Source organism: Falco biarmicus, chromosome 9 (genome assembly GCF_023638135.1).
Source record: "Falco biarmicus isolate bFalBia1 chromosome 9, bFalBia1.pri, whole genome shotgun sequence".
Lineage (NCBI taxonomy): Eukaryota > Metazoa > Chordata > Aves > Falconiformes > Falconidae > Falco > Falco biarmicus.
The window spans coordinates 15,465,767-15,537,855 of NC_079296.1; the positions used below are offsets into that span (position 1 = coordinate 15,465,767).

At 47.5% G+C, this 72,089-nt stretch overlaps 1 long non-coding RNA gene across 1 annotated transcript; it reads right to left on the reverse strand.

Annotated features, from left to right (window-relative positions):
* Nucleotides 1-50,183: 50,183 nt before the first annotated feature.
* On the reverse strand, nt 50,184-53,615 carry LOC130155202 (uncharacterized). Its single transcript, XR_008823942.1, has 4 exons — nt 53,516-53,615; nt 52,442-52,564; nt 50,511-50,615; nt 50,184-50,412 (listed from the first exon to the last, which is right to left on the reverse strand). It is a non-coding gene; the product is annotated as an uncharacterized LOC130155202 (long non-coding RNA).
* Nucleotides 53,616-72,089: the final 18,474 nt, after the last annotated feature.

The window sequence follows — 72,089 nt, forward strand, 5'->3', positions numbered from 1 at the left end:
CACATCTCGGCGGCTGGCTGAGAACATGAAACCCACAGAGATAAGAAGGAAGAGAGGAAAAAAAAGGCAAGAAGTTCAGTGCATTTGCAGCTTAGTAATTAACCAATTATATGTAGCCAAGACGTGTGTGAACAGCATTGATTAACCAATGATAATTTAGAATGGGGCGCGGGAACAGCAAACGAGGATATTATAAGCGTGGGTTCTGGACTAATAAAAGGTCTTCTGGTTGAACTCGGGAGTCCACGTCATCGTCTCCTCAGGCCATATGCTCCTCCGCCTCCTCGTCTGCCATTGCACGGACCTGCAAGGCCACACCATGAAAGTTAAAACAACGTTCATGGTGCATTCACTCCTGCCTGTGTTTGTCTAGAGCAGCTGTGACGCTGCCCCTGGTGTTACCTGCTCAGAGAACTGCTGCACCTACTGCTGCCACATTCTCTGCACCTCCTTCAGTTTCTTTGCATACTGATCTCTTTCGAACTGGAGCTCGAAAACTGACCCTGAGAGCTGTTCAAAACAAAACAAAACACAAAAGAAAATCGTATTGGCTAAATAAATTTGGCAGTGACCGCTTCAGGGATAAAGCCTGAAGAAACCAGTGTTAACACAAAGCTCAGGCTGCATTCTTCTGCCACACAAGTTTCTTTACAGACATGAAGATCTGGATGTCATTCCGTACAAGCCCTGAGCAACCCAGGTTTCCAGGCCTGCCTTCTCCTCCAGTGCCACCTGCAACTGCTGCTTTGCATCCAGACTCCCTGCCTGATTTGACAACTGCCAAGAAAAATCAAAAAGTCATGGCAAAATGTTAACACGCCACTTCTGCATAGCCTTTCCCCTGATAGCAACCTGCCACATGATCCATGTTGCAACCTTAAAGTGCTCCAACTCACGGTGATGTTCAATGAAAAAAAAAAAAAAAAAAAAAGAGGGGGGAAGGAGATTAAAATCAAAAAGCTTAGATTTTAGCCCTGTAAAACAGGCTGAGCTAGACAGCTCCTCCCTACCAATTTTATATTTACGACTTGTTTGATTAAAACCTATTTTCTTAATCTAAAAATCTGGCTCAGAAACTTTGTGCATTTCCAGAGTCTGTATTACACAGCCAGATCAGGTGGTCTAAAAGTTGTCAAACACGTCAGGAATTTAAAGCCAGTGTCTGGAGCATGTCAGTTGGCACACAGTACTTTTCCCAGAAGAGGAGCAGCTGCCTTTATTTCAAGGGTAACTTAAGCCACTGACTGGGGAGGAAAAAAAAACCAAAACCAACAATAAACAAAAGAGCAGTTTCTTCCCTCACAGGCTCAGGTTCACACCGGCTTGCTCTCTGAACTGCTAGCAGCTGGCTTCCTGAATTCCCTTCCTAACTGGCTGCTTCTCTTAACTTTCCCCAGCTGACCTTCGAGTTACCATTGTCCAATTCACCTTCTGCAAGGGTGGGTACAAACACCACCCCTATTCAACTGGCTTCTCAGTGAGACCACGAGACAGCTGCGTAACCAAAATGCCAAACAGATACAAAGCAGGAAAAGTCTTCGTATTGTCACGCGCTGTATGTTCAGTCACCCTCTCATATTGTACAACATTCTTTTCGCAGACCAGCGTCACAACAGCTTTCAGTCTACTGCTCCAGCTCCTTCAAACAGACCTTCTGTTCCTCAGAGGCCTCGCTGAAGGCCTTTGACCAAGAGGATGCCTTGATGAGGTTTTGTGCCTTCCTTTCCGAACAAGGGTTAAGCCTTGCCCCCACTCTCAGAAGCAAAGTCTTACAACGGTCAGTGTGATCTACCCTCACAGCCTGGAAGCAGTATGGGCACCTGGTGGATCCTCTGTTTAGCCATTTCCCGCTTGTTCTGCAAATATTCCAATTGCAGCTCCTTAACTTTGCTTTTCTTATCCAGGTAGAGAAGCTTCTCTGACAGCTGTGAATTCTTCTGCTTCATTTCCTCACTGCTTTTGCTGAAACAAACCAAAATTAAAGCAGCATCACTGTATGTACTATGGGTCTGGGCAAGTACATGTCATACATTTACAATCCAGCTAGTCGTAACAGTTAGAATCACAGAAACATCACATCCAGTCACTTTTCTTAAGCTGAATATCCAGCCTCCCAAGTCACCACCTGTGGTGCATGCCCCTTGTGATGTTTTGTGGCTCTACCGGGAAGAGCAGTGTTACTCTGCAGTAACAAGCAGCAAATGGACTTACCTTTGTTTGTACAGCTCCTGTTTCAGGTCTTCTAGCTCCTTCATTAACTCTTCATTACGCTGCAGAAAAAAAGAAATGACTGATTCAGCTGCAGACTTCAGCAAAATATTTCACCTTTAGCACATCAGCTGAAGTGGAAAGCATCAGAACTTTGGCAAAACCCTTCAGGACAGGTTGCTTAGAACCTCCTGAATTTGCCAGGAATAAATCTGCTCAGCCTTTTCAAACGCGATGCTACTAACTGAACGTGAGGTCATTTCTGCAGACTTCTGGATGAATATCAACACTGAAGTGTCTGCCTGATGGAGACCCTCCTGAGACAAGGTCTCGGTGGCGCTTCTGTTGCGTGTGGAGCTGGCAAGACTAATGAAGTGAGGTGCCGGATCTGAAGACAGCAACTGGACCATATGATTAGTGGTCACAGAAACCTGAATGAACTTTGCCTTGACCATGGAGAACACAGGGCTTTACAAGGTTAATTAACAATTCAGAATGTTAATTTCTGCCTCTTCTCCGAGCAGGGACTACAGACTTTGCATTAGTGTACTGACAAGCAAATAGCCAAAGGCAGAGCTGCTGGTGAAGCATAAGCAGAGGTGACTCTTACCTTCTCTGCCTGTTTCTGCTGCAGAGAGACGGAGGCCAAAGTACGTTCCAGCTCCACTACCCTCTGGTGAGATGAACGTAAACGAGCAGCAAGGCTCTCGGCTTCTCCTGAACAAGTCAGAACAGAGTGAGTTGAGGCTGGACCACAAAGAGCTTTTTGGAACTGCTAAACAGCACTTTCTGCTTTGTCAACAAGCTCTTAAGGCAGCACAGAGCTTTGCAAGTCAGTAGACCTGGTTCTGCCCCTGGCTCTACAGGTGGCTCACTAGCAGCTCTGGGCAGTAAAGCTCTCTGTAACTACCATCCTCACTTTGAGGGAGATGATGAAACTTCCTCTGCAGAATAGGCAATATGTTGGTTGGGATCTTTCTTTCTAATAGAAGAAGTCGCTCAAACTTGGTGCAGAATGAAGGGCTCGGGTAAAACCTACCTTTACGCGATAGCTGTGTGGGAGGGAGGGTGGCGAAAAGGGAACTAAGTTTTAAAAGGATCAGAAGAAAGTCAGAAAGGAACAGCCTGGGGTAGTCACCGGGGCTGAACAGGGCTGACAAGGCTTTAGCGATGCACAAAAGAACCTCAACTGCCATGGGATCAACATGCTCCCACTTGGGGGCAGCTCTGGCGACAGAGGCAGCGATGGTGCCAAGTATTGCTCACCGAGGAGTCGGCCACTGCTGTGAGCTGGCTGCCAGCAACTGTCATGCCTCTGGCTTGAAATTCACACTTTGACCAACAGCTTGAGCTGGAGTGCCCACAGTCAATTACCTGATTTCTTCCCTGCAGCTTCTCGAGTATGTGCAAGGGCCGCCTGCAACTCAGGCTTCTCAGAAGCTAGAATTCCAATAGTCTGGATACAAACCTTTGGGAAAGGAAAATCGGCTCAGCATGAAACTTCTTTGCTTGTAATTGCAACATCACTGTTGCCACAAAAGGCTAACTCAGTAAAGGGAAAGAGCTCGTGTAGTTAAGCACAGTCGGGCTGACTCCCAGTTTTCCTGAAGGAACGCGCTCGCGGCTTCCCGAGTAAAGACTATGAATGGTCAGTAATCCAGAGAACAGCAGAAGGCAGGCGGTGTTACTGTAATGGAGGCTCTGCCTTACCTGTAGCTGTTCCCTCAGCGCGGCTTGCTCTTCAGAAAATTTCTTTTCCAACTCCTTCTTTTCCTGTATAAAGAAATGATGCCTATTTAGCACAAAAACATAGATGGGTAACCCTTGTTTTGTAGCAAACTAAAAAAGCAGTGATACATTGGTAGGACTTACAGCATCGAAACGACAGCAGCCTTTTAAAGACATACTTCAGCCCTGCGTTATTTGAACGCCTTCACTATTTATCCATCCTAGATTGGCAGTAACAGCATAGCACAATCGCTGCTAGCATAAAAACGGTAGTGCTTGGAAGCAAGCTACTGGCAAGGACTTGTATTCTCCTGCCTCCACCACACTCCTCTAATACTTGAGTATTTAAACGTTCGCTTGTGTCAAAATAAGAACGCTACCTGCCAGGCAGGCCTAACTCATGAAGTCAAATCATTCAACCCTACGCTACAAATGAAACTGAATCTAACATAAGACAAGACCACACGTGCCTGGGCCACAGCCCACTATACTCTCTGCGCCGCCAAGGAAGAGATACTATTTTTCTGCCTATCCAAAACCAGGACACACTTTACCTTCTCCAGCTGATCCACTGCCTCCTGGCTCTGCTCTTTCTGTGGAAGGAAAGTGATGCACCAGTATCAAGAGAAAATACTCTCATACATCTGAAACACATTTTCACTTCAACAAAGTAGGATACATGCCCAATTCACGCAAACAGAATTTCCACTTTCTGTAGTCCTTTCTGTAGAGGACTAGGAAGTTCATCTTAGCTATTAAAAATACGAGATCTGGAGCTGCCTTCACTAATGTACTTCATATGCCAGGCATCTTTTTCATCGCTCAGTAGACTGCCACAGTTGTTCTCCAACACCGCTGCTGAAACCCCTCCATGTCTACATCTGAGCATCTACCACCTTCAGTTAAACTCGCACCCCCACATCTGTGCAACTGATGGCAGTAATCCTGGTGTATTGGGATGATCGCCAGAAATGCTGGGGGGTTTTAAAAAACACCACCAATAAATTAAAAAAAAAAACAACCAACCAATAACCCCAAAGAAAAACATAGTCTTTTCCTTGACCTGAGACCTCAGACCTTTCTTCCACTGAAGAGCTGGCCTTAAGTCACGCAGAGCCGCACTTGTGTTGGCGGACTTCTGCAGGAGGTGGTATGGGAGGGCTGAAGCCAGATACAAAGAGAAGGGGTAATTCTGTCCTAGCCCATTTCCATCTTAGCGGTGAAGTATTTGGAGATTTGTTGTCCGTAGGTAATGCACCTTTAGATATGAGGTGAAGGAGACAAAGGTGGCAGCTGCCTACCCAGGCCGCCACACAACTGTGCTGCTGTGTTTGCTATTTGCTGACTATCACAATAATACTCCTTATAGCGCCTTTCACTCCAAAGTACCACACAGAGAAAACATCCTTTTCTGGGTAAGGAGAGATGCAGACTCCCTCTGCGACAAGCTAATGTCAATGATGCAGGTTGATTTCCCATTCTTTCCCACTAAATCAAGAATACATCTTTCCATGCATACATGCTGTCCATTCATCCCACTCAGCTTTTCTTCCCACTGCTGAATGTTTACGTTCTAAACCAGGATTTTTTGCTTCTCAATGCTTAAATATCATATTGTTCAGTAGGATGACTGCAGACACCGCTGAGATCCAGGAGTGTTTTCTTGAGCTGACTGCTTAAAGCTCCACATCAAATATCAAGAGAATTAACAGGACAAAAGGAATACAAAGGCAAATCAGAGTGAACTCCATTCCATCTTGCAGGTTTCACTGCATCTAACTGGTACCCCTGGTGATTACTATAGTTACGTTTATTGATAAGAGACGCACGGATATGTAGTAAACAGGAGTTACTTTATGACAACTGATCTGAAACAATGGTAGGAAAATAAGCTACCAAAATGATGCAAGTGGAACGAAAATCAGAGCTTTGCCACAGCAACAGCGGAAGACAACTCTGGGCTACCAAATTTGACTTCCCTGAGCTTCTATCACAATTTGATCAAGCCTTCCGTTTAAATAAACTGCCTGAAAAGAATTGGTTTAAAAAGGCTGGGGTTTTATGTTTGTGCCTGAACGCGTTTCTATTGCTTATCGGCATAGTTCCTGCCCTTTCCTCTTCAGAAGCCTGGCAACGTGAAGACGCTAAAGCCTGTAAACGCTTGACTCAAAGGATCCGACTTCCTGCCTAAACCTATTTAAACCCAGCACTGGAACTTGCCAGACTGTACATCCCCTGCGCAAGTTTCATCGCCTGTTGTAAAACGGGTTGGCAGGAGTAACTAGACAGCTTCCTCAGGGCAGCTGCTTGCCTGGAGATCAGCAGAGTCATGCCCTTCAGAAGCAAGGCCCTAGGGAATACAGCAACGACACGCACAGCGGGAGAAATACAGACTAAGAAAACACTGCCTCTCCCTACTGCACTTGCCCTCAGCAGCTCAGTTAGTTTATCGCCTCACCCCACACTCCTCCTTTTCCTCAAAGCTCAGCTGTCTCGCGGAAGAGGTTTTGACAAGGTTCACTTTTTCACACGTTCAGTTCAACACAAACCAGAAGGGCGCAAGCACTTTACGAGCAATGGCAACGCATGGTATCAACTAGCTCCATGATAATAAAAACAGCAACAAAACTCAAGCAACTGACAGGGGCTATGTCAGGACAAGGCTCCACCCAAGAAATCGAGGCCAGCGTAAACAGAACCTGAAGCATGCAGTAGGGAGAGCGAGTCACTGCGAGGGACACGAGCACTGCCTCACCTTCCTCCTGTCCAATGAGGGTATGGCTACCCCATTGGAGCGCTTCAGGTCCGACACCGGCACCTTCAGAATGTTCTGAATCTAAAGGAGGTGAAAGAAAAGGGGGAACGGCTCAGAAAAGGACAGAGAGAAAGTGTCGATCGGAGGGAGCCAAAGAAACCGGCATCCTCCGGCTGGCCAGGAGCACGCAGCTCAAAGCAGCAGCTCTGGGCACACCCAGGGCTGCGTGACAGCACCGCATGATCAGACACGGCTTTGGCACGTACCCTGAGCTCTAGTGTGCACCTTCCAGCAGCGGTAGCTGCTAACTATTGTGGCACGCTTCGCGTGCTGGCGATACAGGCAGCTGCGCCAGTCATCCATTACACCCGCATAACCATTTCCCGGCTCTAGTCACGTTGTTCAGAAAACCAAAGAACAAGGAGGTAGCAAATGAGCTGGGACAAAGACCGAGGCACTCACGTTCTCTGGAGGCTGCTGGTCATCGCCCAGGGGAGTCTCAGGTCGACCGTCTCCTTTAGTTTTGCGGTTTTCCTTACTTCCAGCAGCTGCTCCAGGGCTCTTCTTCTGCTGATACTCCTTCAGCTGTGAAAAATAATAATAATCTGAAATCCAAACAGAACATGCCTTCTGTGAGAATGATGTTAACCCCCCAGCCCCAACTCCACTGGGTAAAAAGACCAAGTGTAAGGACAAGAGAAACGCTCTTCAATGAGTTTGTCGCCCGGGGGGGGGGGGGGGGGGGGGGGGAAGAAAAATAAAAATCAAAACACGTCCAAGAAAAAGGCTAAAGTAAGATCGAATGTGATGAGTTTACGACAAGAGGCTCAGAGCTGCAAACGTTCAACTTTTGTACACAGCTAAGAGTTGCTGGGAAACGACTTGATACTCCATCCTGCAACTACAAGGAGATGAAAAGAAGTATCTCGGGGTGGGGTTTTTTTAGGGTTCTAACTAAGAGCATTGAGGAAAAATGAGTAAAGGGCAATGAAATCTGAATGTTAAGTGAAACATCAACACCTGACAGTAAGGTCTCCCACTCTGTGAAACACTTTGAGAAGGAACATTACAGTCCTTACAGACAAATGCCATGTTAATACAAGCAGCGTAGTCACTGTGAACTAAGGGGAGAAGCAACCTACAACGGATTTTTCAATCGCACCCGCTTCACCCCGGAGAAGCTAGTCTGATAAGCCGTTCGCTTGAATTCGGCTGGGTCTTCCGAGCCGAATCGTTCGTGCTCCAGCAGGGTGAAGCCCCCAGGCAAGCGAGCCCCAGGCAGTTCGGTCAACTGCCCGTTTCCCCAGCCCGCAGCCCGCCCTCCGCCCCCCCGCCGGGCCGGGCCGGGCCGGGCCGCGCCTCGGCCTCCAGGTGGAGAAAGAAGGACCCGTTATTGGCAGAACTCCAAAATGGAAGCCCGAACCGCTCCAGGACACTTTCCCCTCCCCAGGACTTTCACCCACGCCGCGGCCGGGGAGAAAACGAAGGCCGGGGAAATAAGCAACATGAGACCAAAAAACCCCAAAAAAGGGTGTGGGGGAGGCCAGGGGGAGGGAAAACCGCCAAACCAAACCCGGCGGACCCACGGCACCGCCGGCCCGGCCCGCCCCGGCCCCCGCCGCCCCTCACCTTCTCCTTGCCCGCCGCCAGCCAGCTCTGCCCGCTGCCGTCCGCCACGGCCGCCCCGCGCCTGCGCCGCCTTGGCTTCGCCCACCGCCGGCGGCAGCAGCCAGGGCCCGCCCAGCCTGCGCTGCCGCCCTGGAGGCCCGGCCCATCGCCGTGCCCCGCCGGGCCCGGCAGCTCCGCTTTTCCCTCAGTCACTGGGGGAGCCGGTGCCACCTTGCAGTGCCTGCTCCCCATGTTGGAGCCCGCACCGCCCGCTGCTCGGGTGACAGCCCGCACCGCCCGCTGCTCGGGTGACAGCCCGCACTGCCCGCTGCTCGGGTGACACCTGGCTGCCCGGCGTGCCCCACCCAGAGCTCACCTGCAGCTTCCCGGAGACGTTTGTTCCCCGGCGCTGACGGCACAGCGGGCCCTGTCGCTGGGAGACTCCACTTCCCAGCGTGCCCCGCGGCGCGCCCGCGCCTGCCGCTCCCGGCCGGCCCCGCGCGCACCCGGCCGGCCCGGCGGGAGGCGGCAGCCCTGGCCGAGCGGGTCCCGCCGAGCGCGGGTCGCAGCGCGCCCGCCCCGCCGCGGCCCGGGCCCGGCCGGTAGGAGCCGGGTCCCCGTGTTACAGATTTGCTAACGGTTACAATTAACTAACCTTATTTGATTTTATAAAATCATTTTCATAGAACTGTAGAGGAATAAGAAATATATTTTAGTGGAACTAGCAGCTGCACCACACAAGCTGCTGTGGAATCCTCTGTACAGCCCTGTACCACGGCCAAGGACTGAGAGCAACCGAATGAAACAACTCGTAGCTACCTGCCAAGAAACCGTGAACTTTAATAATAGTGATATAGAGAAATGGCATGGAATGGGGACAATCAGTTACGGGTAAATGTATTTTAATATATTTTAATAAATACGCAAAGAATGTAGGTCTAGTAATCAGGTCATGGAACCATAGTTTGAACGAAATAATTAATGAAAGAGCTAGCGAAAGAAGGAGTCCGTTTCTCTAACTTTCTCTGACAAGGGGCCTGTTTATAAGTTATCTAGAGGGAGCGAGTAAAAGAAACAAGCAGAAGGACCAGATGGTCGACAAGGACATCCATTAGCTCGGACCGACAAGAACACTGCAGACTTGCAAGACCATCACATACCAGGCAAAAGGTGAAAAGTACCCCATGAGGAAGACCTACGGCCTTCCTCCCAGAGACCACTGCCCACGTCCCGCAGACCCCTGCCCACAGTTCTTGGAAGGATTTGCGCAGGCGCGAAGGACTGAGAAGCTGATTAACATACGAAGCGAGAGTGTTAATGATTTTGGGGGAAACAGTATGTTCATGCATGAATACTTACGGCATATGCATGACTCAGTCCTAGATGAGCTGTATGATGTCGAAGCCCGGTGTGCGTTGGTCGGGAGAGGACTCACTCACGCACCCGGCCGTCCATAAAGAAGTGTCTGCTTATCTCCCTCACATCGGGGTCGGCAAGTTTTTCATTCCGAGATTTCGGTACCAGCCGCTCCCCGCCCCCGCCGCGGGCCGTGCCTGCGCTGAGGCGGCGCGGCCTGGCCCCTGACGCGGCGCCGCTCTGCTCTGCCAGGGCCTCCGGTGGCGGCCGGCGGAGCGGCGCGGCCGGCTGCAGGTCCGCGGTGAGGCCCTGCGCGGGCTGGGGGGAGCGGGCCCTGCTCCAGGGCTGTCCCGGCCGCCGTCTGTGGCACGGCACGGCCCGGCCCGGCACGGCACGGCACGGCACGGCACGGCACGGCACGGCCCGGCCCGGCCGGGGGTGTGTTTTCTTGGGGCGGAGCTGCCGGCCTCGCCCCCCGGCGCTGCCTCGTCCTGGCAGCGCCTCTGAACACCGAAATTGTGGGGGTTACGGTCTTATTGTCACCTGACGCTGTAAATCTACAAAACGCCGTAGAATATGATGGGGGGCGGGGCAACGTTACAGAAACCCATCAGTCTTTTACCTGAGCTTCCCCCCTCCCTGCCCAGGAGACACGGTATTTTTTCCTTTCCTTTTTTTCTCCTCTTTTCTCCATTTCTGGTTAGTGCCCCCCAGCACCGCAGCATCTTCCCCTGGGCTGAGGTAGCGTGAAATGTCTCCTGTGCTCTACAGATGCCCTGTCCCGCGTCCTGCCAACCTAATGGAACCAGCCAAGAAGCCCTGCAGTATGAAATCGAAGAGCTGAAGCAGAAAGACCTTGCTCTAGACCAGGAAACTGCACAATTCTTGTCCGAGTATGTCCTTGGCGAGCTCAGTGTCCGCTGTGATGCCTCAGTTATTTTTGTTTCAAAAAAACCCAGCGGTCTAGGGCTTAGAGCTAAAAGCCGTCCTCTTACGCCACCGCTTTTATCGTGGCGTTGTGCAACGTTGATTACAGCGTTGTTTTGATTTATGGGACCCGTTAAGGGAGAACTCTTTCCACTTTATTTGGTAAAGCAACCCCAGGTTTTCCTAGGAGCTGGGATAGGAGGATTTTAACTTTACCCCAGGTGTTGCTGAGGCAAATTACCTGTGAACTGGGAATGAATGGTTTTAACCGTCGTGATGCTATGGCACATCATGCTACCAGAAGGCCTTGTTCATGTGAGAATTAAAATTGAGATTGTGGCTTGTATGACCTGCCCGGTTTAGCCCCGGATGAAACGGTTTCCTTGTTTGTTCCATCCCGATCAAGTGTCTACTTATTTCCTGTCTGAAGCGAGTGGGTTAAACGTTGGTGTTCAAGAAGCAGAGGTGTTTCCCAGGCAAGCGAAGGGCCTGGAAAGAGATGGGTGCCGCTTACAGGGTAGCGCAACTGCTTTAACTGTGGTTTCTTATGACCTACTGTGGCAGCTACTTATTAGCAGCTCTTTTGAGATCAAGTTGCTGCTTGGTTTTTAAAGAGACGGTATCTCTGTGGGTTATTTGTTGCAAAGGAGTGTTATTTTCTAAGGTCACGTGTAGTACAGAGAATGGAAACGGCAGAGCAACAAAGGCTGTTCCCAAAGCTTTTTTGCTTTACCACCACACATTTTTTTTTCACTAGCTACAGATTAGAGATACAGATATAAACTGAATTCACCACAGCCTATTCCTGTTCCTACTTGATTCTGAGAATTCGGGTGGGTTGGGGTTTTTTTGTAAGTCGATGCGGCAAAAAAAACCCCACTCAAAATGAGGGTCTACTCATTTGTAGCTTTCGTGTTGATGACTTGCAGCAACTGTACTTGCTGCCTTCGGATTCTGCTTTGGATAGTGCCAGGCTTGAGCGTCTCAAATCTCCTTGCTGTGCTGGGTCAGTAGGGGCAACACTCGCCGTGCGGCATTTTTGACCTTTTCTGCTTTTATTGCTACAGAGGCTACAGCCTGGAGGAATTGGAGCAGCACATTTCTCTGCTCGCTCCATGAGTACAATGATATTAAAGATGCTGGGCAGATGCTGCTGGGCAAACTGGGTAAGGAAGGGGAAAACTGTTGATGAACAACTCAGTCAATGTTTTCATGTAGACAGAGAGAGAGAAGGTACTACGCCACGAAGGCAGAGCTTGTTTTAAAGATTCTTGAATTCTAGGGCTTTCATTGCCCAGCCACTTGTGCAGGCACAAACACTCCTGTCGTTATTTTCGCAGGATGTGTTTAGAACCGAACATGCGAAAGAATTGTCATCTACTGCTATTTTAGTCTGTGTTATGTACTGCCAAACTTTGTTCAGTCTTACCAATTTTTGTCAGTTTTGCTCTTCATATACTTTAAAAGAGTGTTGAGACAAGCAGAGAGCGCAGCTGCAAAACCTTAGGTTGGTTCCTTAGCTATGGGAGGTTCTGTGAGAGAGTTAGGGGCTACTGGGAGGAAAACACAACTTTTCTGACTGGTCTGATACTTCTGTAATGAAAACAGCCGTCTTTCTTTTCCAGCTGTTATCCGAGGGGTTACTACAAAGCAGCTCTACCCTGAATACATACGACCTGGAGCTTAGCGACTAGTATTGAACCTGAAGATTGCCCCGTCCTGCAAAGCTGACACTTACTGGGCCGTGACGGTTTGGTGTGGTATTGGTTCAGAACGGACAGAAGGTGGCCTCAGAAGCTGTGTGTGGAATTGCAACAGCGCATGCATGAACAGCCTTATTTCCGAGCAGCTTTACAACGTGAAAGCTGTTGAATCTGTCAGCTGTGTCCTGCTTGTGGGAAAGGGATGTAGGACTTTGGATAATTTTGTCTCCTGTCTGATGGGACAGTATATTTTTTTTTTCGTTTGTTGGAAAGGCCGTAATTCAGGTTGATGTGAAGACTCTTCCCGTGGAGACCTTGCTTCTCTCCAGCATCCAGGGGCTGTTTGGTTACTGAATAATAGAGGAAGCGAGGGCATGCAAACGTGCAATGTAATAGCTGCTTTGAAAGAAAAGAAAAAACCCTCGGAAGCAGCAAGGGAAGAAGGCTGAATTTGTGGTGGCTTGGGGGTTGGTTTTGTTTTATGATCACATCTGGGTGAGTCTGGGTATTCTGCATTTTTGTACTTAACTGCTCGGGTAGCTAGAGGTTCTGTATCATTTCTGTGGTGAATGGCAAAAGGTGAAGTTGTATTGAACTGTCCTGTCTGAATAAAGCAGCTGTCACATTTCTCAGGAATTCACTTATTGAAGAGCCTATAAAACAGCGCGTGAACCTGGGAGCAAATTCTTAACCTCTAATCTGAGACAACTGGAACATCTATTACTCAAATGTTTTCTGAGGACTCTCAATGGTGACGGTGTGGCAGCGCTACCCAGTAATGGGTAGGTGCCGAATTACCTTTACTGCTACAGAGGCTACAGCCTGGAGGAACTGGAGCAGCACATTTCGTTCTTGCGGCTAAAACAGGAACAGTCAAAAGTAAGGAGGAAGCGAGTGGTGCGGCAGAGCGGTAATAAGGGGAGCAGCGGCGATGATGAAAATGCTATCGGCAGACGCGTTACAGAGGGGTGGAGGAGAGTGCGCTTGGAAAGTATGAAAGAGGGAGCGCACGCGTTTCCCGTGATATTACAAGATAGACACCCGGGCCAGTATCAGGCATTTCACTGGGAAATGATTAAGGAACTACGGAAAACTGTCACGCAAAATGCACTATATTCTCCTTTTACACAAATTTTGTTAGAGAACGTGATGATGGGTCCGCAGCTAGTGACTCTGCTAGAATGGATCCGTGACAAAGTGCTGGACTTTCCACCTGATGGCACCTGGAAAATTCCTGCCTGGCAAGCAGTCGGCAGGCGATTGTGTGATGCTGCCGTGGAGGGGGACTCCGTGGCAGGCATGTGTTTAGCGCCTTGGTGGCAAATTCTGACTCCTCTTCCGCAGAGTGTGGGCTGATTCTACTAACGGTGCTAAACCAGGGGAGGCTGTAAAACCCCCCGACAGTGCGGCTCTTCTCAACACACCGCCAGCGATGGTGATTCCGTCCACACCTCCTCTGCCCCCAAAGCTCCTGTCACTGATTGCAGCGACCCTCACAGCACAGGACCGAGCGCGGGAACAGGACAACTCGGACAATGATTCCATTGACACCGATAAACCTTTGGACCCAGGTCCTATAGACCCGGAAGAGGAGCTAGACCTTTTTCCTCCTCCCCCTGATGCACTGGCTGTATGTTCGGGGAGGGTGAAAGGGGGTCTGAGGGATCGGTGGCAGCAATGCAGGCGGGAAGCGCTTAAGCGAGGGCATTTGGGAGGCGCCATGGCACGTTCACTATTTTGTCAGCCAAATCAACCTGCAGAGTGGCAGCCTGTGCAATACGAGGCTGTTAAAGGGTTAAGCAAAGCCGTGCGGGAAGGGGGGATTCATAGTACTTTTGCAAATAGGTGTCTGCATGCGTGTAGCGGTACATAGCTATGTAACTGCGTGAATGACCTCAGCCCTGAGCCTGGTTGTACGTGCAGCTGCGGTTTGTGTCCGGGCTCAGAGATGTAAATACGGGCTTCTCTGTTACGGTCAAGTGTCTCTGGCTGCATTAAAAAACAAAACCAAACCAAACCAAAAAAACACAGTGACTTTAATAAGACTGCAACCTGATCGAATTCCAAGAAATGTGAGATAAGATGAACTTCTGAATTTTGTTCATAAGTTGTAATGGAGTGCTACCTATATATGAATGCTAGAACATAGCTCTATTTCAGTGTGACCAGAATTTAGCATGCAACTGCATCAGCATATTGACAGAATACCTTTTGAGTCATTTCTTTTTTTCATAACCTCTAAACTGGGAACAGCTCAAGGTGAAAAGAGACTGTTCAAATCCTCAGCTGTTGCCTCAGAAGGAATAACGTGTTCTTTGTGTACAGGTGAATTTAACACAGCTGAAAATTTGTTTTGGGTTAGAAGTATCTGTCACACCTTCATCCCCACCACCACAACCTTTAAGGCCGGTGGGAAAAGCATTCTGTACTCTGTTGCAGCGGGGAAACTTCAGTTGAGCTGCAGTAGTTTGCGTACGTAACTGCAGCTCCTTTGGTGGAAATGAAGTTGTCGTAGAAGTTAGACTTTAACTTGAGTAACATACCCTTTGATACCTTGTAAGCGAGAAAGATTGTGTCCTGACAGCATGCTCTTTCCCACACTTGTGCCTAGAGTTGTACTTGAAATCAGGTTGCGTGTTAAGTTTAAACCTAATCACACAGATATCTCAAAGTCCACAAAGATACATCACTGCTTAGGGGATTCTTGCAGTATAGCAGGTGCAAAACCCGTTCCAAAGTAACGATCTAGTGAAGCGTTTTCTTTCAGGAACACCATTTTCTCACTTCTCATAGGTTATACACCATACAACACAATATCTCTCCATCAAGTCTCTTGTGGCTAAACTGCATTCTGCAAATTTGTGTTAGAAATAGATGCTTGCATTTTCACCTGCCGAAGTTCCCTAAGCTAAAGGATTGTGACCTAGGCATTGCGACGAAGCTCAAAGATCGTGACAACAGCGATGGAGAAGAGTGATTTAACACGTAGTTGATTTATGGTTCATACAGGACTATATCACACTACAAAACCGGTATGAATTCAGAGTTGTGGATGTACTGCATGTTCACGTAATAGTTTCTCTACAATTTTTTTTTTTTTTTAAAAAAGGTGCCTAAGCTATAAATACCGTATACTATTATCTTTCCCTATTTTTTTAAGCATTTTTTATTTCCCTGTTTGTGTATAGTTTTATCTATCTATCTCTATATAAACAACCAACACAAAGCAACCAGAACATTTTGAGAAACTTTTATAGTTAACTTCTGCATTTAATTCCAGTAACAATCTAGAGGTGTCCATTCAGCTGTTTGCTTAGTTCCAAGCCTTCATTGTGTGCTCCCAGGTTCTTTGAAAAGCAGCAATAACAGTCGAGCAGTTATTTAAAGTGAAACTTTGCTCTACGCAACTTCCACTTCCATGCCTTAGAATGGAGGCACAGCGGAACACTCGCCCAAGGGCAAGATTTCAAGAGCTCTTAAGTAGGTTTTATCTTTTCATTTTAGGAGAGAAAATGTTTCTTAACAGCTTACATATAGAATTTACAAGTTAAACACAATTTCTCATGCTCATTTATTTGATTAGAAGTTCCTGAAAAATATTTTCATAACACTTCCATAGCTTATTGCACGTTCTTCTAAATAATCATAAACCTGTATGTTGACCTCTGCATGAAATGCACCGATAACAAGTTTAACATTTTGTGAACCCGACTGAAATGTACAAACGTACACATAAAAGGCGGCCAAAATCGGTAATTAAGTAGTGAGAAAGAAAACAAAAGAAAAAGAGATGACAACTCCGTAACATGGTAAAGCAACCTTTTACCAAAAAAAACCCCCAAAACCCAGCAAAGAAACAAAACCAAAAACCACAAACAGGGGTGAATTGTAGAGAACAGAGACAGTGGGTTGTTTTGACATTGATAACGTGCAGCTGAGAACCTGCAGCAAAGAGTCACATAACTTTGAGGGAGCACGAGAAGAAACCAGCATGAGACAGAAAGAAAGGAGGGATGTGATCTCACCTGTAGAAGGCAAGTGAACAGCAGAGAGTGGCCTGTCGCAGCACTCTCCAAAGGAGCCAGCTGCAGCCAGGTCTTTTACCATCACACTCTCCATGGCAGTCCCTCTGCTGCCTTCTAGTCTCGCCTCATCCAGGGCACGCTCACCCTCTCTGCTTCTTCCTCGGCTGCCCAACCGCTTCACAGAACCAGCCACAGCTGCACCTTGTCTACACCAGCCAACCCACCGCCCCTGAAGCCAGCCCACAGCTGTACATTGTCAGTGCTGATTAACCCAGCTTCGTTCCTCTGCAGTAGCCTACAGTGCACAGCGCTAAGGAATGTGTTGTACGAACCTTCCGGGCTGTTCCGCGTCGATTCACAGTCAGTTACAAAAACTGAAGGACATGTCACAGGGCTTACGGCAGGAACTTTTGGGAGATTGGTTGCGGAATCTTTTCAAGTCTCGGGGAACCACCAGACGGTTGCAGGAGTTTACAACACGCGGAGGAATATTGCTATTGGTAATTGTAGTTATATTGACCATTATTCCCTGTATGCCGAACTGTGTAAGACCTATGATTCAAAAGTAGTTTAACCTCTAATGTTGTTTCTGTTCAAAATAAAGACGGGGGAAGTGTAGAGAGCTTTATGGCCAGTGCTGGAGGCCACGATGCCTGTGAAGGGCCTTGAAGGCTAAAGAAGAGAGAAAGTACGATAAGGTTGGCTGAACGCCTGGAAGGAAGACGGGGTATGAAGCAAGGCCAGAGCGGATGCGCGATGCCACATCTCGGCGGCTGGCTGAGAACATGAAACCCACAGAGATAAGAAGGAAGAGAGGAAAAAAAAGGCAAGAAGTTCAGTGCATTTGCAGCTTAGTAATTAACCAATTATATGTAGCCAAGACGTGTGTGAACAGCATTGATTAACCAATGATAATTTAGAATGGGGCGCGGGAACAGCAAACGAGGATATTATAAGCGTGGGTTCTGGACTAATAAAAGGTCTTCTGGTTGAACTCGGGAGTCCACGTCATCGTCTCCTCAGGCCATATGCTCCTCCGCCTCCTCGTCTGCCATTGCACGGACCTGCAAGGCCACACCATGAAAGTTAAAACAACGTTCATGGTGCATTCACTCCTGCCTGTGTTTGTCTAGAGCAGCTGTGACGCTGCCCCTGGTGTTACCTGCTCAGAGAACTGCTGCACCTACTGCTGCCACATTCTCTGCACCTCCTTCAGTTTCTTTGCATACTGATCTCTTTCGAACTGGAGCTCGAAAACTGACCCTGAGAGCTGTTCAAAACAAAACAAAACACAAAAGAAAATCGTATTGGCTAAATAAATTTGGCAGTGACCGCTTCAGGGATAAAGCCTGAAGAAACCAGTGTTAACACAAAGCTCAGGCTGCATTCTTCTGCCACACAAGTTTCTTTACAGACATGAAGATCTGGATGTCATTCCGTACAAGCCCTGAGCAACCCCGGTTTCCAGGCCTGCCTTCTCCTCCAGTGCCACCTGCAACTGCTGCTTTGCATCCAGACTCCCTGCCTGATTTGACAACTGCCAAGAAAAATCAAAAAGTCATGGCAAAATGTTAACACGCCACTTCTGCATAGCCTTTCCCCTGATAGCAACCTGCCACATGATCCATCTTGCAACCTTAAAGTGCTCCAACTCATGGTGATGTTCAATGAAAAAAAAAAAAAAAAAAAAGAGGGGGGAAGGAGATTAAAATCAAAAAGCTTAGATTTTAGCCCTGTAAAACAGGCTGAGCTAGACAGCTCCTCCCTACCAATTTTATATTTACGACTTGTTTGATTAAAACCTATTTTCTTAATCTAAAAATCTGGCTCAGAAACTTTGTGCATTTCCAGAGTCTGTATTACACAGCCAGATCAGGTGGTCTAAAAGTTGTCAAACACGTCAGGAATTTAAAGCCAGTGTCTGGAGCATTGGAGAGTTGGCACACAGTACTTTTCCCAGAAGAGGAGCAGCTGCCTTTATTTCAAGGGTAACTTAAGCCACTGACTGGGGAGGAAAAAAAAACCAAAACCAACAATAAACAAAAGAGCAGTTTCTTCCCTCACAGGCTCAGGTTCACACCGGCTTGCTCTCTGAACTGCTAACAGCTGGCTTCCTGAATTCCCTTCCTAACTGGCTGCTTCTCTTAACTTTCCCCAGCTGACCTTCGAGTTACCATTGTCCAATTCACCTTCTGCAAGGGTGGGTACAAACACCACCCCTATTCAACTGGCTTCTCAGTGAGACCACGAGACAGCTGCGTAACCAAAATGCCAAACAGATACAAAGCAGGAAAAGTCTTTGTATTGTCACGCGCTGTATGTTCAGTCACCCTCTCATATTGTACAACATTCTTTTCGCAGACCAGCGTCACAACAGCTTTCAGTCTACTGCTCCAGCTCCTTCAAACAGACCTTCTGTTCCTCAGAGGCCTCGCTGAAGGCCTGTGACCAAGAGGATGCCTTGATGAGGTTTTGTGCCTTCCTTTCCGAACAAGGGTTAAGCCTTGCCCCCACTCTCAGAAGCAAAGTCTTACAACGGTCAGTGTGATCTACCCTCACAGCCTGGAAGCAGTATGGGCACCTGGTGGATCCTCTGTTTAGCCATTTCCCGCTTGTTCTGCAAATATTCCAATTGCAGCTCCTTAACTTTGCTTTTCTTATCCAGGTAGAGAAGCTTCTCTGACAGCTGTGAATTCTTCTGCTTCATTTCCTCACTGCTTTTGCTGAAACAAACCAAAATTAAAGCAGCATCACTGTATGTACTATGGGTCTGGGCAAGTACATGTCATACATTTACAATCCAGCTAGTCGTAACAGTTAGAATCACAGAAACATCACATCCAGTCACTTTTCTTAAGCTGAATATCCAGCCTCCCAAGTCACCACCTGTGGTGCATGCCCCTTGTGATGTTTTGTGGCTCTACCGGGAAGAGCAGTGTTACTCTGCAGTAACAAGCAGCAAATGGACTTACCTTTGTTTGTACAGCTCCTGTTTCAGGTCTTCTAGCTCCTTCATTAACTCTTCATTACGCTGCAGAAAAAAAGAAATGACTGATTCAGCTGCAGACTTCAGCAAAATATTTCACCTTTAGCACATCAGCTGAAGTGGAAAGCATCAGAACTTTGGCAAAACCCTTCAGGACAGGTTGCTTAGAACCTCCTGAATTTGCCAGGAATAAATCTGCTCAGCCTTTTCAAACGCGATGCTACTAACTGAACGTGAGGTCATTTCTGCAGATTTCTGGATGAATATCAATACTGAAGTGTCTGCCTGATGGAGACCCTCCTGAGACAAGGTCTCGGTGGCGCTTCTGTTGCGTGTGGAGCTGGCAAGACTAATGAAGTGAGGTGCCGGATCTGAAGACAGCAACTGGACCATATGATTAGTGGTCACAGAAACCTGAATGAACTTTGCCTTGACCATGGAGAACACAGGGCTTTACAAGGTTAATTAACAATTCAGAATGTTAATTTCTGCCTCTTCTCCGAGCAGGGACTACAGACTTTGCATTAGTGTACTGACAAGCAAATAGCCAAAGGCAGAGCTGCTGGTGAAGCATAAGCAGAGGTGACTCTTACCTTCTCTGCCTGTTTCTGCTGCAGAGAGACGGAGGCCAAAGTACGTTCCAGCTCCACTACCCTCTGGTGAGATGAACGTAAACGAGCAGCAAGGCTCTCGGCTTCTCCTGAACAAGTCAGAACAGAGTGAGTTGAGGCTGGACCACAAAGAGCTTTTTGGAACTGCTAAACAGCACTTTCTGCTTTGTCAACAAGCTCTTAAGGCAGCACAGAGCTTTGCAAGTCAGTAGACCTGGTTCTGCCCCTGGCTCTACAGGTGGCTCACTAGCAGCTCTGGGCAGTAAAGCTCTCTGTAACTACCATCCTCACTTTGAGGGAGATGATGAAACTTCCTCTGCAGAATAGGCAATATGTTGGTTGGGATCTTTCTTTCTAATAGAAGAAGTCGCTCAAACTTGGTTCAGAATGAAGGGCTCGGGTAAAACCTACCTTTACGCGATAGCTGTGTGGGAGGGAGGGTGGCGAAAAGGGAACTAAGTTTTAAAAGGATCAGAAGAAAGTCAGAAAGGAACAGCCTGGGGTAGTCACCGGGGCTGAACAGGGCTGACAAGGCTTTAGCGATGCACAAAAGAACCTCAACTGCCATGGGATCAACATGCTCCCACTTGGGGGCAGCTCTGGCGACAGAGGCAGCGATGGTGCCAAGTATTGCCCACCGAGGAGTCGGCCACTGCTGTGAGCTGGCTGCCAGCAACTGTCATGCCTCTGGCTTGAAATTCACACTTTGACCAACAGCTTGAGCTGGAGTGCCCACAGTCAATTACCTGATTTCTTCCCTGCAGCTTCTCGAGTATGTGCAAGGGCCGCCTGCAACTCAGGCTTCTCAGAAGCTAGAATTCCAATAGTCTGGATACAAACCTTTGGGAAAGGAAAATCGGCTCAGCATGAAACTTCTTTGCTTGTAATTGCAACATCACTGTTGCCACAAAAGGCTAACTCAGTAAAGGGAAAGAGCTCGTGTAGTTAAGCACAGTCGGGCTGACTCCCAGTTTTCCTGAAGGAACGCGCTCGCGGCTTCCCGAGTAAAGACTATGAATGGTCAGTAATCCAGAGAACAGCAGAAGGCAGGCGGTGTTACTGTAATGGAGGCTCTGCCTTACCTGTAGCTGTTCCCTCAGCGCGGCTTGCTCTTCAGAAAATTTCTTTTCCAACTCCTTCTTTTCCTGTATAAAGAAATGATGCCTATTTAGCACAAAAACATAGATGGGTAACCCTTGTTTTGTAGCAAACTAAAAAAGCAGTGATACATTGGTAGGACTTGCAGCATCGAAACGACAGCAGCCTTTTAAAGACATACTTCAGCCCTGCGTTATTTGAACGCCTTCACTATTTATCCATCCTAGATTGGCAGTAACAGCATAGCACAATCGCTGCTAGCATAAAAACGGTAGTGCTTGGAAGCAAGCTACTGGCAAGGACTTGTATTCTCCTGCCTCCACCACACTCCTCTAATACTTGAGTATTTAAACGTTCGCTTGTGTCAAAATAAGAACGCTACCTGCCAGGCAGGCCTAACTCATGAAGTCAAATCATTCAACCCTACGCTACAAATGAAACTGAATCTAACATAAGACAAGACCACACGTGCCTGGGCCACAGCCCACTATACTCTCTGCGCCGCCAAGGAAGAGATACTATTTTTCTGCCTATCCAAAACCAGGACACACTTTACCTTCTCCAGCTGATCCACTGCCTCCTGGCTCTGCTCTTTCTGTGGAAGAAAAGTGATGCACCAGTATCAAGAGAAAATACTCTCATACATCTGAAACACATTTTCACTTCAACAAAGTAGGATACATGCCCAATTCACGCAAACAGAATTTCCACTTTCTGTAGTCCTTTCTGTAGAGGACTAGGAAGTTCATCTTAGCTATTAAAAATACGAGATCTGGAGCTGCCTTCACTAATGTACTTCATATGCCAGGCATCTTTTTCATCGCTCAGTAGACTGCCACAGTTGTTCTCCAACACCGCTGCTGAAACCCCTCCATGTCTACATCTGAGCATCTACCACCTTCAGTTAAACTCGCACCCCCACATCTGTGCAACTGATGGCAGTAATCCTGGTGTATTGGGATGATCGCCAGAAATGCTGGGGGGTTTTAAAAAACACCACCAATAAATTAAAAAAAAAAACAACCAACCAATAACCCCAAAGAAAAACATAGTCTTTTCCTTGACCTGAGACCTCAGACCTTTCTTCCACTGAAGAGCTGGCCTTAAGTCACGCAGAGCCGCACTTGTGTTGGCAGACTTCTGCAGGAGGTGGTATGGGAGGGCTGAAGCCAGATACAAAGAGAAGGGGTAATTCTGTCCTAGCCCATTTCCATCTTAGCGGTGAAGTATTTGGAGATTTGTTGTCCGTAGGTAATGCACCTTTAGATAGGAGGTGAAGGAGACAAAGGTGGCAGCTGCCTACCCAGGCCGCCACACAACTGTGCTGCTGTGTTTGCTATTTGCTGACTATCACAATAATACTCCTTATAGCGCCTTTCACTCCAAAGTACCACACAGAGAAAACATCCTTTTCTGGGTAAGGAGAGATGCAGACTCCCTCTGCGACAAGCTAATGTCAATGATGCAGGTTGATTTCCCATTCTTTCCCACTAAATCAAGAATACATCTTTCCATGCATACATGCTGTCCATTCATCCCACTCAGCTTTTCTTCCCACTGCTGAATGTTTACGTTCTAAACCAGGATTTTTTGCTTCTCAATGCTTAAATATCATATTGTTCAGTAGGATGACTGCAGACACCGCTGAGATCCAGGAGTGTTTTCTTGAGCTGACTGCTTAAAGCTCCACATCAAATATCAAGAGAATTAATAGGACAAAAGGAATACAAAGGCAAATCAGAGTGAACTCCATTCCATCTTGCAGGTTTCACTGCATCTAACTGGTACCCCTGGTGATTACTATAGTTACGTTTATTGATAAGAGACGCACGGATATGTAGTAAACAGGAGTTACTTTATGACAACTGATCTGAAACAATGGTAGGAAAATAAGCTACCAAAATGATGCAAGTGGAACGAAAATCAGAGCTTTGCCACAGCAACAGCGGAAGACAGTTCTGGGCTACCAAATTTGACTTCCCTGAGCTTCTATCACAATTTGATCAAGCCTTCCGTTTAAATAAACTGCCTGAAAAGAATTGGTTTAAAAAGGCTGGGGTTTTATGTTTGTGCCTGAACACGTTTCTATTGCTTATCGGCATAGTTCCTGCCCTTTCCTCTTCAGAAGCCTGGCAACGTGAAGACGCTAAAGCCTGTAAACGCTTGACTCAAAGGATCCGACTTCCTGCCTAAACCTATTTAAACCCAGCACTGGAACTTGCCAGACTGTACATCCCCTGCGCAAGTTTCATCGCCTGTTGTAAAACGGGTTGGCAGGAGTAACTAGACAGCTTCCTCAGGGCAGCTGCTTGCCTGGAGATCAGCAGAGTCATGCCCTTCAGAAGCAAGGCCCTAGGGAATACAGCAACGACACGCACAGCGGGAGAAATACAGACTAAGAAAACACTGCCTCTCCCTACTGCACTTGCCCTCAGCAGCTCAGTTAGTTTATCGCCTCACCCCACACTCCTCCTTTTCCTCAAAGCTCAGCTGTCTCGCGGAAGAGGTTTTGACAAGGTTCACTTTTTCACACGTTCAGTTCAACACAAACCAGAAGGGCGCAAGCACTTTACGAGCAATGGCAACGCATGGTATCAACTAGCTCCATGATAATAAAAACAGCAACAAAACTCAAGCAACTGACAGGGGCTATGTCAGGACAAGGCTCCACCCAAGAAATCGAGGCCAGCGTAAACAGAACCTGAAGCATGCAGTAGGGAGAGCGAGTCACTGCGAGGGACACGAGCACTGCCTCACCTTCCTCCTGTCCAATGAGGGTATGGCTACCCCATTGGAGCGCTTCAGGTCCGACACCGGCACCTTCAGAATGTTCTGAATCTGAAGGAGGTGAAAGAAAAGGGGGAACGGCTCAGAAAAGGACAGAGAGAAAGTGTCGATCGGAGGGAGCCAAAGAAACCGGCATCCTCCGGCTGGCCAGGAGCACGCAGCTCAAAGCAGCAGCTCTGGGCACACCCAGGGCTGCGTGACAGCACCGCATGATCAGACACGGCTTTGGCACGTACCCTGAGCTCTAGTGTGCACCTTCCAGCAGCGGTAGCTGCTAACTATTGTGGCACGCTTCGCGTGCTGGCGATACAGGCAGCTGCGCCAGTCATCCATTACACCCGCATAACCATTTCCCGGCTCTAGTCACGTTGTTCAGAAAACCAAAGAACAAGGAGGTAGCAAATGAGCTGGGACAAAGACCGAGGCACTCACGTTCTCTGGAGGCTGCTGGTCATCGCCCGGGGGAGTCTCAGGTCGACCGTCTCCTTTAGTTTTGTGGTTTTCCTTACTTCCAGCAGCTGCTCCAGGGCTCTTCTTCTGCTGATACTCCTTCAGCTGTGAAAAATAATAATAATCTGAAATCCAAACAGAACATGCCTTCTGTGAGAATGATGTTAACCCCCCAGCCCCAACTCCACTGGGTAAAAAGACCAAGTGTAAGGACAAGAGAAACGCTCTTCAATGAGTTTGTCGCCCGGGGGGGGGGGGGGGGGGGGAAGAGAAATAAAAATCAAAACACGTCCAAAAAAAAGGCTAAAGTAAGATCGAATGTGATGAGTTTACGACAAGAGGCTCAGAGCTGCAAACGTTCAACTTTTGTACACAGCTAAGAGTTGCTGGGAAACGACTTGATACTCCATCCTGCAACTACAAGGAGATGAAAAGAAGTATCTCGGGGTGGGGTTTTTTTAGGGTTCTAACTAAGAGCATTGAGGAAAAATGAGTAAAGGGCAATGAAATCTGAATGTTAAGTGAAACATCAACACCTGACAGTAAGGTCTCCCACTCTGTGAAAGACTTTGAGAAGGAACATTACAGTCCTTACAGACAAATGCCATGTTAATACAAGCAGCGTAGTCACTGTGAACTAAGGGGAGAAGCAACCTACAACGGATTTTTCAATCGCACCCGCTTCACCCCGGAGAAGCTAGTCTGATAAGCCGTTCGCTTGAATTCGGCTGGGTCTTCCGAGCCGAATCGTTTGTGCTCCAGCAGGGTGAAGTCCCCAGGCAAGCGAGCCCCAGGCAGTTCGGTCAACTGCCCGTTTCCCCAGCCCGCAGCCCGCCCTCCGCCCCCCCGCCGGGCCGGGCCGGGCCGGGCCGCGCCTCGGCCTCCAGGTGGAGAAAGAAGGACCCGTTATTGGCAGAACTCCAAAATGGAAGCCCGAACCGCTCCAGGACACTTTCCCCTCCCCAGGACTTTCACCCACGCCGCGGCCGGGGAGAAAACGAAGGCCGGGGAAATAAGCAACATGAGACCAAAAAACCCCAAAAAAGGGTGTGGGGGAGGCCAGGGGGAGGGAAAACCGCCAAACCAAACCCGGCGGACCCACGGCACCGCCGGCCCGGCCCGCCCCGGCCCCCGCCGCCCCTCACCTTCTCCTTGCCCGCCGCCAGCCAGCTCTGCCCGCTGCCGTCCGCCACGGCCGCCCCGCGCCTGCGCCGCCTTGGCTTCGCCCACCGCCGGCGGCAGCAGCCAGGGCCCGCCCAGCCTGCGCTGCCGCCCTGGAGGCCCGGCCCATCGCCGTGCCCCGCCGGGCCCGGCAGCTCCGCTTTTCCCTCAGTCACTGGGGGAGCCGGTGCCACCTTGCAGTGCCTGCTCCCCATGTTGGAGCCCGCACCGCCCGCTGCTCGGGTGACAGCCCGCACCGCCCGCTGCTCGGGTGACAGCCCGCACCGCCCGCTGCTCGGGTGACACCTGGCTGCCCGGCGTGCCCCACCCAGAGCTCACCTGCAGCTTCCCGGAGACGTTTGTTCCCCGGCGCTGACGGCACAGCGGGCCCTGTCGCTGGGAGACTCCACTTCCCAGCGTGCCCCGCGGCGCGCCCGCGCCTGCCGCTCCCGGCCGGCCCCGCGCGCACCCGGCCGGCCCGGCGGGAGGCGGCAGCCCTGGCCGAGCGGGTCCCGCCGAGCGCGGGTCGCAGCGCGCCCGCCCCGCCGCGGCCCGGGCCCGGCCGGTAGGAGCCGGGTCCCCGTGTTACAGATTTGCTAACGGTTACAATTAACTAACCTTATTTGATTTTATAAAATCATTTTCATAGAACTGTAGAGGAATAAGAAATATATTTTAGTGGAACTAGCAGCTGCACCACACAAGCTGCTGTGGAATCCTCTGTACAGCCCTGTACCACGGCCAAGGACTGAGAGCAACCGAATGAAACAACTCGTAGCTACCTGCCAAGAAACCGTGAACTTTAATAATAGTGATATAAAGAAATGGCATGGAATGGGGACAATCAGTTCCGGGTAAATATATTTACACAAAGAATGTAGGTCTAGTAATTAGGACTCACTCACTCACGCACCCGGCCGTCCATAAAGAAGTGTCTGCTTATCTCCCTCACATCGGGGTCGGCAAGTTTTTCATTCCGAGATTTCGGTACCAGCCGCTCCCCGCCCCCGCCGCGGGCCGTGCCTGCGCTGAGGCGGCGCGGCCCGGCCCCTGACGCGGCGCCGCTCTGCTCTGCCAGGGCCTCCGGTGGCGGCCGGCGGAGCGGCGCGGCCGGCTGCAGGTCCGCGGTGAGGCCCTGCGCGGGCTGGGGGGAGCGGGCCCTGCTCCAGGGCTGCCCCGGCCGCCGTCTGTGGCACGGCACGGCACGGCACGGCCCGGCACGGCCCGGCCCGGCACGGCACGGCCCGGCACGGCCGGGGGTGTGTTTTCTTGGGGCGGAGCTGCCGGCCTCGCCCCCCGGCGCTGCCTCGTCCTGGCAGCGCCTCTGAACACCGAAATTGTGGGGGTTACGGTCTTATTGTCACCTGACGCTGTAAATCTACAAAACGCCGTAGAATATGATGGGGGGCGGGGCAACGTTACAGAAACCCATCAGTCTTTTACCTGAGCTTCCCCCCTCCCTGCCCAGGAGACACGGTATTTTTTCCTTTCCTTTTTTTCTCCTCTTTTCTCCATTTCTGGTTAGTGCCCCCCAGCACCGCAGCATCTTCCCCTGGGCTGAGGTAGCGTGAAATGTCTCCTGTGCTCTACAGATGCCCTGTCCCGCGTCCTGCCAACCTACTGGAACCAGCCAAGAAGCCCTGCAGTATGAAATTGAAGAGCTGAAGCAGAAAGACCTTGCTCTAGACCAGGAAACTGCACAATTCTTGTCCGAGTATGTCCTTGGCGAGCTCAGTGTCCGCTGTGATGCCTCAGTTATTTTTGTTTCAAAAAAACCCAGCGGTCTAGGGCTTAGAGCTAAAAGCCGTCCTCTTACGCCACCGCTTTTATCGTGGCGTTGTGCAACGTTGATTACAGCGTTGTTTTGATTTATGGGACCCGTTAAGGGAGAACTCTTTCCACTTTATTTGGTAAAGCAACCCCAGGTTTTCCTAGGAGCTGGGATAGGAGGATTTTAACTTTACCCCAGGTGTTGCTGAGGCAAATTACCTGTGAACTGGGAATGAATGGTTTTAACCGTCGTGATGCTATGGCACATCATGCTACCAGAAGGCCTTGTTCATGTGAGAATTAAAATTGAGATTGTGGCTTGTATGACCTGCCCGGTTTAGCCCCGGATGAAACGGTTTCCTTGTTTGTTCCATCCCGATCAAGTGTCTACTTATTTCCTGTCTGAAGCGAGTGGGTTAAACGTTGGTGTTCAAGAAGCAGAGGTGTTTCCCAGGCAAGCGAAGGGCCTGGAAAGAGATGGGTGCCGCTTACAGGGTAGCGCAACTGCTTTAACTGTGGTTTCTTATGACCTACTGTGGCAGCTGCTTATTAGCAGCTCTTTAGAGATCAAGTTGCTGCTTGGTTTTTAAAGAGAGGGTATCTCTGTGGGTTATTTGTTGCAAAGGAGTGTTATTTTCTAAGGTCACGTGTAGTACAGAGAATGGAAACGGCAGAGCAACAAAGGCTGTTCCCAAAGCTTTTTTGCTTTACCACCACACATTTTTTTTTCACTAGCTACAGATTAGAGATACAGATATAAACTGAATTCACCACAGCCTATTCCTGTTCCTACTTGATTCTGAGAATTCGGGTGGGTTGGGGTTTTTTTGTAAGTCGATGCGGCAAAAAAAACCCCACTCAAAATGAGGGTCTACTCATTTGTAGCTTTCGTGTTGATGACTTGCAGCAACTGTACTTGCTGCCTTCGGATTCTGCTTTGGATAGTGCCAGGCTTGAGCGTCTCAAATCTCCTTGCTGTGCTGGGTCAGTAGGGGCAACACTCGCCGTGCGGCATTTTTGACCTTTTCTGCTTTTATTGCTACAGAGGCTACAGCCTGGAGGAATTGGAGCAGCACATTTCTCTGCTCGCTCCATGAGTACAATGATATTAAAGATGCTGGGCAGATGCTGCTGGGCAAACTGGGTAAGGAAGGGGAAAACTGTTGATGAACAACTCAGTCAATGTTTTCGTGTAGACAGAGAGAGAGAAGGTACTACGCCACGAAGGCAGAGCTTGTTTTAAAGATTCTTGAATTCTAGGGCTTTCATTGCCCAGCCACTTGTGCAGGCACAAACACTTCTGTCGTTATTTTCGCAGGATGTGTTTAGAACCGAACATGCGAAAGAATTGTCATCTACTGCTATTTTAGTCTGTGTTATGTACTGCCAAACTTTGTTCAGTCTTACCAATTTTTGTCAGTTTTGCTCTTCATATACTTTAAAAGAGTGTTGAGACAAGCAGAGAGCGCAGCTGCAAAACCTTAGGTTGGTTCCTTAGCTATGGGAGGTTCTGTGAGAGAGTTAGGGGCTACTGGGAGGAAAACACAACTTTTCTGACTGGTCTGATACTTCTGTAATGAAAACAGCCGTCTTTCTTTTCCAGCTGTTATCCGAGGGGTTACTACAAAGCAGCTCTACCCTGAATACATACGACCTGGAGCTTAGCGACTAGTATTGAACCTGAAGATTGCCCCGTCCTGCAAAGCTGACACTTACTGGGCCGTGACGGTTTGGTGTGGTATTGGTTCAGAACGGACAGAAGGTGGCCTCAGAAGCTGTGTGTGGAATTGCAACAGCGCATGCATGAACAGCCTTATTTCCGAGCAGCTTTACAACGTGAAAGCTGTTGAATCTGTCAGCTGTGTCCTGCTTGTGGGAAAGGGATGTAGGACTTTGGATAATTTTGTCTCCTGTCTGATGGGACAGTATATTTTTTTTTTCGTTTGTTGGAAAGGCCGTAATTCAGGTTGATGTGAAGACTCTTCCCGTGGAGACCTTGCTTCTCTCCAGCATCCAGGGGCTGTTTGGTTACTGAATAATAGAGGAAGCGAGGGCATGCAAACGTGCAATGTAATAGCTGCTTTGAAAGAAAAGAAAAAACCCTCGGAAGCAGCAAGGGAAGAAGGCTGAATTTGTGGTGGCTTGGGGGTTGGTTTTGTTTTATGATCACATCTGGGTGAGTCTGGGTATTCTGCATTTTTGTACTTAACTGCTCGGGTAGCTAGAGGTTCTGTATCATTTCTGTGGTGAATGGCAAAAGGTGAAGTTGTATTGAACTGTCCTGTCTGAATAAAGCAGCTGTCACATTTCTCAGGAATTCACTTATTGAAGAGCCTATAAAACAGCGCGTGAACCTGGGAGCAAATTCTTAACCTCTAATCTGAGACAACTGGAACATCTATTACTCAAATGTTTTCTGAGGACTCTCAATGGTGACGGTGTGGCAGCGCTACCCAGTAATGGGTAGGTGCCGAATTACCTTTACTGCTACAGAGGCTACAGCCTGGAGGAACTGGAGCAGCACATTTCGTTCTTGCGGCTAAAACAGGAACAGTCAAAAGTAAGGAGGAAGCGAGTGGTGCGGCAGAGCGGTAATAAGGGGAGCAGCGGCGATGATGAAAATGCTATCGGCAGACGCGTTACAGAGGGGTGGAGGAGAGTGCGCTTGGAAAGTATGAAAGAGGGAGCGCACGCGTTTCCCGTGATATTACAAGATAGACACCCGGGCCAGTATCAGGCATTTCACTGGGAAATGATTAAGGAACTACGGAAAACTGTCACGCAAAATGCACTATATTCTCCTTTTACACAAATTTTGTTAGAGAACGTGATGATGGGTCCGCAGCTAGTGACTCTGCTAGAATGGATCCGTGACAAAGTGCTGGACTTTCCACCTGATGGCACCTGGAAAATTCCTGCCTGGCAAGCAGTCGGCAGGCGATTGTGTGATGCTGCCGTGGAGGGGGACTCCGTGGCAGGCATGTGTTTAGCGCCTTGGTGGCAAATTCTGACTCCTCTTCCGCAGAGTGTGGGCTGATTCTACTAACGGTGCTAAACCAGGGGAGGCTGTAAAACCCCCCGACAGTGCGGCTCTTCTCAACACACCGCCAGCGATGGTGATTCCGTCCACACCTCCTCTGCCCCCAAAGCTCCTGTCACTGATTGCAGCGACCCTCACAGCACAGGACCGAGCGCGGGAACAGGACAACTCGGACAATGATTCCATTGACACCGATAAACCTTTGGACCCAGGTCCTATAGACCCGGAAGAGGAGCTAGACCTTTTTCCTCCTCCCCCTGATGCACTGGCTGTATGTTCGGGGAGGGTGAAAGGGGGTCTGAGGGATCGGTGGCAGCAATGCAGGCGGGAAGCGCTTAAGCGAGGGCATTTGGGAGGCGCCATGGCACGTTCACTATTTTGTCAGCCAAATCAACCTGCAGAGTGGCAGCCTGTGCAATACGAGGCTGTTAAAGGGTTAAGCAAAGCCGTGCGGGAAGGGGGGATTCATAGTACTTTTGCAAATAGGTGTCTGCATGCGTGTAGCGGTACATAGCTATGTAACTGCGTGAATGACCTCAGCCCTGAGCCTGGTTGTACGTGCAGCTGCGGTTTGTGTCTGGGCTCAGAGATGTCAATACGGGCTTCTCTGTTACGGTCAAGTGTCTCTGGCTGCATTAAAAAACAAAACCAAACCAAACCAAAAAAACACAGTGACTTTAATAAGACTGCAACCTGATCGAATTCCAAGAAATGTGAGATAAGATGAACTTCTGAATTTTGTTCATAAGTTGTAATGGAGTGCTACCTATATATGAATGCTAGAACATAGCTCTATTTCAGTGTGACCAGAATTTAGCATGCAACTGCATCAGCATATTGACAGAATACCTTTTGAGTCATTTCTTTTTTTCATAACCTCTAAACTGGGAACAGCTCAAGGTGAAAAGAGACTGTTCAAATCCTCAGCTGTTGCCTCAGAAGGAATAACGTGTTCTTTGTGTACAGGTGAATTTAACACAGCTGAAAATTTGTTTTGGGTTAGAAGTATCTGTCACACCTTCATCCCCACCACCACAACCTTTAAGGCCGGTGGGAAAAGCATTCTGTACTCTGTTGCAGCGGGGAAACTTCAGTTGAGCTGCAGTAGTTTGCGTACGTAACTGCAGCTCCTTTGGTGGAAATGAAGTTGTCGTAGAAGTTAGACTTTGAGTAACATACCCTTTGATACCTTGTAAGCGAGAAAGATTGTGTCCTGACAGCATGCTCTTTCCCACACTTGTGCCTAGAGTTGTACTTGAAATCAGGTTGCGTGTTAAGTTTAAACCTAATCACACAGATATCTCAAAGTCCACAAAGATACATCACTGCTTAGGGGATTCTTGCAGTATAGCAGGTGCAAAACCCGTTCCAAAGTAACGATGTAGTGAAGCGTTTTCTTTCAGGAACACCATTTTCTCACTTCTCATAGGTTATACACCATACAACACAATATCTCTCCATCAAGTCTCTTGTGGCTAAACTGCATTCTGCAAATTTGTGTTAGAAATAGATGCTTGCATTTTCACCTGGTGAAGTTCCCTAAGCTAAAGGATTGTGACCTAGGCATTGCTACGAAGCTCAAAGATCGTGACAACAGCGATGGAGAAGAGTGATTTAAGACGTAGTTGATTTATGGTTCATACAGGACTATATCACACTACAAAACCGGTATGAATTCAGAGTTGTGGATGTACTGCATGTTCACGTAATAGTTTCTCTACAATTTTTTTTTTTTTTTAAAAAAGGTGCCTAAGCTATAAATACCGTATACTATTATCTTTCCCTATTTTTTTAAGCATTTTTTATTTCCCTGTTTGTGTATAGTTTTATCTATCTATCTCTATATAAACAACCAACACAAAGCAACCAGAACATTTTGAGAAACTTTTATAGTTAACTTCTGCATTTAATTCCAGTAACAATCTAGAGGTGTCCATTCAGCTGTTTGCTTAGTTCCAAGCCTTCATTGTGTGCTCCCAGGTTCTTTGAAAAGCAGCAATAACAGTCGAGCAGTTATTTAAAGTGAAACTTTGCTCTACGCAACTTCCACTTCCATGCCTTAGAATGGAGGCACAGCGGAACACTCGCCCAAGGGCAAGATTTCAAGAGCTCTTAAGTAGGTTTTATCTTTTCATTTTAGGAGAGAAAATGTTTCTTAACAGCTTACATATAGAATTTACAAGTTAAACACAATTTCTCATGCTCATTTATTTGATTCGAAGTTCCTGAAAAATATTTTCATAACACTTCCATAGCTTATTGCACGTTCTTCTAAATAATCATAAACCTGTATGTTGACCTCTGCATGAAATGCACCGATAACAAGTTTAACATTTTGTGAACCCGACTGAAATGTACAAACGTACACATAAAAGGCGGCCAAAATCGGTAATTAAGTAGTGAGAAAGAAAACAAAAGAAAAAGAGATGACAACTCCGTAACATGGTAAAGCAACCTTTTACCAAAAAAAACCCCAAAAACCCAGCAAAGAAACAAAACCAAAAACCACAAACAGGGGTGAATTGTAGAGAACAGAGACAGTGGGTTGTTTTGACATTGATAACGTGCAGCTGAGAACCTGCAGCAAAGAGTCACATAACTTTGAGGGAGCACGAGAAGAAACCAGCATGAGACAGAAAGAAAGGAGGGATGTGATCTCACCTGTAGAAGGCAAGTGAACAGCAGAGAGTGGCCTGTCGCAGCACTCTCCAAAGGAGCCAGCTGCAGCCAGGTCTTTTACCATCACACTCTCCATGGCAGTCCCTCTGCTGCCTTCTAGTCTCGCCTCATCCAGGGCACGCTCACCCTCTCTGCTTCTTCCTCGGCTGCCCAACCGCTTCACAGAACCAGCCACAGCTGCACCTTGTCTACACCAGCCAACCCACCGCCCCTGAAGCCAGCCCACAGCTGTACATTGTCAGTGCTGATTAACCCAGCTTCGTTCCTCTGCAGTAGCCTACAGTGCACAGCGCTAAGGAATGTGTTGTACGAACCTTCCGGGCTGTTCCGCGTCGATTCACAGTCAGTTACAAAAACTGAAGGACATGTCACAGGGCTTACGGCAGGAACTTTTGGGAGATTGGTTGCGGAATCTTTTCAAGTCTCGGGGAACCACCAGACGGTTGCAGGAGTTTACAACACGCGGAGGAATATTGTTATTGGTAATTGTAGTTATATTGACCATTATTCCCTGTATGCCGAACTGTGTAAGACCTATGATTCAAAAGTAGTTTAACCTCTAATGTTGTTTCTGTTCAAAATAAAGACGGGGGAAGTGTAGAGAGCTTTATGGCCAGTGCTGGAGGCCACGATGCCTGTGAAGGGCCTTGAAGGCTAAAGAAGAGAGAAAGTACGATAAGGTTGGCTGAACGCCTGGAAGGAAGACGGGGTATGAAGCAAGGCCAGAGCGGATGCGCGATGCCACATCTCGGCGGCTGGCTGAGAACATGAAACCCACAGAGATAAGAAGGAAGAGAGGAAAAAAAAGGCAAGAAGTTCAGTGCATTTGCAGCTTAGTAATTAACCAATTATATGTAGCCAAGACGTGTGTGAACAGCATTGATTAACCAATGATAATTTAGAATGGGGCGCGGGAACAGCAAACGAGGATATTATAAGCGTGGGTTCTGGACTAATAAAAGGTCTTCTGGTTGAACTCGGGAGTCCACGTCATCGTCTCCTCAGGCCATATGCTCCTCCGCCTCCTCGTCTGCCATTGCACGGACCTGCAAGGCCACACCATGAAAGTTAAAACAACGTTCATGGTGCATTCACTCCTGCCTGTGTTTGTCTAGAGCAGCTGTGACGCTGCCCCTGGTGTTACCTGCTCAGAGAACTGCTGCACCTACTGCTGCCACATTCTCTGCACCTCCTTCAGTTTCTTTGCATACTGATCTCTTTCGAACTGGAGCTCGAAAACTGACCCTGAGAGCTGTTCAAAACAAAACAAAACACAAAAGAAAATCGTATTGGCTAAATAAATTTGGCAGTGACCGCTTCAGGGATAAAGCCTGAAGAAACCAGTGTTAACACAAAGCTCAGGCTGCATTCTTCTGCCACACAAGTTTCTTTACAGACGTGAAGATCTGGATGTCATTCCGTACAAGCCCTGAGCAACCCCGGTTTCCAGGCCTGCCTTCTCCTCCAGTGCCACCTGCAACTGCTGCTTTGCATCCAGACTCCCTGCCTGATTTGACAACTGCCAAGAAAAATCAAAAAGTCATGGCAAAATGTTAACACGCCACTTCTGCATAGCCTTTCCCCTGATAGCAACCTGCCACATGATCCATGTTGCAACCTTAAAGTGCTCCAACTCACGGTGATGTTCAATGAAAAAAAAAAAAAAAAAAAAAGAGGGGGGAAGGAGATTAAAATCAAAAAGCTTAGATTTTAGCCCTGTAAAACAGGCTGAGCTAGACAGCTCCTCCCTACCAATTTTATATTTACGACTTGTTTGATTAAAACCTATTTTCTTAATCTAAAAATCTGGCTCAGAAACTTTGTGCATTTCCAGAGTCTGTATTACACAGCCAGATCAGGTGGTCTAAAAGTTGTCAAACACGTCAGGAATTTAAAGCCAGTGTCTGGAGCATGTCAGTTGGCACACAGTACTTTTCCCAGAAGAGGAGCAGCTGCCTTTATTTCAAGGGTAACTTAAGCCACTGACTGGGGAGGAAAAAAAAACCAAAACCAACAATAAACAAAAGAGCAGTTTCTTCCCTCACAGGCTCAGGTTCACACCGGCTTGCTCTCTGAACTGCTAACAGCTGGCTTCCTGAATTCCCTTCCTAACTGGCTGCTTCTCTTAACTTTCCCCAGCTGACCTTCGAGTTACCATTGTCCAATTCACCTTCTGCAAGGGTGGGTACAAACACCACCCCTATTCAACTGGCTTCTCAGTGAGACCACGAGACAGCTGCGTAACCAAAATGCCAAACAGATACAAAGCAGGAAAAGTCTTTGTATTGTCACGCGCTGTATGTTCAGTCACCCTCTCATATTGTACAACATTCTTTTCGCAGACCAGCGTCACAACAGCTTTCAGTCTACTGCTCCAGCTCCTTCAAACAGACCTTCTGTTCCTCAGAGGCCTCGCTGAAGGCCTTTGACCAAGAGGATGCCTTGATGAGGTTTTGTGCCTTCCTTTCCGAACAAGGGTTAAGCCTTGCCCCCACTCTCAGAAGCAAAGTCTTACAACGGTCAGTGTGATCTACCCTCACAGCCTGGAAGCAGTATGGGCACCTGGTGGATCCTCTGTTTAGCCATTTCCCGCTTGTTCTGCAAATATTCCAATTGCAGCTCCTTAACTTTGCTTTTCTTATCCAGGTAGAGAAGCTTCTCTGACAGCTGTGAATTCTTCTGCTTCATTTCCTCACTGCTTTTGCTGAAACAAACCAAAATTAAAGCAGCATCACTGTATGTACTATGGGTCTGGGCAAGTACATGTCATAAATTTACAATCCAGCTAGTCGTAACAGTTAGAATCACAGAAACATCACATCCAGTCACTTTTTTTAAGCTGAATATCCAGCCTCCCAAGTCACCACCTGTGGTGCATGCCCCTTGTGATGTTTTGTGGCTCTACCGGGAAGAGCAGTGTTACTCTGCAGTAACAAGCAGCAAATGGACTTACCTTTGTTTGTACAGCTCCTGTTTCAGGTCTTCTAGCTCCTTCATTAACTCTTCATTACGCTGCAGAAAAAAAGAAATGACTGATTCAGCTGCAGACTTCAGCAAAATATTTCACCTTTAGCACATCAGCTGAAGTGGAAAGCATCAGAACTTTGGCAAAACCCTTCAGGACAGGTTGCTTAGAACCTCCTGAATTTGCCAGGAATAAATCTGCTCAGCCTTTTCAAACGCGATGCTACTAACTGAACGTGAGGTCATTTCTGCAGACTTCTGGATGAATATCAACACTGAAGTGTCTGCCTGATGGAGACCCTCCTGAGACAAGGTCTCGGTGGCGCTTCTGTTGCGTGTGGAGCTGGCAAGACTAATGAAGTGAGGTGCCGGATCTGAAGACAGCAACTGGACCATATGATTAGTGGTCACAGAAACCTGAATGAACTTTGCCTTGACCATGGAGAACACAGGGCTTTACAAGGTTAATTAACAATTCAGAATGTTAATTTCTGCCTCTTCTCCGAGCAGGGACTACAGACTTTGCATTAGTGTACTGACAAGCAAATAGCCAAAGGCAGAGCTGCTGGTGAAGCATAAGCAGAGGTGACTCTTACCTTCTCTGCCTGTTTCTGCTGCAGAGAGACGGAGGCCAAAGTACGTTCCAGCTCCACTACCCTCTGGTGAGATGAACGTAAACGAGCAGCAAGGCTCTCGGCTTCTCCTGAACAAGTCAGAACAGAGTGAGTTGAGGCTGGACCACAAAGAGCTTTTTGGAACTGCTAAACAGCACTTTCTGCTTTGTCAACAAGCTCTTAAGGCAGCACAGAGCTTTGCAAGTCAGTAGACCTGGTTCTGCCCCTGGCTCTACAGGTGGCTCACTAGCAGCTCTGGGCAGTAAAGCTCTCTGTAACTACCATCCTCACTTTGAGGGAGATGATGAAACTTCCTCTGCAGAATAGGCAATATGTTGGTTGGGATCTTTCTTTCTAATAGAAGAAGTCGCTCAAACTTGGTTCAGAATGAAGGGCTCGGGTAAAACCTACCTTTACGCGATAGCTGTGTGGGAGGGAGGGTGGCGAAAAGGGAACTAAGTTTTAAAAGGATCAGAAGAAAGTCAGAAAGGAACAGCCTGGGGTAGTCACCGGGGCTGAACAGGGCTGACAAGGCTTTAGCGATGCACAAAAGAACCTCAACTGCCATGGGATCAACATGCTCCCACTTGGGGGCAGCTCTGGCGACAGAGGCAGCGATGGTGCCAAGTATTGCCCACCGAGGAGTCGGCCACTGCTGTGAGCTGGCTGCCAGCAACTGTCATGCCTCTGGCTTGAAATTCACACTTTGACCAACAGCTTGAGCTGGAGTGCCCACAGTCAATTACCTGATTTCTTCCCTGCAGCTTCTCGAGTATGTGCAAGGGCCGCCTGCAACTCAGGCTTCTCAGAAGCTAGAATTCCAATAGTCTGGATACAAACCTTTGGGAAAGGAAAATCGGCTCAGCATGAAACTTCTTTGCTTGTAATTGCAACATCACTGTTGCCACAAAAGGCTAACTCAGTAAAGGGAAAGAGCTCGTGTAGTTAAGCACAGTCGGGCTGACTCCCAGTTTTCCTGAAGGAACGCGCTCGCGGCTTCCCGAGTAAAGACTATGAATGGTCAGTAATCCAGAGAACAGCAGAAGGCAGGCGGTGTTACTGTAATGGAGGCTCTGCCTTACCTGTAGCTGTTCCCTCAGCGCGGCTTGCTCTTCAGAAAATTTCTTTTCCAACTCCTTCTTTTCCTGTATAAAGAAATGATGCCTATTTAGCACAAAAACATAGATGGGTAACCCTTGTTTTGTAGCAAACTAAAAAAGCAGTGATACATTGGTAGGACTTGCAGCATCGAAACGACAGCAGCCTTTTAAAGACATACTTCAGCCCTGCGTTATTTGAACGCCTTCACTATTTATCCATCCTAGATTGGCAGTAACAGCATAGCACAATCGCTGCTAGCATAAAAACGGTAGTGCTTGGAAGCAAGCTGCTGGCAAGGACTTGTATTCTCCTGCCTCCACCACACTCCTCTAATACTTGAGTATTTAAACGTTCGCTTGTGTCAAAATAAGAACGCTACCTGCCAGGCAGGCCTAACTCATGAAGTCAAATCATTCAACCCTACGCTACAAATGAAACTGAATCTAACATAAGACAAGACCACACGTGCCTGGGCCACAGCCCACTATACTCTCTGCGCCGCCAAGGAAGAGATACTATTTTTCTGCCTATCCAAAACCAGGACACACTTTACCTTCTCCAGCTGATCCACTGCCTCCTGGCTCTGCTCTTTCTGTGGAAGGAAAGTGATGCACCAGTATCAAGAGAAAATACTCTCATACATCTGAAACACATTTTCACTTCAACAAAGTAGGATACATGCCCAATTCACGCAAACAGAATTTCCACTTTCTGTAGTCCTTTCTGTAGAGGACTAGGAAGTTCATCTTAGCTATTAAAAATACGAGATCTGGAGCTGCCTTCACTAATGTACTTCATATGCCAGGCATCTTTTTCATCGCTCAGTAGACTGCCACAGTTGTTCTCCAACACCGCTGCTGAAACCCCTCCATGTCTACATCTGAGCATCTACCACCTTCAGTTAAACTCGCACCCCCACATCTGTGCAACTGATGGCAGTAATCCTGGTGTATTGGGATGATCACCAGAAATGCTGGGGGGTTTTAAAAAACACCACCAATAAATTAAAAAAAAAAACAACCAACCAATAACCCCAAAGAAAAACGTAGTCTTTTCCTTGACCTGAGACCTCAGACCTTTCTTCCACTGAAGAGCTGGCCTTAAGTCACGCAGAGCCGCACTTGTGTTGGCAGACTTCTGCAGGAGGTGGTATGGGAGGGCTGAAGCCAGATACAAAGAGAAGGGGTAATTCTGTCCTAGCCCATTTCCATCTTAGCGGTGAAGTATTTGGAGATTTGTTGTCCGTAGGTAATGCACCTTTAGATATGAGGTGAAGGAGACAAAGGTGGCAGCTGCCTACCCAGGCCGCCACACAACTGTGCTGCTGTGTTTGCTATTTGCTGACTATCACAATAATACTCCTTATAGCGCCTTTCACTCCAAAGTACCACACAGAGAAAACATCCTTTTCTGGGTAAGGAGAGATGCAGACTCCCTCTGCGACAAGCTAATGTCAATGATGCAGGTTGATTTCCCATTCTTTCCCACTAAATCAAGAATACATCTTTCCATGCATACATGCTGTCCATTCATCCCACTCAGCTTTTCTTCCCACTGCTGAATGTTTACGTTCTAAACCAGGATTTTTTGCTTCTCAATGCTTAAATATCATATTGTTCAGTAGGATGACTGCAGACACCGCTGAGATCCAGGAGTGTTTTCTTGAGCTGACTGCTTAAAGCTCCACATCAAATATCAAGAGAATTAATAGGACAAAAGGAATACAAAGGCAAATCAGAGTGAACTCCATTCCATCTTGCAGGTTTCACTGCATCTAACTGGTACCCCTGGTGATTACTATAGTTACGTTTATTGATAAGAGACGCACGGATATGTAGTAAACAGGAGTTACTTTATGACAACTGATCTGAAACAATGGTAGGAAAATAAGCTACCAAAATGATGCAAGTGGAACGAAAATCAGAGCTTTGCCACAGCAACAGCGGAAGACAGTTCTGGGCTACCAAATTTGACTTCCCTGAGCTTCTATCACAATTTGATCAAGCCTTCCGTTTAAATAAACTGCCTGAAAAGAATTGGTTTAAAAAGGCTGGGGTTTTATGTTTGTGCCTGAACACGTTTCTATTGCTTATCGGCATAGTTCCTGCCCTTTCCTCTTCAGAAGCCTGGCAACGTGAAGACGCTAAAGCCTGTAAACGCTTGACTCAAAGGATCCGACTTCCTGCCTAAACCTATTTAAACCCAGCACTGGAACTTGCCAGACTGTACATCCCCTGCGCAAGTTTCATCGCCTGTTGTAAAACGGGTTGGCAGGAGTAACTAGACAGCTTCCTCAGGGCAGCTGCTTGCCTGGAGATCAGCAGAGTCATGCCCTTCAGAAGCAAGGCCCTAGGGAATACAGCAACGACACGCACAGCGGGAGAAATACAGACTAAGAAAACACTGCCTCTCCCTACTGCACTTGCCCTCAGCAGCTCAGTTAGTTTATCGCCTCACCCCACACTCCTCCTTTTCCTCAAAGCTCAGCTGTCTCGCGGAAGAGGTTTTGACAAGGTTCACTTTTTCACACGTTCAGTTCAACACAAACCAGAAGGGCGCAAGCACTTTACGAGCAATGGCAACGCATGGTATCAACTAGCTCCATGATGATAAAAACAGCAACAAAACTCAAGCAACTGACAGGGGCTATGTCAGGACAAGGCTCCACCCAAGAAATCGAGGCCAGCGTAAACAGAACCTGAAGCATGCAGTAGGGAGAGCGAGTCACTGCGAGGGACACGAGCACTGCCTCACCTTCCTCCTGTCCAATGAGGGTATGGCTACCCCATTGGAGCGCTTCAGGTCCGACACCGGCACCTTCAGAATGTTCTGAATCTGAAGGAGGTGAAAGAAAAGGGGGAACGGCTCAGAAAAGGACAGAGAGAAAGTGTCGATCGGAGGGAGCCAAAGAAACCGGCATCCTCCGGCTGGCCAGGAGCACGCAGCTCAAAGCAGCAGCTCTGGGCACACCCAGGGCTGCGTGACAGCACCGCATGATCAGACACGGCTTTGGCACGTACCCTGAGCTCTAGTGTGCACCTTCCAGCAGCGGTAGCTGCTAACTATTGTGGCACGCTTCGCGTGCTGGCGATACAGGCAGCGGCGCCAGTCATCCATTACACCCGCATAACCATTTCCCGGCTCTAGTCACGTTGTTCAGAAAACCAAAGAACAAGGAGGTAGCAAATGAGCTGGGACAAAGACCGAGGCACTCACGTTCTCTGGAGGCTGCTGGTCATCGCCCGGGGGAGTCTCAGGTCGACCGTCTCCTTTAGTTTTGTGGTTTTCCTTACTTCCAGCAGCTGCTCCAGGGCTCTTCTTCTGCTGATACTCCTTCAGCTGTGAAAAATAATAATAATCTGAAATCCAAACAGAACATGCCTTCTGTGAGAATGATGTTAACCCCCCAGCCCCAACTCCACTGGGTAAAAAGACCAAGTGTAAGGACAAGAGAAACGCTCTTCAATGAGTTTGTCGCCCGGGGGGGGGGGGGGGGGGGGGGGGAAGAGAAATAAAAATCAAAACACGTCCAAAAAAAAGGCTAAAGTAAGATCGAATGTGATGAGTTTACGACAAGAGGCTCAGAGCTGCAAACGTTCAACTTTTGTACACAGCTAAGAGTTGCTGGGAAACGACTTGATACTCCATCCTGCAACTACAAGGAGATGAAAAGAAGTATCTCGGGGTGGGGTTTTTTTAGGGTTCTAACTAAGAGCATTGAGGAAAAATGAGTAAAGGGCAATGAAATCTGAATGTTAAGTGAAACATCAACACCTGACAGTAAGGTCTCCCACTCTGTGAAAGACTTTGAGAAGGAACATTACAGTCCTTACAGACAAATGCCATGTTAATACAAGCAGCGTAGTCACTGTGAACTAAGGGGAGAAGCAACCTACAACGGATTTTTCAATCGCACCCGCTTCACCCCGGAGAAGCTAGTCTGATAAGCCGTTCGCTTGAATTCGGCTGGGTCTTCCGAGCCGAATCGTTCGTGCTCCAGCAGGGTGAAGCCCCCAGGCAAGCGAGCCCCAGGCAGTTCGGTCAACTGCCCGTTTCCCCAGCCCGCAGCCCGCCCTCCGCCCCCCCGCCGGGCCGGGCCGGGCCGCGCCTCGGCCTCCAGGTGGAGAAAGAAGGCCCCGTTATTGGCAGAACTCCAAAACGGAAGCCCGAACCGCTCCAGGACACTTTCCCCTCCCCAGGACTTTCACCCACGCCGCGGCCGGGGAGAAAACGAAGGCCGGGGAAATAAGCAACATGAGACCAAAAAACCCCAAAAAAGGGTGTGGGGGAGGCCAGGGGGAGGGAAAACCGCCAAACCAAACCCGGCGGACCCACGGCACCGCCGGCCCGGCCCGCCCCGGCCCCCGCCGCCCCTCACCTTCTCCTTGCCCGCCGCCAGCCAGCTCTGCCCGCTGCCGCCCGCCACGGCCGCCCCGCGCCTGCGCCGCCTTGGCTTCGCCCACCGCCGGCGGCAGCAGCCAGGGCCCGCCCAGCCTGCGCTGCCGCCCTGGAGGCCCGGCCCATCGCCGTGCCCCGCCGGGCCCGGCAGCTCCGCTTTTCCCTCAGTCACTGGGGGAGCCGGTGCCACCTTGCAGTGCCTGCTCCCCATGTTGGAGCCCGCACCGCCCGCTGCTCGGGTGACAGCCCGCACTGCCCGCTGCTCGGGTGACACCTGGCTGCCCGGCGTGCCCCACCCAGAGCTCACCTGCAGCTTCCCGGAGACGTTTGTTCCCCGGCGCTGACGGCACAGCGGGCCCTGTCGCTGGGAGACTCCACTTCCCAGCGTGCCCCGCGGCGCGCCCGCGCCTGCCGCTCCCGGCCGGCCCCGCGCGCACCCGGCCGGCCCGGCGGGAGGCGGCAGCCCTGGCCGAGCGGGTCCCGCCGAGCGCGGGTCGCAGCGCGCCCGCCCCGCCGCGGCCCGGGCCCGGCCGGTAGGAGCCGGGTCCCCGTGTTACAGATTTGCTAACGGTTACAATTAACTAACCTTATTTGATTTTATAAAATCATTTTCATAGAACTGTAGAGGAATAAGAAATATATTTTAGTGGAACTAGCAGCTGCACCACACAAGCTGCTGTGGAATCCTCTGTACAGCCCTGTACCACGGCCAAGGACTGAGAGCAACCGAATGAAACAACTCGTAGCTACCTGCCAAGAAACCGTGAACTTTAATAATAGTGATATAAAGAAATGGCATGGAATGGGGACAATCAGTTACGGGTAAATATATTTACACACAGAATGTAGGTCTAGTAATTAGGACTCACTCACGCACCCGGCCGTCCATAAAGAAGTGTCTGCTTATCTCCCTCACATCGGGGTCGGCAAGTTTTTCATTCCGAGATTTCGGTACCAGCCGCTCCCCGCCCCCGCCGCGGGCCGTGCCTGCGCTGAGGCGGCGCGGCCCGGCCCCTGACGCGGCGCCGCTCTGCTCTGCCAGGGCCTCCGGTGGCGGCCGGCGGAGCGGCGCGGCCGGCTGCAGGTCCGCGGTGAGGCCCTGCGCGGGCTGGGGGGAGCGGGCCCTGCTCCAGGGCTGCCCCGGCCGCCGTCTGTGGCACGGCACGGCACGGCCCGGCACGGCCCGGCACGGCCGGGGGTGTGTTTTCTTGGGGCGGAGCTGCCGGCCTCGCCCCCCGGCGCTGCCTCGTCCTGGCAGCGCCTCTGAACACCGAAATTGTGGGGGTTACGGTCTTATTGTCACCTGACGCTGTAAATCTACAAAACGCCGTAGAATATGATGGGGGGCGGGGCAACGTTACAGAAACCCATCAGTCTTTTACCTGAGCTTCCCCCCTCCCTGCCCAGGAGACACGGTATTTTTTCCTTTCCTTTTTTTCTCCTCTTTTCTCCATTTCTGGTTAGTGCCCCCCAGCACCGCAGCATCTTCCCCTGGGCTGAGGTAGCGTGAAATGTCTCCTGTGCTCTACAGATGCCCTGTCCCGCGTCCTGCCAACCTAATGGAACCAGCCAAGAAGCCCTGCAGTATGAAATCGAAGAGCTGAAGCAGAAAGACCTTGCTCTAGACCAGGAAACTGCACAATTCTTGTCCGAGTATGTCCTTGGCGAGCTCAGTGTCCGCTGTGATGCCTCAGTTATTTTTGTTTCAAAAAAACCCAGCGGTCTAGGGCTTAGAGCTAAAAGCCGTCCTCTTACGCCACCGCTTTTATCGTGGCGTTGTGCAACGTTGATTACAGCGTTGTTTTGATTTATGGGACCCGTTAAGGGAGAACTCTTTCCACTTTATTTGGTAAAGCAACCCCAGGTTTTCCTAGGAGCTGGGATAGGAGGATTTTAACTTTACCCCAGGTGTTGCTGAGGCAAATTACCTGTGAACTGGGAATGAATGGTTTTAACCGTCGTGATGCTATGGCACATCATGCTACCAGAAGGCCTTGTTCATGTGAGAATTAAAATTGAGATTGTGGCTTGTATGACCTGCCCGGTTTAGCCCCGGATGAAACGGTTTCCTTGTTTGTTCCATCCCGATCAAGTGTCTACTTATTTCCTGCCTGAAGCGAGTGGGTTAAACGTTGGTGTTCAAGAAGCAGAGGTGTTTCCCAGGCAAGCGAAGGGCCTGGAAAGAGATGGGTGCCGCTTACAGGGTAGCGCAACTGCTTTAACTGTGGTTTCTTATGACCTACTGTGGCAGCTACTTATTAGCAGCTCTTTAGAGATCAAGTTGCTGCTTGGTTTTTAAAGAGAGGGTATCTCTGTGGGTTATTTGTTGCAAAGGAGTGTTATTTTCTAAGGTCACGTGTAGTACAGAGAATGGAAACGGCAGAGCAACAAAGGCTGTTCCCAAAGCTTTTTTGCTTTACCACCACACATTTTTTTTTCACTAGCTACAGATTAGAGATACAGATATAAACTGAATTCACCACAGCCTATTCCTGTTCCTACTTGATTCTGAGAATTCGGGTGGGTTGGGGTTTTTTTGTAAGTCGATGCGGCAAAAAAAACCCCACTCAAAATGAGGGTCTACTCATTTGTAGCTTTCGTGTTGATGACTTGCAGCAACTGTACTTGCTGCCTTCGGATTCTGCTTTGGATAGTGCCAGGCTTGAGCGTCTCAAATCTCCTTGCTGTGCTGGGTCAGTAGGGGCAACACTCGCCGTGCGGCATTTTTGACCTTTTCTGCTTTTATTGCTACAGAGGCTACAGCCTGGAGGAATTGGAGCAGCACATTTCTCTGCTCGCTCCATGAGTACAATGATATTAAAGATGCTGGGCAGATGCTGCTGGGCAAACTGGGTAAGGAAGGGGAAAACTGTTGATGAACAACTCAGTCAATGTTTTCATGTAGACAGAGAGAGAGAAGGTACTACGCCACGAAGGCAGAGCTTGTTTTAAAGATTCTTGAATTCTAGGGCTTTCATTGCCCAGCCACTTGTGCAGGCACAAACACTTCTGTCGTTATTTTCGCAGGATGTGTTTAGAACCGAACATGCGAAAGAATTGTCATCTACTGCTATTTTAGTCTGTGTTATGTACTGCCAAACTTTGTTCAGTCTTACCAATTTTTGTCAGTTTTGCTCTTCATATACTTTAAAAGAGTGTTGAGACAAGCAGAGAGCGCAGCTGCAAAACCTTAGGTTGGTTCCTTAGCTATGGGAGGTTCTGTGAGAGAGTTAGGGGCTACTGGGAGGAAAACACAACTTTTCTGACTGGTCTGATACTTCTGTAATGAAAATAGCCGTCTTTCTTTTCCAGCTGTTATCCGAGGGGTTACTACAAAGCAGCTCTGCCCTGAATACATACGACCTGGAGCTTAGCGACTAGTATTGAACCTGAAGATTGCCCTGTCCTGCAAAGCTGACACTTACTGGGCCGTGACGGTTTGGTGTGGTATTGGTTCAGAACGGACAGAAGGTGGCCTCAGAAGCTGTGTGTGGAATTGCAACAGCGCGTGCATGAACAGCCTTATTTCCGAGCAGCTTTACAACGTGAAAGCTGTTGAATCTGTCAGCTGTGTCCTGCTTGTGGGAAAGGGATGTAGGACTTTGGATGATTTTGTCTCCTGTCTGATGGGACAGTATATTTTTTTTTTCGTTTGTTGGAAAGGCCGTAATTCAGGTTGATGTGAAGACTCTTCCCGTGGAGACCTTGCTTCTCTCCAGCATCCAGGGGCTGTTTGGTTACTGAATAATAGAGGAAGCGAGGGCATGCAAACGTGCAATGTAATAGCTCCTTGAAAGAAAAGAAAAAACCCTCGGAAGCAGCAAGGGAAGAAGGCTGAATTTGTGGTGGCTTGGGGGTTGGTTTTGTTTTATGATCACATCTGGGTGAGTCTGGGTATTCTGCATTTTTGTACTTAACTGCTCGGGTAGCTAGAGGTTCTGTATCATTTCTGTGGTGAATGGCAAAAGGTGAAGTTGTATTGAACTGTCCTGTCTGAATAAAGCAGCTGTCACATTTCTCAGGAATTCACTTATTGAAGAGCCTATAAAACAGCGCGTGAACCTGGGAGCAAATTCTTAACCTCTAATCTGAGACAACTGGAACATCTATTACTCAAATGTTTTCTGAGGACTCTCAATGGTGACGGTGTGGCAGCGCTACCCAGTAATGGGTAGGTGCCGAATTACCTTTACTGCTACAGAGGCTACAGCCTGGAGGAACTGGAGCAGCACATTTCGTTCTTGCGGCTAAAACAGGAACAGTCAAAAGTAAGGAGGAAGCGAGTGGTGCGGCAGAGCGGTAATAAGGGGAGCAGCGGCGATGATGAAAATGCTATCGGCAGACGCGTTACAGAGGGGTGGAGGAGAGTGCGCTTGGAAAGTATGAAAGAGGGAGCGCACGCGTTTCCCGTGATATTACAAGATAGACACCCGGGCCAGTATCAGGCATTTCACTGGGAAATGATTAAGGAACTACGGAAAACTGTCACGCAAAATGCACTATATTCTCCTTTTACACAAATTTTGTTAGAGAACGTGATGATGGGTCCGCAGCTAGTGACTCTGCTAGAATGGATCCGTGACAAAGTGCTGGACTTTCCACCTGATGGCACCTGGAAAATTCCTGCCTGGCAAGCAGTCGGCAGGCGATTGTGTGATGCTGCCGTGGAGGGGGACTCCGTGGCAGGCATGTGTTTAGCGCCTTGGTGGCAAATTCTGACTCCTCTTCCGCAGAGTGTGGGCTGATTCTACTAACGGTGCTAAACCAGGGGAGGCTGTAAAACCCCCCGACAGTGCGGCTCTTCTCAACACACCGCCAGCGATGGTGATTCCGTCCACACCTCCTCTGCCCCCAAAGCTCCTGTCACTGATTGCAGCGACCCTCACAGCACAGGACCGAGCGCGGGAACAGGACAACTCGGACAATGATTCCATTGACACCGATAAACCTTTGGACCCAGGTCCTATAGACCCGGAAGAGGAGCTAGACCTTTTTCCTCCTCCCCCTGATGCACTGGCTGTATGTTCGGGGAGGGTGAAAGGGGGTCTGAGGGATCGGTGGCAGCAATGCAGGCGGGAAGCGCTTAAGCGAGGGCATTTGGGAGGCGCCATGGCACGTTCACGATTTTGTCAGCCAAATCAACCTGCAGAGTGGCAGCCTGTGCAATACGAGGCTGTTAAAGGGTTAAGCAAAGCCGTGCGGGAAGGGGGGATCCATAGTACTTTTGCAAATAGGTGTCTGCATGCGTGTAGCGGTACATAGCTATGTAACTGCGTGAATGACCTCAGCCCTGAGCCTGGTGGTACGTGCAGCTGCGGTTTGTGTCCGGGCTCAGAGATGTCAATACGGGCTTCTCTGTTACGGTCAAGTCTTTCTGGTTGCATTAAAAAAACAAAACAAAACAAAACAAAACAAAACAGTGACTTTAATAAGACTGCAACCTGATCGAATTCCAAGAAATGTGAGATAAGATGAACTTCTGAATTTTGTTCATAAGCTGTAATGGAGTGCTACCTATATATGAATGCTAGAACATAACTCTATTTCAGTATGACCGGAATTTAGCATGCAACTGCATCAGCATATTGACAGAATACCTTTTGAGTTATTTCTTTTTTTCATAACCTCTAAACTGGGAACAGCTCAAGGTGAAAAGAGACTGTTCAAATCCTCAGCTGTTGCCTCAGAAGGAATAACGTGTTCTTTGTGTACAGGTGAATTTAACACAGCTGAAAATTTGTTTTGGGTTAGAAGTATCTGTCACACCTTCATCCCCACCACCACAACCTTTAAGGCCGGTGGGAAAAGCATTCTGTACTCTGTTGCAGCGGGGAAACTTCAGTTGAGCTGCAGTAGTTTGCGTACGTAACTGCAGCTCCTTTGGTGGAAATGAAGTTGTCGTAGAAGTTAGACTTTGAGTAACATACCCTTTGATACCTTGTAAGCGAGAAAGATTGTGTCCTGACAGCATGCTCTTTCCCACGCTTGTGCCTAGAGTTGTACTTTGAAATCAGGTTGCGTGTTAAGTTTAAACCTAATCACACAGATATCTCAAAGTCCACAAAGATACATCACTGCTTAGGGGATTCTTGCAGTATAGCAGGTGCAAAACCCGTTCCAAAGTAACGATCCAGTGAAGCGTTTTCTTTCAGGAACACCATTTTCCCACTTCTCATAGGTTATACACCATACAACATAATATCTCTCCATCAAGTCTCTTGTGGCTAAACTGCATACTGCAAATTTGTGTTAGAAATAGATGCTTGCATTTTCACCTGCCGAAGTTCCCTACGCTAAAGGATTGTGACCTAGGCAATGCTACGAAGCTCAAAGATCGTGACAACAGCGATGGAGAAGAGTGATTTAACACGTAGTTGATTTATGGTTCATACAGGACTATATCACACTACAAAACCGGTATGAATTCAGAGTTGTGGATGTACTGCATGTTCACGTAATAGTTTCTCTACAATTTTATTTTTTTTTTAAAAAGGTGCCTAAGCTATAAATACCGTATACTATTATCTTTCCCTATTTTTTAAGCATTTTTATTTCCCTGTTTGTGTATAGTTTTATCTATCTATCTCTATATAAACAACCAACACAAACAACCAGAACATTTTGAGAAACTTTTATAGTTAACTTCTGCATTTAATTCCAGTAACAATCTAGAGGTGTCCATTCAGCTGTTTGCTTAGTTCCAAGCCTTCATTGTGTGCTCCCAGGTTCTTTGAAAAGCAGCAATAACAGTCGAGCAGTTATTTAAAGTGAAACTTTGCTCTACGCAACTTCCACTTCCATGCCTTAGAATGGAGGCACAGCGGAACACTCGCCCAAGGGCAAGATTTCAAGAGCTCTTAAGTAGGTTTTATCTTTTCATTTTAGGAGAGAAAATGTTTCTTAACAGCTTACATATAGAATTTACAAGTTAAACACAATTTCTCATGCTCATTTATTTGATTCGAAGTTCCTGAAAAATATTTTCATAACACTTCCATAGCTTATTGCACGTTCTTGTAAATAATCATAAACCTGTATGTTGACCTCTGCATGAAATGCACCCATAACAAGTTTAACATTTTGTGAACCCGACTGAAATGTACAAACGTACACATAAAAGGCGGCCAAAATCGGTAATTAAGTAGTGAGAAAGAAAACAAAAGAAAAAGAGACGACAACTCCGTAACATGGTAAAGCAACCTTTTACCAAAAAAAACCCCAAAAACCCAGCAAAGAAACAAAACCAAAAACCACAAACAGGGGTGAATTGTAGAGAACAGAGACAGTGGGTTGTTTTGACATTGGTAACGTGCAGCTGAGAACCTGCAGCAAAGAGTCACATAACTTTGAGGGAGCACGAGAAGAAACCAGCATGAGACAGAAAGAAAGGAGGGATGTGATCTCACCTGTAGAAGGCAAGTGAACAGCAGAGAGTGGCCTGTCGCAGCACTCTCCAAAGGAGCCAGCTGCAGCCAGGTCTTTTACCATCACACTCTCCATGGCAGTCCCTCTGCTGCCTTCTAGTCTCGCCTCATCCAGGGCACGCTCACCCTCTCTGCTTCTTCCTCGGCTGCCCAACCGCTTCACAGAACCAGCCACAGCTGCACCTTGTCTACACCAGCCAACCCACCGCCCCTGAAGCCAGCCCACAGCTGTACATTGTCAGTGCTGATTAACCCAGCTTCGTTCCTCTGCAGTAGCCTACAGTGCACAGCGCTAAGGAATGTGTTGTACGAACCTTCCGGGCTGTTCCGCGTCGATTCACAGTCAGTTACAAAAACTGAAGGACATGTCACAGGGCTTACGGCAGGAACTTTTGGGAGATTGGTTGCGGAATCTTTTCAAGTCTCGGGGAACCACCAGACGGTTGCAGGAGTTTACAACACGCGGAGCAATATTGTTATTGGTAATTGTAGTTATATTGACCATTATTCCCTGTATGCCGAACTGTGTAAGACCTATGATTCAAAAGTAGTTTAACCTCTAATGTTGTTTCTGTTCAAAATAAAGACGGGGGAAGTGTAGAGAGCTTTATGGCCAGTGCTGGAGGCCACGATGCCTGTGAAGGGCCTTGAAGGCTAAAGAAGAGAGAAAGTACGATAAGGTTGGCTGAACGCCTGGAAGGAAGACGGGGTATGAAGCAAGGCCAGAGCGGATGCGCGATGCCACATCTCCGCGGCTGGCTGAGAACATGAAACCCGCAGAGATGCAAGAAGTTCAGTGCATTTGCAGCTTAGTAATTGACCAATTATACGTGGCCAAGAAGTGCGTGAACAGTATTGATTAACCAATGATATTTTAGTATGGGGCGCGTGAACAGCAAACAAGGATATTATAAGCGTGGGTTCTGGACTAATAAAAGGTCTTCTGGTCGAACTCAGGAGTCCACGTCATCATCTCCGCAGGCCACATGCTCCTCCTTCTCGTCTGCCATTGCACGGACCTGCAAGGCCACACCATGAAAGTCAAAACAGCGTTCATGGTGCATTCACTCCTGCCTGTGTTTGTCTAAAGCAGCTGTGATGCTGCCCCTGGTGTTACCTGTTCAGAGAGCTGCTGCACCTACTGCTGCCAAATGCTCCACACCTTCACTTTCTCTACATACTGCTCTCTTTCTGCCTGGAGCTGGTGAACGGACTCCGAGAGCTGTTCAAAACAAAATTAAACACAAAGAAAATCGTATTGGCTAAATAAATTTGGCAGTGACCGCTTCAGGGATAAAGCCTGAAGAAACCAGTGTTAACACAAAGCTCAGGCTGCATTCTTCTGCCACACAAGTTTCTTTACAGACATGAAGATTTGAATGTCATTTCGTACAACCCCTGAGCAACCTGGGTTTCCAGGCCTGCCTTCTCCTCCAGTGCCACCTGCAACTGCTGCTTTGCATCCAGACTCCCTGCCTGATTTGACAACTGCCAACAAAAATCAAAAAGTCATGGCAAAATGTTAACACTCCACTTCTGCATAGCCTTTCCCCTGACAGTAACCTGCCACTTATGATCCATGTTGCAACCCTAAAGTGCTCCGACTCACGGTGATGTCCAATGGAAAAAAAAAAAAAAAAAAAGAGGGAGGAAAGGAGATTTCTGTGTTTCACAGCCAAGAAAGCTGAAGTGGCTGAGACGGGAAGGGTCTGCCTCGCGTTAAGACACCAATGGCAGCAGAAGCTCATGCCAACAATCAGCTTTTCTGCCCTATTAGCGCCAAGTGAGCTTCTTAACAGCATTCTCCTGACGCAGGATTTTTACAAGACGGCAACTGGAAAAAGAAATCTGTCATGACATATTGCAATTAAAGATTAGTTTTCAAATGATTTCTGAAACCCCAGGCACAACGGTCCACATAACAGCCAATCAGATCAGAATGTATCTCTCCGTGCCAAGAAAACGAGAGCGGGGAAAAAACTGGGAAAACAAGAAGGAACATAATTCTCCTTTTTCAGAACAGGACTAAAACTGCAGATGCAGGTAGGCCTGCACTGCAAGACCAAATGCCAGCTCAGCAACAGCACCGGACCACCCATCTTCACCTCACCCTCCAGTGTGAAACCAGCCTCTTTCTCTGAGATCTAACTTAAACTGAGCTTACGAGCATTCACTGAAAATAATCCCCGTGACAAGAGCAAAACCCCAATCAAAATACATGCTTTCTGGTGCTAGACAGGCACACCCAGCACCCTCAGAGCTAACAGTATGTCACGTCACTCGGGTTCTACCGGTACGCAACCTACACGTACAAGGTCCAGCTGGAGGGACTTTCAGCTTTTCACTCTGTCTGCTGGACAGAACGGCTGCTGTATTATCACACAAAAAAAGGAGAAAAGGAATACCAAAGGCAAATCGGAGTGAACTCTGTTCCGTCTTGCGGGTTTCACTGCATCTACCTGGTACCCCTGGTGATTACTATAGTTACGTTTATTGATAAAAGACGCACGGATATGTAGTAAATAGGAGTTACTTTATGACAACTGAACTGAAGCAATGGTAGGAAAATAAGCTACCAAAATGATGCAAGTGAAACGAAAATCAGAGCTTTGCCACAGCAACAGCGGAAGACAACTCTGGGCTACCAAATTTGACTTCCCTGAGCTTCTATCACAATTTGATCAAGCCTTACATTTAAATAAACTGCCCAAAAAGCATTTTTTTAAAAAGGCTGGGGTTTTATGTTTGTGCCTGAACACGTTTCTGTGGCTTGTTGGCATAGTTCCTGCCCTTTCCTCTTCAGAAGCCTGGCAACGTGAAGACGCTAAAGCCTGTAAATGCTTGACTCAAAGGATCTGACTTCCTGCCTAAACCTATTTAAACCCAGCACTGGAACTTGCCAGACTGTGCATCCCCTGCGCAAGTTTCATCGCCTGTTGTAAAACGGGTTGGCAGGAGTAACTAGACAGCTTCCTCAGGGCAGCTGTTCAGAAAAACCAAAGAGCAAGGAGGTAGCAAATGAGCTGGGACAAAGACCGAGGCACTCACATTCTCTGGAGGCTGCTGGTCATCGCCCGTGGGAGTCTCGGGCCGACCGTCGTCTTTAGTTTTGCGTTTTTTCTTAGCTCCTGCAGCTGCTCCAGGGCTCTTCTTCTGCTGATACTCCTTCAGCTGTGAAAAATAATAATAATAATGATCTGAAATCCAAACAGAATATGCCTTCCGTGAGAATGATGTCAACCCCCCAGCCCTAACTCCACTGGCTAAAAAGACCAAGAGAAATGCTCTTCAATGAGTTTGTCGCTCCGGCGGAAGAAAAATAAAAATCAAAACACGTCCAGAAAAAGCTAACCTAAGATCTAATGTGATGAGTGTTCAACTTTTGTATACAGCTAGGAGTTTTTGGGAAACGACTTGATACTCCATCCTGCAACTACAAGGAGATGAAAAGAAGTATCTTGGGGTGTGGTTTTTTTAGGGTTCTAACTAAGAGCATTAAGGAAAAATGAATAAAGGGCAATTAAATCTGAATGTCAAGTGAAACATCAACACCTGACAGTAAGGTGTCCCACTCTGTGAAAGATTTTGAGGAGGAAAATTACAATCCTCACAGACAAACGCCACGTTAATACAAGCAGCGTAGTCACTGTGAACTAAGGGGAGAAGCAACCTACAACGGATTTTTCAATCGCACCCGCTTCACCCAGGAGAAGCTAGTCTGATAAGCCATTCGCTTGAATTCGGCTGGGTCTTCCGAGCCGAATCGTTCGTGCTCCAGCAGGGTGAAGCCCCCAGGCAAGCGAGCCCCAGGCAGTTCGGTCAACTGCCCGTTTCCCCAGCCCGCAGCCCGCCCTCCGCCCCCCCGCCGGGCCGGGCCGGGCCGCGCCTCGGCCTCCAGGTGGAGAAAGAAGGCCCCGTTATTGGCAGAACTCCAAAACGGAAGCCCGAACCGCTCCAGGACACTTTCCCCTCGCAAGGACTTTCACATACACCGCCCACGCCGCGGCCTGGGAAATAAGTAACATGAGTCCAAAAAACCCCAAAAAAGGGTGTGGGGGAGGCCAGGGGGAGGGAAAACCGCCAAACCGAACCCGGCAGATCCACGGCACCGCCGCCCCTCACCTTCTCCTTGCCCGCCGCCAGCCAGCTCTGCCCGCTGCCGCCCGCCACGGCCGCCCCGCGCCTGGGCCGCCTTAGCTTCGCCCACCAGCGGCGCCAGCAGCCAGGGCCCGCCCAGCCTGCGCTGCCGCCCTGGAGGCCCGGCCCATCGCCGTGCCGCGACGTGCCCGGCCCACCGCCGGGCCCCGCCTCGTGGCCGGGCTCCACCGGCTCGGGCTCGTCGGCGGGCCGCGGCTCGCGGCCGGGCTCCACCGGCTCGGGCTCGCCGCCAGGCTGCGGCGGCTCGGGCTCGCCGCCGGGCTGCGGCCCATGTCCGTGCCCCGCCGGGCCCGGCAACTCTGCTTTTGCCTCCTTCTCCTCAGGAGCAGGTGCCACCTTGCAGTGCCTGCTCCCCATGTTGGAGCCCGCACCGCCCGCTGCTCGGGTGACAGCCCGCACCGCCCGCTGCTCGGGTGACAGCCCGCACCGCCCGCTGCTCGGGTGACACCTGGCTGCCCGGCGTGCCCCACCCAGAGCTCACCTGCAGCTTCCCGGAGACGTTTGTTCCCCGGCGCTGACGGCACAGTGGGCCCTGTCGCTGGGAGACTCCACTTCCCAGCGTGCCCCGCGGCGCGCCCGCGCCTGCCGCTCCCGGCCGGCCCCGCGCGCACCCGGCCGGCCCGGCGGGAGGCGGCAGCCCTGGCCGAGCGGGTCCCGCCGAGCGCGGGTCGCAGCGCGCCCGCCCCGCCGCGGCCCGGGCCCGGCCGGTAGGAGCCGGGTCCCCGTGTTACAGATTTGCTAACGGTTACAATTAACTAACCTTATTTGATTTTATAAAATCATTTTCATAGAACTGTAGAGGAATAAGAAATATATTTTAGTGGAACTAGCAGCTGCACCACACAAGCTGCTGTGGAATCCTCTGTACAGCCCTGTACCACGGCCAAGGACTGAGAGCAACCGAATGAAACAACTCGTAGCTACCTGCCAAGAAACCGTGAACTTTAATAATAGTGATATAAAGAAATGGCATGGAATGGGGACAGTCAGTTACGGGTAAATGTATTTTAATATATTTTAATAAATACGCAAAGAATGTAGGTCTAGTAATCAGGTCGTGGAACCATAGTTTGAACGAAATAATTAATGAAAGAGCTAGCGAAAGAAGGAGTCCGTTTCTCTAACTTTCTCTGACAAGGGGCCTGTTTATAAGTTATCTAGAGGGAGCGAGTAAAAGAAACAAGCAGAAGGACCAGATGGTCGACAAGGACATCCATTAGCTCGGACCGACAAGAACACTGCAGACTTGCAAGACCATCACATACCAGGCAAAAGGTGAAACGTACCCCATGAGGTGACGTACGGAATTAAACTCTGTAACTCAAAAGTTATAAAGCAGGTATGTTTATTGCACGCAGATGCATGGGGGATCGCTCCTCCACAAGCGTGCGTGCCCCATTTCACATTTATACAATAAAACAAATGAATATTCAATTAACGCCTATACATATTCGTTACCTAAACCCGCTTACTCTCGCTTCGTATGTTAATTAGCTTACCAGTCCTTTGCCTGGAATGTGGTGGTCTTGCAGGTTTGTAGGTCCTTGTGACCATCTGATCTTCTCCAGCAAGAAGACTTAGCACTCCCTTCCCCTAGATAACATTGGAATGTCTCTCATCCTTTTCTCATCCTTTTTATAAATAGCCCCTTTGTTAGAGGAAGAAGGGCAGGCGTCTCCTCAAAGCTGTGTGCCTATGTGACCAGACACCGCACCCATGACCGGTCACCATACCCGCATTCCTTGAGCAGACATATACAATCACAATCGATGTCCATTGTCCCCATTTCACGCTATTTCTCCATATCAGAGAAATATTCACTGCAAAACTGGCTTCATAAAGTATTGGAAGAATTTTTAACATTTTGCCCAATTACAGACAATTTAACGTCTCTGCAATGCCTGTGCCTGTCCACAGAATTTAAATACTGCTTATAGCACAGGAGGCACCTTACCTTCCCTACAGGGAGGTACAGAAAAAGCGAGCATACACAGTTATTTCTCTTTCAGTGAGATCTTCTGCTCCAGCTATTAATGCATTGTAGTAGAGCAAGGGTATTTCACCTCAATTTCCTATTCCGTTTGCAGGGCAGTGCCACTGGCTTCAACAGCACCAGAGGCCCAAAGGACCACCTGCCAAGTCTGAGGGGACTTACAGACAAGACTTTCCACATACCCTGATTTTCTCTGATTTCTTCGGAGGGAAGAAAAACCAAGCTTAATGTGCCATCATCGGCTGCTACAGCCTGTGCGTGCTACGCCTGGAGCCAAGTGATCAGGCAGATTCCTGCCACCCATTCAGGGAAATCACACAAACACATTAATTGAATGCTCTTAGTACTGCTGGGTTGGGGCTCTGAAAATACATTCTTAATTTCTGGCACAATTAACACTTGAGCAACATTAACTGCTCATTTTCTTACCACTGCGTTGTTGAGGTGCACTCAACGATTTAAGACACAAGTATGCAGTGGCAGAGTCCTGTAGAGAGCTCTCTCCCTGGCAATGCTTCAAACCCACAGCAGGAGCACAAAACTCCTGGAAAAAAATGGAATATGGGGGGATTTCAAAAGGCAACTACAGAAGTAAGTAAAAGGTTGTGCCTTGTACTTTGCCAGCTGGTTTTCTTCAGGACGTATTTAATAGCAGAATAAGTGACATCTCTGTTCCTGTCCTTCACAGGTCAAACTGATTTAATATACAGAGAATCAGCATTAAACACATAGTTAATTACAAAATAAGACTAAGAAAACAGGCTTTTGAGGCTAATCTTAGTAGCTCAAGAGGCAGCATCTCAGCCACGCTGAGGGTAATTCTTGCCAGTCTTGGCTAACTACTGCATCTCGCCTCCACCAACCAGCCTGACCAGATGCATGGGGAGATGAAGCTGAAAAGCAGTCACAGCACTAGGGAACCAACTAGGGAGAAACATCCCCAGAAGGCACAGCACTGGCCTTGCACCCTGTCCTGACAGATGACTCATGGTGCAAGATGGTGACCGTCTTGCTGAGCTGACACTGTTTGGCCCTGAGCCCTGTTGTTCTGGACTCCAGCATTCAGCTCCCTCTAATGATGAAACGAAGTCTTGAAGATGCCTTGTGGCAGGGCTTCTCAGACAAGGATGGTCTCAGACCTACAGCCTTTTCTGTCTTTCTCTAATCCCTAGACTGCAAGCTTCTTTGCGAAAAGCAAAGCACCCACAACTCTCTCAACCTCTGACTTGAGGGCTTCCCTGTAGCATACACAGAGAGCTCTCCCAGTTTACACATTTCTCCCCAACACCCACCCCCCCACCCCCCCATGTGTGGGTTTTAGGTTGAACAGGAACATGTTAGGGAAGCTGCAAACCTAGCAAGGCACCCCAAAGTGTACCCATGTAGAGCTTGCTTGGAGATGAAGGCGCTCTTCTTTTTTGAAGACATGGTTGGGTGCTGGAGCCTCTGTGTTCCTCTACTAAAAGAAGGTTACAGTAAACAAGAGATGTGTTCAAAATCCAGGGCACCAAAGCACGTATCGATAACAGATTTCCTTTTAGTTATCAAAACAAAAAGCAGCAGTCTAGCCAACTAGGCAATATACAGGCGAGGGAGGCATCAGATTCCCAGCATGTCCAGCGTGGCAGATCATTGACGACAGGACCCCGCAGTCAGTGCTAAAGAAACTCTGTCCTCTAGGGTGTAGGAAAATCTGCTGTTGGGCAGGATGTATTCCCAGTCATGCTAATAGTAACAAGGCACATGAGGTCCTGAGCAGTTTCTCTTCTCAACATCTAAAATTTAGGAAAGTGGTTAAGGTCCTTGAGGAAATGCAGCAGTTGACAGATGATGAGAGTGGGGCACAGATACTGAAGGAGGGTCATCAGCTTCTCACTCGTCCCTCTGGTTCCTCATCCTAGCACTCAGCTAGCAATGCTGAAGAGGACCACACCTGTACACTTTTCAAACCCATAGCGCTCTCCCATCTAGAAGTGCAGGTGCTACACAGACAGATCCTGATAGGGAAATACAGTTGAAGGAAAGCTGAACTCTGCAGCAGCAGATGTAAAATAAATATATTTAAACCCAGGGAGTGAGAATTGTATAATCATAGGACGGTTTGGGTTGGAAGGGGCCTTAAAGATCATCTGGTTCGAACCTCCCTGCTATGTGCAGGGCCACCTTCCACTTGACCAGGTTGCTCAAAGCCCCATTAAAATAGAAAAAATATGGAAATGCTCTTAAAACACTCAAACCCCCACATACAGTTTGCCAGAAGAACAGTTAGAGAGCTAGCTCAGCATTTATATGACACAAGCTCTTTTGGCAACCTAAAATTCAAAACACTGCAGAAGTACCCCTCTCTGTTTCATTTTCTTCTCCTGACACATAATTAAAATGACAAAAGAGACCACATAGCCAAGCCTAGCACTTAGTCCATGCAGCACAGATGCAAACCAAAGCACGTGCCACCAGTTCTCTCACCCACCTGCTCCTTCTAGGAAAGCCTGGGGTCGCACTGTCGTGCAGGTGGGTGGTTGCTGGACCCTGAACGCCCTAATAATGGGAACAGTTACCTCCACTGCAGCAAGCTGTAGCCAGCAGAAGGTCAGATGACATTTGCCTGTAAGCAAAGGAAAACCAACAGCAGTACAGTGGTCTTTGGTCTCAGTCCTTTCATTGCAACTGTCCTTGCTCCAGAAGACACAGCGACCAGCCTCTGTCCCCATCCACCACATCAAGCTGCCCCCAAGTCAGAAACTCAGCTCCCACCCCATTAGCCCCAGCGAAGCTCTCATAAAATGAGTTTTTAACGTGAAAAGCTTTAGCATGCAACAGGGGAAGCCCTTTTGGGTCTTGGCTCAGGAGCAAGCACAGAGAATAGAAGAACTAAGTTTTCTAAGACTACTTTGCCAATACATACTATTTCTACCTTCCCACTTTTGCCACCTAGTCCCACTTTACTAATCATTTTAATTTTTTTTTTCCCCACTCAACATGACAACTTTTCTAGAACTCATTTCCCTTCCTTTTCAGAGCAAGAACAATGTCAGCTTCCTTTGGCAAGGTACAATAAAGAAACACACCGCGGATTGCACTTGGTGCCCCACCACTGCTTTACCTGGGGGATCTTCACTCGTGGTACTGGCAAAGACACACATGCATTTAAATGGGAAACAGACCCTATTAACATTGCCTGGCTTTGTAGTCAGGTAAAAAGTGACACTTGAATGTAAAGCACTTAGATTTTCATACTCCAGTCAGGGGAATGAAGACATTATTCTTATCAATTATATTGCCACAAATTAATTTTCTCACAGCTGCCAATTTCTGTTACGAAAGAACCACACACAAATTTGAGCCTCTCCATTGCAGTTCTCCACCAGAACAAAACTATTCTGCAAGCAGAGTTTTAAAGTTTGTTTAGGTTCAAATGATTATAATGGTGGGACTCACTTAGGCTGTAACAGTATTAACTTTTGCAGTGAACAGAGTACTCTCCTCTTATTAACTGTATGTACCTGTGTGTGCACATTGTACTCCCCCCCATATGGCTGGGGAAAAAAAAAGAATCTTGATTTATTGCACAGGAGAAATGCTTGCCTTTTACAGCAAATGAAGTGCTAATCCTTTATTTAATAAAAGGGACAAATAATCTCACTTACACTGTTTCCAAATTACATTTTTCATATAATACCCAGGCATCAGTGAATGAAGGTGCTCTACAAGTACCTTGCCTTACAACAGCTTCATGTAACACACTCTCAAAATTATCGCTTCCTAATTAATTTCATTGTGAAGTACAGAGATTGAAAATGTCAATAATCCATAAATGCTTTCACGAACCACAACCTAAATTAGATCCCTAAATATGGTATCTATAGATTTTCAGAAATCAAAGCTGTCATTTTTCATAAGTGGATTTTTTTTTTTCTGCTTAGATTTCCACTCATCTGATAAATTCGTGAAACCTTTCAAACCATTAATTTGGGCTTCCTTAAAATGTCAGTGGTTTTAGTCTGCTTTTTAATACATAATAACTAAATTTAATAGATGTTCACTGAAATAATACTAAGGATTATTAATGTTAAAATCCTTGTCAGTCTAACTGTGAATCATCAGGACCCAGGAAACCACTAATATACATTAACTCTTCTTGTCCACTAGAGGTTTCTGAGAGATGAAAAAAGTCACCGTTATCTACAAAATTGTCTTGTGTATTATAGATCAAACTCTAGGCTATTTTGGGAGGAAGCCATATTTTTGTTAGACATTTCTATAAGGAACGACAGGCATCAGAGGCCCAAGCCTTCAGACAGAGTTTCTGCCAAACCCAAAAATCAACAAATGCTTTTCCACAGCACTATCCTCTCAAGGCCAATTTTCTAGGAGCTTAAACATTATGAACTCATTTCCAAATTTTAGGTAATAAAGTACACAAAAAATTATGCCTTTAAATATTTTGTTGGGGGGGGGGGGGGGGGGTGGTGCGGGGAAACACAAAACCCACAACATTGGGATTCTGAGTTTCAGGGTCAAACTGTAAGATTCCTACTACATGCCCGGCCCTGCAAGAGCTGACGTGGTGTGCAGAGCAGAGATCATCAGTGAGATGATTCTGAACGGTTCTGCAAACATTCAGATTTCCCAACATTCTGTGAATAATTTCTATTCTTTCTTTGCTTCTCTCTTCTTGTTATTATTCCAGGTGGCAGTCACAGTGACTGGCTTCTCTGAAGAAGCAGACACTTCATCAGCTTCAGCAGATACTGAATGTGATTGCACTGCATTTCTAAGTGTATTATTCCAAGAGGTAAATATTTTTTGCTCAAGTAAAGATAATTCATTCAAGGTCTAATAAGCCCTGAAATATACTACACTGGGAAAAAAAGGAGCAACTATTGTTATATTCAAAGTTCATCTTCAGAAGGAATATCTAATTTTTTTCAAGTGTATAAATCTCTTCTGTAGATGAGATTTTATGTTTGGAGCACTATTCCTGAGATAAAGCCACCTCAATTTTTGAAATAGAAAGGTTGTTTATGCTAGTCAAAGTGTCAGAGCAGTGGCCACTACCCACCGCCATCACAAGCAGAAAAATGAACCGTTGCAGACTTCTGCTGTGACCCTACTGCCAGTAGCACATCCCCCTGTTGTCAGTAGTTTATACAAAAAACAGTAGTAACTTCTCAGTTCACTGCAACCCTCAACTTGTTGTACACCCGAATTTTCCTTTAGAATTTGTCAATTAAAAAGAAGCAGCAAGATGAGTTAGCAAAAAGAGGGGGAAGGAGCATACAAGTACTGCGTGAAATCCAATTATGGCTGCAAGTCATTCAGCCCAACTTCCCTTGGCAGTTGGCCTCTTACTGTTTCCAGCACAACAGCAGATGAGTGAGCTGCCATTACATTACAGCAGAATCAGCCACCTGGACATCATTGTCCAATAATGAGGGAAGGGCGGGGGGGGGGGGGACGGGACGACATGAACGGACAACACACGACAGGACAGGAAAAGTGAAAGTGCAGATCCAGAAAGGGAGGCAAGCACGGCAGGACTGACCCTCTGCAGCACTGCTTCTGTAGCCGGCTCTTGCTGCCGATGAAAACCCACCAGCCTTTTGCAACACAGCCTGATGGTTAGGACGAGAGAGTTATGTGGAGATCTGGTCCCTCCAATGGAGGTGTGGATTAAACCTCACCTGGGTTTTGAGCTCCTTTTATAGGGGAGAGCGGCATTACCATGCATTACTTACAGCTCCAGGTCCAAAAAAAAACCAACCAAAAAACCACAAACCACCCAAAAAAAAAAAGCCGAGCATTTTCCAAGAATGTTAATTCCAGGGTGCCCCTCTGGAAAAGATTTGGACACAAAATGAGTACTAAGATGCTGCTCCCCTCCATCAGGAAAGGCTTCTGTGCACATAAAGGAGCACGAGGAGGTGCTGGCAGCAGGGTTTGATTCTCCAGGGCTGTTAAACGTGGCTTTCCAGGGAATGAACCTTCCTTACACCTGATTCCCAGTGCTGCCAGGTCAACCCAGGAGTGCTCAGAGAAGGGGCATGGAGACATGGACCAACAGAACCGTTAAAACCCCCACAACAGAGCAGCTGTTTGAGAAATAACCTTGCCTGGTAAAATCTAACCCTGGAGAGCTCTTGTAAGCAAGTTTGAGTCTGGGCCTTACTCCCCCTGTAAGGGAGTGGAATCGGGTCAGGTAAACGGACCCGCAAAACCACCCCACTTCTTCTTCCCCCTGAGATGTCAAACACATGGAAAGATTACTTGGCAACTAGGCAAATGTAGCTAATTAAGAATAATTATTATTTGCATAGCTCTTTATGTCTTCCTTGCCAGATGAATTGTAAACCCTCCTCGCCTGACTTTAAAAGGAACAAACCCCTGAAGTTCATTAAAGATTTGTCCTCAGCCAGGCATGAGATAAATCTGGGATGTCAAGAGCCTGACAGAGCCATCAAGGCAAACATTAGGTGTCTTGCCTTAAGCAATAAGCAGGAAGGAAAAAATGTCTTAGGTGGGGGAAGGCAGAATTAAAGCTCTGTGTCTTTTGGTCTGATTTCTCTCCAAAGAGGAATAAACTGTTTGTCATCCTGCCGGCTATGAGACTAGCTATAAAATAATGGATTTCACAGGCCCAGATGAGGCTAATCATGATTGCCAAGGCATGTCTGTGCTGTGAGAAGTGAGTGAAATCTGATACTCTTCAGAGAAAACATGTTTTGAAAAGCTCTTTGCTCTGCAATAAGCCTTGGCAGTTATCTCATGTCTTGGAGTATCTACCATATTTCTTGTTCGATTGCAAGGCGTATTGCTGACACTGGCTGCTATGGCTGAGTTTCCTTTAATAACACTTTGGTAGGTAAAACACCGCTTCTTTTTTAACTATTGAGAAAATGGTATGGAAGGGTTTTGCATCAATTGCCTCTCTCGGTAGTACTTAAAGGGTAAGTGTCTCCAACCGAATGCTGTAGTAAAATGCCCCATCAAAATCAGAAAAGGATTTCCACAAAGCTGAACACCAAAACAACACATTTGTTTTTTCCTCTCTGGATTGGGGGAACACCTACAAAGTAGCTGGAGAGGTGGGATTTTACTACAACCACTTTGGAGAGCAAGTGAACAGCAGGGGAAGGAGTCGTCAGATTTCTTCAGGAACTGGTCCTTTGGAACAAGATTTTACAATCTGGTCTAAATTTTAACAACATCTGCTGTTTTACAAAAAAGCAGAAAAAAAAGAATCAAGGCGCGACTTCTAGCATTTTTAGGTTTAAGTAATTAACGCAAGTGTGCCGTATGTGTGTGCACATATGCACACTCATATGCAGAGGAGTGACTTCCAAGACTTAAAGATTTAAATAATTAACCCAAGCGTGTCACACGCACATACGTTCACATGTGTTACAGAAAGGTACTGGCATAGCTTACACTTTGAGGCACATTCCCAATCACTCTAAAGAAACGATTCTGCAGTAGACTGACACGCACATCCCATCTACTACCCGTTAAAGCAAGTATTGCAGAAAATTGCTTGGGAGTCTTAATTTAAATCATCTTTTCTTTTGCTCCAACTCTCAGTACTCAAGAGTCAACACAAATCTCAGCTGAGAGGCAGATGTTTCAGAGGAGATCATGCCCTGCTGAATTGTGAAATGCTCTCATGCCTTTTCCCCAGTTCATGCTCCAGATGTGCTGGGGAGATGGGAGAGACTGTGTGCACGCCTATGCAGTGCAGAGACAGTCATCGCTGCCTCCTCGAGATGCACAGACCAGAAGGTAACATTAAATGTGCTGGTTCTGGTGAACGTTAGCGTGTCCTCAAACCCCAGCTGAGCAAATCTCTCTCTGCTGTGCACAAGCATCTTCCTCGCCTCTGTTTCACTTGTCTCCCTGCCACGCCAAGCGCCCAGTAATCACTACCTACCAAACAGTGCAGAAAACCCTCATAGATTTGCAGAGCTGAGTGAGGAGCAGAAATGAAGCCGGGAGTCCCTGTGGTGCTCTTGGCAAGGCTGCGGCAAGCCAGCCTGCCACCAGCTGAGGCTGCCGTGCCAGCAAACCCTCCATAGGCTGGTGCTGGGGTGCATCTACTCAACCAAGCATGCAGGTAAATGCATTAAGGGACAGTAGCTTACTACTAATGTGTGCTCTGAGCCCAAGTGTGAATACAGAGCACTGTATGGGGTTTGGGATTGGGCTCCCCACTATTTGAATCTGGGACTAAGAAGGATGACGTTATATTTTATACTTTTTTTCAATGAATAAGTACTGATACAAAGGGACCTAGCTAGAATGTACTGTCATTTTAAAGGAATACATCTGAGACCTTTAACTTGTACTGGTATAACCAGTCAAGTAAAAATATTATTCTGCTTGGGAGAACCACAAATCACAGCAATAAAATATATGCAGGGAATACACAGAAATTTGGTACTATTTGCAATGAACGAATATTAGGCACCGCTAAGACCTATCATTTTCATCGCTAATGAAAAAGAGACTATTTTATTTCTAATTTAAAGCATAAGAATTTATGAAGGTTCAGAGAAGTCTTTTGTGTGCGTGTGCTTTTGGAACAGCTTAACTTCTAATATATTATGTATTCTAAAACTAGGATCCTTGAGCTCTTGCACAATATATACTGGTGCACGTTACTGGAGCAGTCAGTGTGCGGTGCCCTCTGTCTATTTCATAGCCAATGCAGCATTTTCCCCATAGCACCAATAGATTAAAAAAAAATAATATCTTGCTAAGTAAAACAAAACAAAACAAAAGTGACAATGAAACACACTCATTTTGCTATGAGGTAATTCAATACATCTGTCTATTTTGCTAAGGCTTAGTTTTTATGTAAAACAACACTTGTTTATCTTGCTAACTTCAAAAATGGAAAAAAGAATGAAGTGCGAGGTTTAGTTTTCAGCCCAGATCTTACTAATTTGAAAATAGGAAATAGAGCTAAGAGGGATGCTGAGAAATCTAGGGGACAGAGCCAGATGACAAGGCTATGCCTGCTTCACGTAAATGCTCTCTTGAAATCTCTTTTGGACAATTCAGATGAGGCAAACTCACAAGAATTAAATGATCGTGTTGTCAGAGGTTCCCAGGGGGACATCAATGATGTCATGCTGATATGGTGGCACAGAAGACTTGGCCCTTTTCTTTCACTGTATGCTATTCTGTTCTGCACAGGAGGCCTCATCTAACAGATCAAATGGAAGCATGTCATGGCCTGAGCCCATGTGCAGCACGAGCATATAGCTTACAGCATCTCCTGGGAGAGGCTTTTGAAGATCCAGCTTCCCACCAAATTACTAAAAAACCTTGCATTGGAAGGAAAGGTTGAGAAGGTAGAGAAGAGCTGGAACAAAAGAAGTACTACTAGGTGACCTAAGGCTGGTGAGAAGAGGCTGCACCAGGATAGAACCTGAAGTGAAACAGTTTAAGAAGCATCTACCAGTAAGACTGGTATGGAAACACAACCTAGAGACCACCCAACAACACACATCTCAACTAGTACACACCACAGCTCATTGCTAACCCAGCCTGCTTTTTCCATGTTCACCTCTTAGAGACATGCAGCAGTTTCTGATGACCAGCAAAACACCAACATGAGAATAACATGTGTTCTTGGCAGTGACAGCACATCATAAAATTCACACTTAAAAATCATACTTGGGCACAACGCAACAAAGATTTAGTCAACTGTGTAGTCTCAACAGGTTTATGAAAGCCTAGGATGCCGTGCATCTTCATCACAACTTGAGGGCAAGAGCAGTGCCTCAAGTGAGGGTTGTGGGTAGCCCATCCTACTGCTACAAGGAGCTTGTGCGGTATGATATTTCACAAACACATACTTCATACAAATGTACACAATTTCCAGTGCATTACTATGTTCTCATTGAGCTAACGCATGAAACAGAAAGTCCCCACGACAGCTCTACCCGGGTTGACTGAGGCGGAAGGCCTGATCTTTAGTCTACATTAGCAGAAGACCAACCTATTTTTCAAAGAGGCCTCTAATTTAAAGAGAGCAGGTATTCAGCAGTTTCAGAAAGATGATAGCCCATACCTTCATTTAACGCCCATATTCTTAATAATAGTAGGTTGTGTGTGTGACCTGAGACGTGGAGAAAGGATGAAAGTGTACGTATTACATTGGCTGAGAGACTGCCCTTCTCTGAGAGTTAAAGGAAGGGGTGCTGGGGGCTCTCGGCAGCTGGTGTTGCCTGTTCTGGTGTCACACTCAAATGGAGGGAAGGAAAAAAGGTAGATGGATGGGATGGCTCCAGTGCTGCATGGTCACAGGCAGCTGCGGGAGACAGCTGACATGGGAGTCAGGGAGAAGAAAAAGCAGCAGCAGGGACATCCTGCTCCTTGGTGTGCACTGAGGTTTTGATGAACCCAGGCCAGGCTCCCAGCAAAGGAACCTACTGTTGGGCTGTAGCATCCAAGCTTTTTCATGATGCACGATTTCAACCAGCAGAACACGTGCCCTTGAGACATGCCATTGGAAACAAATACAAAATGGGCACAACAATGCCACGTGGCATTTCAGGGTGCATCAGAACAAAGAAAAGCCGTCCTCATCTCTGCAAAAATCCCCAATTCCCTCTTGCCTGAAGGTACATCCGGAAGACCCCATGCTTTCTTATCCTCTCCTTACATGACCACATGCCCGTGTCTTCCAGACAGTGTTTCTGCGGCTCTCACTCCCACAGCTGTACAGCAAAGACAGCATTCCTTACAACAAGTGCAAAATCTATAGGGAAAGACAGATCTGATTGATTTACAGGAACTCTCACTGCTGAGTGGCTCATAACCCCAGCAGACATCTCTGGTTTTAAGCCATGGTGAACCTCCTGGGCAGGGCTACGGCATTGCTCTTGTCATGCCCAAAAGGCAAGAAACATAAGCTGGAAGCAGCCTGGTTTGCTGGCCTCCAGATCTTTTAGTGGACCTCTCCGAGTCTGCAAAATAAACATGCGACTAATGAGTTCTGGACTCTCCATTCAATGCGAAGACTAGGTATTATAAAGCTACTCCCTCCAAACCACATCTGAGGAAGTGGTATCTCCATCATGCTGGTAACGAAGCCAACACAAATGCAACACCCTGCAACCCTGGCAGTGCAAGGATCAGTGACCTGGCACAGCTGGCCAGGTATTTAATTCAATGTCCATTAACTTACAGCAATTTTTAGTTCAAAAACTCTCTAAAAATATTACTACTCCAGTTTTCAGGATGGCAAAAGGGAAAAAAAAAGCCCAGGGATTTTACAGTTTGCTCCAAGTCATGCAACAAAGTCAGAGGAAAACTGGACCAGGTGCTCATAGCACAATCTGTAGTGAATTAAGTGAAATGAAACTGTGCTTGACATATGCACAGCCATGCATGAACACAAGGACAGGAGAAATACGCTCAATGAAATACTGAGATGAAAAGTCTAGTACGTCAGAGCTCTTCAAAGGTCTGGATGTTCCACAGTAAACCTACATTTGCTAAATATGTCTCATTCCTTGCTGAAGTGTGAGTGGAGCCAGGAGAAAGCATCCACAGTATGAACAGCAAAGGCACTTTTTTTTTTTTTTGGGGGGGGGGGGGGCAGGGAAGTGAAGCATATGAAGACAGCTATATGTAAGTTTTACTGTGAAACCAAACAAACCCAATATCCAACACCTAAAGAGGTACTTTAAAAAATATCTGTAATTTCCATCCAAAGTCACATGCCACTTTGGACTGGAATTGCAATTTGAAGCTCTTGTCAAAAAACTTATTTCATTGCTCACAACTCTGGTCATCTCTGACTGTATCACAGCCAAATACAGAGAAAAATACCAGCCCAAAAGAACAGTGCTCATTTTTCTAATGAAAGGGAGGAAACAATCACTTCACAACCCTAACTCACAGGAAAAAAACCCCACTAATGGTAAAACTATATACATATTCTCAGCTTGTCACGCTGAGTCTCTTAAGCAAAGACCTTCAGAAATAAAAAGCATTTTGTTTATACTTGCTTAAAGTTAGAAACACAATACAAACACTAGATGAAATGTGAAAAATCCCTAAACCACTGAGTTTTGCTATGAAGAAAGTTCGCTTTTTCATGGATGTATCTTGTTTTGCTCCTCTTAATCCTATAATAAGCGTAAGTCTCATAGATGTTGCAAAACTGCTTCTCTGAACACTCCTGTTACGCATGCTGGAATTCGTTAAAATTATGGATCAACAAGTCAATGACAGTATTTCCACCATGGGTGTGACTGCAACAGCAAAGACACGGACGAGGAAATACCACGTTATTTTTGATGATACAGGTCCTATAGCAATATCCCAGGGCCAGAGCAGAAACAGACAGCCGTCCACTGCTAATGGGAGAAAAAAATGTTCTCCCAATAGCTTGCAAGCTCATCAGACAAAACAGTCAGGATTAATGAAAGACTGATTAAGAGTCCTGTTAGGGAACAGTGGCAGGAAAACATTACTTGCTTCACCTGAGAAGCTGTGGCAGAGCTGGGAAATGGTGCCCAATCCGGATTCCATCACTTAAACCGTAGTCCAAAATAAAATACAAAAACCTGCAAGCAGCAGAAGTGAACACAGATGCTACCACCTGCCTGGATGCCTATTGGCTGCTGTCAGTAGTCTGGTTGACAGTGGGGAATGCCTCGTCATGTGGAGATCTGCTTTAAGGAACTGGGAAAATTTGTTACCTTACAGCATCATTTTCAGGTGTTGGCTTGTTAACTGGCCAAACCACTTCCTAGGGACGGCCTCGCCACACATCTGACTCTATGACTCATGAAGCAGCAGGAGGGAAAAAAAGCCTGTAAGAAAAGCTCCTCTGTCTTCCTCAGCTTGTCAAAAGTCTGTTCTCTTCCTCTGAGAGATGGGCCTGGCCTCAACCATTACAAGGTTAAACTCCCAGAAATAGGCTGTACTTTGGAAAGCCACCAAGCTTTCCAAAGCCACCAAGATTAAAGCTGGCGCACAGCACAGCTCTTCCTCCTTCACACAAGTCGGCTCCCAAGAGGAAAGGCCATGGTCTCTGCTCTGGACAAGGTGCCAGTTGCCTTCTGGATGCACTTCAACCTACCACGATGCTGGCAAAGACTCAGAAGCAGCTACCCCCAGCACCCTGTTGTCAGGGCAGCTGTCTTTGCATGAACCTGCTGGCAATGGCCATCTCAGGAGTGGGGATGGCCAAAGAAGTGACAGCCATCCTCCCCAGCAGCCAAAGCTGGGAAAAAACAGGAATGCTGCTCCATGGGCACCAAACACAGGAAAACAGTATGGGGCTGCAGCCATAGCCGCTTTGACAAATGATGCAAGGGTGCCACCATCCTTCCCATCTCTATCAGGCATATGGCACTCTCACTGATGCTCATTCTCCCCCATTCCTGATGTCTGCACAGCAGCTGCAAGGTGAAGTCAAACTCTGCATGTACGCATATGCTGTAGAGCCACGCTGGACTGATGGATGTCAGTTTGGTCATGGATAAGGATACATGCTGAATATCCACCACCAGAGCTGCACCAGTTTGAAGGGGCTCTGGATAATGGCCTTACTGTTTTCTTTCCTGGCAATGCCAGGGGAGGCCAAGGATCATCAAGATGCTACCTTAAAAAAAACACAGACCAGAACTACAGGAAAGTGGAAAATATGACAGCAAGAGCTGGAGTTCAGTATCACTGCGAGACCACACAGGGGTGGCATTCACAGCAGGGGAGAGCAAAATGAGATGTTTAGGAGCTTCAGGAAAATAAATGCCAAGACAGACAGATGCCAGCGGAGCACCACCAGTTCGACCCTCTGTTACGTTCTCAGCTTTGCCAGGCCAGGACTGCAGGGATAGCCTGATGCAGTGACATGCGTGACATACACACGATGGCTTAGAAAGTCGCAGGACCTTCAAGTCTGAATTCCCCTACCATAACAGCAGGAATTTGCCTTGTTAGATTATACCATAAAAATCATTTAGTGTATGCATGCTTTGAGGACTGTGATGAAAGGAACCAACAACCCCTCCCCCAAGAGACAGTATGAGATACAGTTCCTTCCAGGAAAGGGTTAAGGGATTCTTCAAAGCAAGTCTTGCTACCCTTCCTCACAAGGAGGATAAATTGAGAGCCCTTAGTGTGCAGAGAGGACTTCAGATCTGAACAGTGCAGTCCGTGGGGAGGAGCCCCAGGAGCAGCTCAGCACGCTGTTTTTTGTTGCTTGCTCTGTTAATAAATCTAAAGGGGACTTTGAGCTTTGTGTGCAACATGGACTGTATTTATAGATCGGGTCAGGGAAGGCTCCTGCTCACAAAGTCGATAGTGGAAAATGGCACTGCTGTACACAGTATCGTCACACCAGGGACCTGAGTGTGCAGAATGCTGAGCTTGTTGACTGTAATCAGAATTTCTGCTTTGTCTTCCAATCTTTAGCCACATAATGACTATGTTTCACAAGAGGAAAACTGGAACAGAAAATAGTGGCCACCAGGTTAGGGCATAACTGGGTTTCCTTCTGGACCATCAGGATTCATCCAAGTCACACCCAATCAACACAGTGTTTGCAAGCATGACCTTCTCTGGCAATTACAGCTTTGCTTCCCTGTTAAAATGTTTTATCCAGCAATGATTTTGCAGCTGCATGAAGCATTCCTGATTAGATTTTCAACACTGCTACACATGAGGTCTCTTGTACAGAACAGTTTCCACACAGAGAGTGTGAGAATTGCCGTTCAGCACTTTTCAGTGCACATTTTGAAGGAAAATAGAAAGAGAAACCCCTTATTTTATAAAAAAAGTAATTTTAAAGTGCTTGAAAATTCTTTAAAAACAAGGGTTCCCCCCCCCACCCGCCACCACCATGTGTGCATTTCAACAAACGTGTATAAATGAAACTGTGTTAAGAGTAAGAAAATAACAACTCCTAGCACCACACATATTCAGGAACTGTAAGTCAATATTAAAATCATCTATAGCGCCATCGTAGGCTATTGCCCTATAGTTTTAGGGCAAAGCTGAAGCAGAGAGAGTTTTCAACTTGTCCTAGATTAATTCCACATGTTAAAGCTGGAGATAGGAAAAGATGGGTGGTATACAGCCTGTAAAAAACCTTCAGGTCATGTCCAACCAAGTCCCGTACCGGCTATTTTACAGACAGAAGGGGGAAGAGGAGAGGAAAGTGACACATTATGACCAAACTGTTCTAGACAGGAAGAATGTTGAGCACATCTATTAGCTTTTCTAAAAGTAATCTCCATCAGATGGAGGAATGGAGGGGGAGATCTCCTACCTGTGGAATAGAAATGCAGTCTGCAGCACCAATGTCATGCTGTAAGGCCAAGACTCTTTCCTTCCAGACGATAGAAATCCAACACAAGGGAGCCAGGGCATTAGCAAGAGCAAAACAGGAATGATGAAACACCCTGCATATCTTGTCTTCTCTACACCCTACATTGCGATACTCCCAACTGAAGCATAAACATTTTGATGCAACTGGTCCAAAAGGTCTCCATAATCATGGAGAGCTTGCCTTCCCCTAGAATGTTATATGGCAAGCCATGGCATCCCTTGAAGTGGGATCATTGGTATCAATGAGTTCAATGTTTTGCATGGAACAAAAAAGGCAGTGAAAGAAACAGTGGGACAGACAAAGAGCAATCAGATCCTATTTGGTTTCTCTTTTTTGACGTCTTTCAGCAGATATAATTTCAATTCCTTAAAAGCAATTAACTGTGAGAAGCTGGCAACAGCTTACATCATCTACACTTACCATCAAAGGATGCAGGGTCCTGCAATCAATAGGCTTTTTTTTATTTTATTTGGTCAATTTACAATGAACTCTTAACATTTGGTAAAATTCCACCCCAACTAAATAGGCACAGGATTTGTAAACGTTGCTCCATTAGCAGTGAAACAGTCAAGGATTAGCTCTTCTGGATAAAAAGAGAAAGTGTATCCAAAAATTCTAAATAATGACAACTTCACACTAAATAGAAGTAGAAGAAGATTTTTTTTTTTATTTATTTTACCTATTATTTCACTCACAAGTTTCACCTGCCAAGCTTGCTATTTTTGTCACTAATCTTTTTACAATTACTCAGTTGCCTGAGCAGCTAGGAATAACACAGGCAGCACACAATGCCCACTGCAAAGCACCTTCAGCAGGATAACTATCAAACAAGGCTGCATTAATCATCTCTTGCAGACTAAACCTTACTGAGAGCCGACTGGGTTTTTAAAAACAAACTACTTCTGTGTGCCTAGTCCAAAACATTTGGAGCTTTTAGTTCAGTTGTATGCTGCAGGTACACACAATGGCGCATTTATATTTCCAGCAATTCCTTGGTATCAAATCTTTTAAAGTTCAGGTCAATTAGGTTTGGAGCCTGCCAGCCCATGAAGTTGGAAAAGCCCTTCCACTAGGTACTGGACTACTAAGGAGGTTTTGCATCTACACAAGCATTACAGATCAGGCATCTCCCTGAGAAACTAAACCAAATTTTGTTTGGATTTAAGTTAAAAGAATGACTCAAACGTTGAAGCAGT